At 40.0% G+C, this 72089-nt stretch overlaps 2 protein-coding genes across 3 annotated transcripts in view; both read left to right on the forward strand.

The window, feature by feature from the left end:
- The first annotated feature begins 214 nt into the window (after positions 1 to 214).
- On the forward strand, positions 215 to 38250 carry LOC148354354 (cytosolic phospholipase A2 beta-like). Of its 2 annotated transcripts, none has more exons than XM_088351745.1 (25): positions 215 to 390; positions 640 to 712; positions 1905 to 2035; positions 5213 to 5341; positions 6396 to 6430; positions 6524 to 6566; positions 7757 to 7829; positions 8028 to 8164; positions 8296 to 8427; positions 11878 to 11918; positions 11989 to 12031; positions 12196 to 12250; positions 12435 to 12559; positions 12904 to 12993; positions 14985 to 15019; positions 16845 to 16983; positions 17077 to 17213; positions 19990 to 20212; positions 20298 to 20412; positions 23687 to 23824; positions 23914 to 24021; positions 27927 to 28100; positions 35509 to 35681; positions 35753 to 35939; positions 38018 to 38250. In XM_088351745.1, exons 1-25 carry the CDS (start codon positions 388 to 390, stop codon positions 38218 to 38220), a joined length of 2742 nt encoding a protein of 913 aa, XP_088207871.1. In that variant the 5' UTR covers positions 215 to 387; the 3' UTR covers positions 38221 to 38250. The 2 variants fall into 2 exon arrangements, with proteins under 2 accessions (XP_088207871.1, XP_088207870.1); XM_088351744.1 differs by having other exon boundaries at positions 217 to 390; positions 27924 to 28100.
- An 8250-nt stretch (positions 38251 to 46500) lies between these two features.
- The window catches only part of LOC148354355 (cytosolic phospholipase A2 beta-like), a 36269-nt gene continuing 10680 nt past the window's right edge, over positions 46501 to 72089 (forward strand). The window contains 21 exon segments of the mRNA XM_088350879.1: positions 46501 to 46509; positions 47773 to 47893; positions 49772 to 49902; positions 53176 to 53304; positions 55681 to 55721; positions 55800 to 55836; positions 58036 to 58108; positions 58176 to 58312; positions 58425 to 58556; positions 60220 to 60260; positions 60341 to 60383; positions 60479 to 60533; positions 61912 to 62036; positions 62476 to 62565; positions 63626 to 63660; positions 63779 to 63917; positions 64714 to 64850; positions 65768 to 65990; positions 66075 to 66189; positions 67832 to 67969; positions 71859 to 71951. Coding sequence (XP_088207005.1) covers positions 46501 to 46509; positions 47773 to 47893; positions 49772 to 49902; positions 53176 to 53304; positions 55681 to 55721; positions 55800 to 55836; positions 58036 to 58108; positions 58176 to 58312; positions 58425 to 58556; positions 60220 to 60260; positions 60341 to 60383; positions 60479 to 60533; positions 61912 to 62036; positions 62476 to 62565; positions 63626 to 63660; positions 63779 to 63917; positions 64714 to 64850; positions 65768 to 65990; positions 66075 to 66189; positions 67832 to 67969; positions 71859 to 71951 — 2044 coding nt within the window.

Raw genomic sequence — 72089 nt, forward strand, 5'->3', positions numbered from 1 at the left:
ACATAAATGCTAAAGAAGTATTTCAAAATATAAAATGCAGAAAGATTGTGCAACTGTTCAATGGGAGTGCCTTTTTTTCCTCTTATTAAATTTTTTTCGAGTTTATGATATGATCCAAACACAACTTTGTATCATCTGTAGTTAATTTCCAACAGTCGAAACCTCGAATAAGACCTCACCTAACACTGATTCTGTCATTGCACAGGAATGCAATGTTTTGCTGTAGGGAAGCATTCGACTGTCAGATGGCCAACCATCCGAAACTCCCTCATCGAGGCGCCCGCTCCTTCCTGCGTCATTTGCATCATCACTCATTTAAAAACCATGTGCAGCTTCTGTGGAGACATTTACAATCGGTTGCAGTGAGCCGCAAGATTCCTCACAGCAATGGTAAGTTGATTTAGCCATGCTACTTTGACATTTTGTTCTTCTCGTTATGGTAAAATGTAATGTTGTGGCTTTTATGTTGACTTTTCTTTGGCAATTCAACACCCTTGTTTTATTTTTTGAATGAAAATCAGATAACTGTTACTTTTTTCTCCTGTGAGGAATCAATTCTGGAAAGCGCATGCCTTTACTCTGAGTTTTTTTAACAAGAATTGATGATCATTCCCATTTTTGTCTGGCATGTTTATACAGAATAGGTCCGTCTCCTCCCGGACACTGAGTGTCACCATACTGAGGGCAGAAAACATTCGCTCAATGGACTATTGTATGTGACAATATCATATTACCGTAAATTCCGGACTATAGAGCGCACCTGATTATAAGCCTCACCCACCACATTTCGGGAGGTAAACCGATTTTGTACATACACAAGCCGCACCTGTATATTAGCCGCATGCGCCCACATTGAAAAAAATGCAACACAAACACAAAATTAACCCATACCCGGCACAGTCCTTAAACACAGCTGGCAAAATGAATAGAAAATGATACCGGTACTTAAGGTTTGATGCAGACCTGCAGAGTCCGGGTGCCCGTTGAAAGTAATCCAAGGAAAAAAGTGTATATTTCTAAAGGTAAGCGTGGGAAAAATATATATCCACTATTGTCGGCCGCGTCCACAAACACGTCTCACCTTTACTCCACTTCCCGTCAGCCCGCGTTTGCCCCGCCCCTTCTTTCTCATTTGCTCAAGCAAAACATATCAGAATAAGTTTCTAAAATAAATACATTACAAAAATATACAGTTGCAAATACATATTACACATTTTTACACATATTTACAAAGAAAGACGATACACCGGGAGAGTTTTTAAAGCTTTAATAATAATATTATAACTTTCATCCCAAACCGTGCCTGTGAAGGGTAGCAAAACGCTACTAACAACACGCTCGCAACACAGTAAACGGGTCTGTTAGGAAAACATATCGCACTTGTAGAAATCACGGTAATTCGTCCTCATCTTCCTCTTTATAACCACGTCTTCGAAGTCGTCTTCCCCAGTAGGGGAAAGAGACATTGTCATATAGACGTCGTCCCACGCTCCCTTATTTATAAACACGCTAGCAACACGCTCGCAAAGTAAAATTTACGTTCAGTAGCTCTCTTTCCTTCTTCATCGGACTGCTCGATTGCACTTAGCTTGAAAGCTGCGTCATGTGCCTTTCTTTTTGCAATTTGCATGATGAGGGTATGTTTTTGCAGTCTTCCTCTGCACACATATTTCACCGGTCTAAATCTTACCATTTGTACTCGAGCGCCGCTGGCGGCTGTTGGAAAAATTACATAAATTGGCCGCATCACTGAATAAGCCGCAGGGTTGAACGTTTGGGAAAAAAGTAGCTGCTTATAGTCCGGAATTTACGGTATTCTGAATATTCTTTTCTCTATTAGAGTGTCTTTACAATGCTTTAAACATAAAACCGACCTGAAAAGGCATCTATGTGCTCCATTTCAGATTCAGAGAGCGATTGCTACGTGACACTGACTTTCCCACCTGCAATTGTTTATAAGACAAAGACTGTGAACAACAGTAAAAACCCAGAATGGAACCAAACATTTGATTTTAAGCTTCACAGCAGTTTACAGGTATTTTTCTATATTCTAAATTATTGAAATCTCTATCTTGGAGTTATTTAGATTTGAATGATTCTCAACCGATATGATTTGTTTAATCTGCATGTCATTGCTATGTAGACTCTATTTTCACAATTTCACATTATTGGTCAGTCTCCACATAGTTTTTCATGTATTTATTCACCTAAGCGTTAATTTATACAAAAATGTTAGCTGTTCTTAAAATGGAACATAGAAACAAACCATTTGCTTCATATTCACTTAGATTTAGTTGTGTGTGGACCTGCACTGAAACCAAACACATGCCATACCTTGGGAGAAATACAAAAACAAGCTGGGACATGTCAATGTGCAGGCTAATGGGTAACAGTATAGAGCAAGTTGAACATGAGTGGGTCGGTGTATCCCTTAACCAATGGGGTCGTAGGGAAACCATTTCCTGTGTTGTGTCTTGGGCAAGTACAGCCTGGTGCCACCTATCCCTCTCTAGGGCAACAAATGTGTCACCTCGGTCTTGCTGGGAATTAAATATTGAAAATGTACCGTTTACCAAATTGTTCGAATTAGTTATCTGACTCCATTATTAACCAAACACAACTTGCATTCATCTAACCATGCGCGCTCGTCTCTTGATGGGAAAAGATGGACAAGAATAGCCGACATTTTCACACGAGGGCAGATTTAATTTCTTAAATGATTTAGCTAAGTGAACTTCATCAAATTAGCCGAATTAGTGTTGCTCGAGTCTCCGTCAAGCCTCCTCTCTCGATCTTCTCTCTCGACCCACGTCCCTCTGCCAGCTAGTTTGCCGGCTCCTCCCATGGTGTGCCAGGAAAACCCCCCCGTGGGGTCCACCTCCTCGCCTCGATGTCTGAAAAACTCATAACAGCAGAGAGCTTATCAAAACAATGCCTGACATCCTTCGTCAGGGTCCTGTTATCAAAATTCCCCAGCCAAAACATTCCGCATTTGGATCAGCGTGACCTGTCATTGGACTTCAGCCTACCCGGTGAAAATTTTCATTGCACTCGATAAATGTAACTTGTATTTGAGTGGCAGTAGCTCAGGAGGTAGAGCGCTCGTCTTGGGATCAAGGGATCCCAGTTCGAATTCCGGCTCGTCTGTGTTACATGTCGAAGTGTCCTTGGGTAAGACACTGAACCCCCAATAAGCAGGTTAGCGCCTTACATGGCTGCAAAGGCCGCTATTGGGAAATGTGGAGCACATTGTAAAGCGCTTTGGGAAGTCATTGACCTGAAAAGCGCTATATAAATGCAGATCATTTCATTTCATTTAATCGTATAAAATCCTTTATAGTAAAATGTATAAAATCTTTCAGTTTCAAGTCAAGTCACATTTATTTGTATAACCCTCAATCATAAGATGTCTCTAAGGACTGCATAGGATTACAATAACCTGATCTTAAACCAACATGCAGGCAAGGAAAAACTCAAAACCTCAGCATGAGGAAAAAATAAACCTTGAGAAGAGGCCTCACAAGTGATAATCTCCCTTCCAGGATGACCAGGCTGCAATAGATTTAGCATTGGGTACACAAAACATAGTGAAGATCAATAAAAGAAATCAATAGATAATATGTTGAAATTTGTCCAGGAAGTGCATGACAGCAACGACGCCTCAAGCCTGTAAAATCGTCCGAAAAGTACATAACAGCAACAACGCAGCTTCCCATCTGTTGGAAATAAATATCAAAACGTATATTTTACCAAATAGTTCGAATTAGTTATCTGACTCCATTAACCAAACACAACCTACACTCACCCAACAATTTATGCGCGCTCGTTTTTTGAGGGAAAAATGAACAGGAAAGCTGACATTTTCACCCGGGGCAGATTTATTTTCTCTAACAATTTAACTAAGTGTATTCCATCGAAGACTGCCGAAGTGACCGGTTTGGACGTAAGTGGCGGAGGAAGTCTGGATGGAGGTTGTGGTTTGGCCTTCTTCTGAAATCCTTTTTCTTATTGGCCCACGTCTCCCCGCAAGATGGTGTGCCGGCTCCTCCCATGGGCGTGCCAAGGAAGCCCAATGTGGGGCTTCACAATCTCATCCACGAGCGCCTAGATGTCTGGAACATTCTGTGTCAGCACACTCACGCGTCCTGTTATCAACAGAACTAGACAAAATATGATGCATTTCGAACAGCATTCCCTGTCATTGAACTAAAGCCCACTCGGTGAAAATCTTGCATTAAACTGAGTCAATCGTATGAAATCCTTTATAGTCAAAATGTATAAAATCCTTTACATCTCTGCCAGCTGGTCGATGCAGGCATTGACATGCTTCAGGTCCAGATGTTGGTCCGCTGACTCATTTCAAATCCTCACTCTCCCTCGTATCACCACCAGCGAGGCTATCGGGGACCTTTCGTGTGTTAGTCGGATGTGCTAACCACTGCATTACAGAAACACAACATGACTAACACGCTAAGATACACAAAATTGTAGACAAAAATGCCATTTTTCTGTTTTGCAATGGAGGTCAGTTCAGCTCTTTGGTGCATGTGCATACAAAGGGCTAATAGTCTTATAGTTTAGTAGACAGTCACAAAAAGGATAGAAGATAACAATGAGCTTAAGCTAGCAAAGAGAACAGAAGTGGACCATACATATCCTCTATTTGCAACAACCAACTGGTGATAAAGGTCCTCCTCCGAGCCCTTTCTTTTATTAAAATCTCTTAAGTTCCAGAAAGTGTGGCATTCAAAGAACAACAATAATAATAATAATAATATAATAATTTCCTTGTATTGTCATTCTGTGTAACAATGTACACAGAACGAAATGTCGATTGCACCTGACCCGTTGTAGCGAGCCGATGCAGCCGCAGCCAACAGAGGGCGCCGCCGACCACTTTTTAAGTCTTAGGAATGACTCGGCCGGGGCGCGAACCACCGACCTCCCAGTCTCAACAAAATGGTCATATCGTGACAATGAAGAAACAATGCACAAGATCTCTATAATTGTCAAAATAGCCCAACCCTGGTGTCCCAAGCGATCTTTGCAGGTTCTCAATAGTCAAAATCAATACACTTTCTTCATTCCAGAATCAAAACAAATGTTCAAATAAACATCAAATGATTTTCTGATCAATTGAAAACACAAAATCCAACTATGACAATGTCTTTATACTTCAACTTTCATTATTGTACTACGTTCCCATTCACAGGCTACTCTACAAATAATTCTGTACGATGCGGACACCATGTATGATGAAGTGATTCAAATGATCATGTTTGACACCAGCACTCTAAAAATGGGGATGAAGGAAATCAAGGAATTTGTCATCCAGCCCCAGGTACAGCATATAGCTTTTTTTGTACAGTGATGGAAAATGAAACAAAATACACTCTTGATAAGATTTTGTTATCCCCTTAAAATTGTACAATAAACCTTGAGACATTTACTTCCCTTATTTAGGATTTGTTGTTGCTGCTAAATATTATTGCACTGTCATTCATTGCACGATTTTTATGATGCACTATATCTCATCACTTGTTGAAAATTGTTCTTGTATAACTGTCACCATCATATTATGCAAACCCATCACAATCTGGACTTATATTCATAAACCAAAAACTATGAGGTGAACAAATATGTGGGTGATGATGGTGAAAACTAAATCAATGGGGATACAATCACACAGATATACAGGTACATCTTAAAATGAACTCAAAACAGACACATCTGCACATCTCATAGTTAGGGCAGACAATTAGGAGCTTGATGCCGGAGGCATCTGGCTCGAGCTCCCGTACCTTGTCTTTATAATGCATGGTTTAGGACACTCAAGAACATGGTCCTGCTGCCTGAGGTCGGCCCCCTTAAGGTAGCAGGTCCAAAGATACTTGTATGCCGCACAGCACACATCACATAGCAGTCAGTTTCACCATGAGCACCCAAGAGAACTATTTTAATAGATGTTCTAATTATACAATATGCTGAAAATGCATGAAAATAGCAATATGATAATGATGATGGTAAAATAAGTGATGGCGATGATGAGAATAAAGAGGCTGTGTTTCCACAGAGCCAATGTAAATATGTATACTCATAAGGTAGATTTTGACATGTAAATACACTGAGGATTTAGATGTGGGCAGGGTTGGGTAGGTTTACTTTAACTTGATTACTTTCAATTACTTTTGGATTACTCCAATACCAAATATGCTAATAAAAGACAAAAGAAACTAAATATGAATAAAATGATGACTCACAACACGTGGTAAGCTTTCTCTCCTGGCTTTGATCTCTTCGATCTCCTCCAAAACTAAAATAAAATGCGACAGAAACAAAATGAAAATAAATCCAAACATTAATTCTGATTCTAATTCCAACTATTTTGTCATCAGGGTAAACTTTGGATTGCCTTTGATCTTTATGAGAGGTAACTATTGTATTTTCGAATATTTTTGGAATTTTGAGTTTTAAATATGATTATCGCCGAAAGGGAATGATGTAATGCTTTTTCTTTCTTCAGTGTTGTGAAAACCCTCAGTCCAACTACAATGCGTCAACTTGGGGTAAGGGACTCACACATGCACTCTCATGAAATTATAAAAATTGTTTCAAGCTATTTAGTATCTTCTTCGTGTGTTTTTTGTGTATTTAGCCATGTATTTTGTCACAACAAATTGTATTCATATGAGGGGTCAAACTGGCTGAGGTTCTCACTAATTGGTTAATCGTAGTAGTGTAGTGGCTAACTCAAAAAATAAACAACAACAAAAAAGCCAAAATACATAAAGATTTGCATATATAACATAGATTTGTGGGGGTGCGGCACGGCGGCTGGGTGGTTAGTGCGCAGCCCCATGGTGCGGAGGTTCAGGGTTCAAGTCCAGCTACCGCAGCCTCCCCGTGCGGATTTTGCACGTTCTCCCCGTGCCTGTCTGGATTTTCTCCGGTTTCATCCCACATTCCAAAAACATGCAATTTGAGGGTGATTGGCCGGTTCAAATTGTCCCTAGGTGTGAATGAGCGAGTGAATTGTCTGTCTCTGTGTGCCCTGTGACTGGGTGGCAACCAGTTCAGGGTGTCCCCTGCCCACTGCCCGAAGATAGCTGGGATGGGCTCCAGCACCCCCGCGACCCTACTGAGGATAAGCGGTGCAGATAATGGATGGATGGAAATGAATGAGTTAAGCATATTTAATGAAGTGTACCCCAGATAGAGGACAGCATGGCAGTGGTTAGCGTATATGTGACACATTTTTGAGGTCATGGGATAAAACCCTCCTGTGCGGAGTTTGCATGTTCTCCCCGTGCTTACGTGGGTTTCTTCTGGGCACTCCGATTTCCTGCCTCATTCCAAAAACATGCATGTAAGGTTGATTGGCTGTTTCAAATTGTCCCTAGGTGTGAATGAGCTAGTGAATAGTTTTCTGTTCCTGTGTGGCCTGCGACTGGCTGGCAACCAGTTCAGGGTGTCCCCTGCCCACTGCCCAAAGACGGCAGGAATGGGCTCCAGCACCCCTGTGACCCTACTGAGGATAAGCGGTGCAGATGATGGATGGATATAATTGTAGATATCCATCCATCCATTATCTGCACCGCTCATTCTCAGTAGGGTCGCGGGGTTGCTGTAGCCCATCCCAGCCATCGTCGGGCAGTGGGCAGGGGACACCCTGAACTGGTTGTGTCGTAGTTCTTAAATGTATTATCTAAAGTGTGAGATTGTTATATATTTAATGCCATATTTCTCTGTTTAACAGAAAGAAGTGGTTTCCTATTGTAAATTAAACGTTACCATCCTTAAAGCTAAGACCCAGTCTGCCAACGATTATCGTAAGTACAACGTTGCCTTTGTCAAATTAATTTCTTCTTCGTTTCTTCAAGTCAAGTCAAGTCATGTTTATTTGTGATGCCCTTAATCACAAAGCATCTCAAAGGGCTGCACAGACCACAGACCATTGCAAACTACAGAATGGAGATTTGTTTACTCTGCAACAACAATCGTTCTCCCGATTTTGTCCATTTGTCCAGTCACAGCCCCAGACTACTATGTGACCCTCCGTCTTCCGACTGCAACCGCGAGTAAATTCGTCACCAAAACCGTGGCCAATAACTACAATCCGGAATGGAATGAAAGCTTCACCTTCAGGGTACCTACCCATCTGAAAGTAGGTGCACGAAATCGGATGTCTCAGATGAAAGTTGCTGTAGAATTGTAAATCATAATGTTAAACGATACAGATCATTAAAATCTTAGCAGACTGAGGAATACAGAATTTTCCCATGTCCCTCCCCTCAGAATATTTTAGAGATCAAGTTGCATGACGAAGACCCGCTTTCATCAGATGATCTCATCTCAACTATTCTATTTGACCTCAGCACCCTCACACTGGGGAAGAAAGAAACCATGGCATTCACCTTGCATCCACAGGTAAACATTAACCTAGAAAACGTTTGTTTTTGTCGCAGTTGTCTTTAACAGAATGCCGTGTCTGAAACCCGTGACAAAAAGTTGCCGGACAACCAAGCAGAAAACTCTGAAAAGTTGCCTGCCACGCCATAAAGTTGCCTGCCCCATTTTTCACAACTTGAAACACAATAAGACGACTCATCACGAAAAAACCCATTAGTGCAAAGTATTAAGGATTGATCATCAGAATATATAACAGAACAACACTTTAAAATTAAGTTTATTATAAATCTACTTATAACATTCATTGCATCCATCTGCCATCAGTATGTACCTGTATTTACTCATCTTCATTCATTTTTTGCTACAAGCCACGTGAACTCCTCTTTCCAGGATGGTTTTAATGTACGTTTACATTTTGTGGCATCATACATTTTGCCAACTTCTTTTGAATCTTACTTCTTGGGCTGAGGTTTTGGATTGACTCCTAACCACTTATCCATTGTTCTTGTGTTCTCTATGCGTCTAATTTTGTTAAGATTTGTCAATTTAATAGCACTCTTACTCGTGATATTGCGGTAAAACGTTCTCCATTGTGTGACGTCATTACGCACGCACCATTTTTCGTTTTGTTAATTGTTGATTGCCATGTTGTATTGAATGGAGCCGTGTTCTTGTTTTGCTTGCTGTTGAGGAATAAATATGCTTAAAGGCTGAACCACAATGTCCAGCTTATATTCTCACGCATAAGGAAACTGCACACTCTGACATATCCTTAACAAATTTGGAAAATGATATGCAAATATGCGACCTTATAACATTCGGGAAAGTCCGGAAGTTACTCGATGTCTTCTGATTGGCTGCCGAGTATGCAAATTGCAAAACTAACCGAAATACTGAAATTTCCAAACCGAACGAAGATTTCGAAATCGGAATAAAGCAAGCGTTTGATTTGAAAATAAATCTTTTGCATTTTTTTTTTGTTGTTGCTTTTTTCCTTGAAAAAGTTGTCGGCCACCCGGGCGGAGAAGTCTTGTAAGTTGTACGCCCGACCTAAAAGATGCACACGTTATTTCAAACACTGCAGAATGTGAATGGATGTGTAATGTACTCTATGTAAAGCACCTTTGAGTGTCCAGTAAAAGCGAAAATACATCTGAAATACTTGCGGAACTGCTGTATCTCAGGAAGTAGAGCAGTTGTCTTGGGAGGTAGGTTCAATTCCTTGTCCAATGTCAAAGTCTCCTTGGGCAAGACACTGAGTCTCTAATGCCCCAGATAAGCAGGTAGTCACCTAGCATGGCTGACTCTGCTATCAGTGTGTGAGCGTGTGTGTGAATGGGTAAGGTTTATAGTGCATTGTAAAGCGTTTTGGAGATCCAGTGCTCTATAATTGCAGTCCATTTATCATTGGACAAGAATTGCAGTGTCTGTTCAAACCAAGTTCGTAATTTACATGATCAGAACAAAGCTTGGGACATGTCCCACCAGCGATGAACCAGTCACAAAATTGTGTAGGAATGCTCAAAGCTGCAAAATGCTGCTCAATGTCGGAAGAAAGACAGACAGTTGTAATCAATTTATTTTAACAATAATCTAACTGTGTTAAAACAGTGGTAAATGAAAGTAAATCATCTAAAGTTTTCTCATCTGGTGGCTCGGCCTTTGCCTAGGCCGAATGATGCTAAAAAGAAGTAAAAGTGGAAGTTCAAGTACACTTAATGGTAAATGACGATGATCTCCTACTCGATCTCTTCCTGTTCAGTCAATCAGTGCGTTTGGGACAACGTCTCATTTCATTCTGATTTTGTTGGTTTTATTTCCTTGTTCTGCCCATAATAATTTGTCCCAAGAAAATTGGCGATAAGGGGAAGTACAGTAAATGTTTAATTTTTTTTATATTTGTAGCTTTTTACCTGTATAATAATCTTCATACCTATATAATTAATGATGTTGAGATACATGCTTCATTAATATTTTAAATTTCCTTTAGTAAGTGGCAGTTTCAGGGGGTCGCTGATGTTTGATGTAGTCTTATATGAGAGAGAGAGAGAGAGAGAGAGAGAGAGATACTTGGCATATACCTGGCATATACTTGGCATATACAGAGGCTTGCGAAACTATTTGCCCCCCTTGAACTTTGTGACCTTTTGCCACATTTTAGACTTCAAACATCAATATATAAAACTAATTTCTTGTAAAGCATCAACAATAAGTGGGACACAATCATGAAGTGGAACACACGTTATTGGATATTTTAAACTTTTTTTAACAAATAAAAAATGCAAAAGTGGGTGTGCAAAATTATTCAGCCCCATTGAGTTAATACTTTGAAGCGCCACCTTTTGCTGCGATTACAGATGCAAGTCGCTTGGGGTATGTCTCTATAAGTTTTGCACATCGAGAAACTGATATTTTTGCCCATTCCTCCTTGCATAACAGCTCAAGCTCAGTGACTGAAACCTTGATAAGTTTTTTGGTGAACCATTCCATTGTAGTTTTATGTTTTGGATCATTGTCTTGTTGGAAGACAAATCTCCGTCCCAGTCTCAAGTCTTTTGCCGAATCCATCAGGTTTTCTTCCAGAATAGTCCTGTATTTGGCTCTATCCAGTTTCGCACATCGAGAAACTGATATATTTGCCCATTCCTCCTTGCAAAACATGTCATGCTCAGTGAGGGTGAATGGAAAGCGTTTGTGAACAGCAGTTTTCAGTTCTTTCCACAGATTGTCAATTGGATTGAGGTCTGGACTTCCATTGTAGCTGTTGCTTTATGTTTTGGATCATTGTCATGTTGGAAGACAAATCTCCGTCCCAGTCTCAGGTCTTTGGCGGACCCCATCAGGTTTTCTTCCAGAATTTGGCTCCATCCATCTTCCCATCAATTTTAACCATCTTCCCTGCCCCTGCTGAAGAAAAGCAGGCTCAAATCATGATGCTGCCACCACCATGTTTGACAGTTGGGATGGTGTGTCGAGGGTGATGAGCTGTGCTGCTTTTACGCCAAACATAACGTCTTGCATTGTTGCCAAAAAGTTCGATTTTGGTCTCATCGACCAGCGAACCCTCTTCCACATGTTTGGTGTGTCTCCCAGGTGTTCTGAAGGCAGACCAGTTGAGAACCATTAATCTAAAGAAATTTGAATTGTAAGAAGTAAAATATAAGTCTAAATTCCTATCACATTCATATTGTGTATACTGAACGTGACTTAATTTGAGTATTAGGAATTGTAAAATATAATTTGTACACCAATGAGCTGTGATGACATTGTTTTGGCCATGCTAAGACAAAATTTTTGGTTGCAATTCTGGTAGTTTCAAGAAAGTGTATTAGCAGATTAGATACTCCAATGCCCACAGATGCATTGGAAAAAGTACAGTTCAGAGTGGGTTTCTAACCGACAAGTTCAGATATATGAAGTATCCTAGACAAAAATTTATTATATTTTATGCTTTTTTTCCCCTCCCAGACTACAGACCATATTTTAATACAGTTCGAGATGTTCCACAGGTAATTCGATTTCATTTTTTAATCACATTTTTACACACAGCAGCAATGACCCTTTTTTTCTTCTTTTTAGTGAAGAACCATCTTGTGAATATCTCAGTAATGGCATTCTCCTGGTAAGAGCCAAGTGCATTGATGACATTTTCTTTCGTTCTGTATTTTTGCAGATGCATGGATGGATATGATGTAATATGTTCCATCATATTTACTGTAAATAGTAGACTGTAGGTACTAGACTTGCATGTGCCTATTCCAAAATAATGGCAGTATGTCTTTTCAGGCTGCGCCATTCTCTGTTTTGGATGTTGACGTTGACAAGCTACTGAACAAAGCTGGTATTGTATTTTATAAAAACAGAATTTAAAAAATGCTCTATATATATTGTATATGAGTGTGTTATATTGATTTACTATTGCCAATTCCTGCTGTTGACAATGGTGATAACCAATATCAATATATTTAGATTGCTGGAGGTTAGAAATGGTTCAAGTGCTTTTTTTCCTACTTCCTTTTTTGTAGATTCTCTGGGTAAGGTGATAAAGCTTCAGGGTGCATGTCCTGAAAATCAAACTTTAGTGGCTAAGGAAATCACCAAGTTGCGTTACTACATCAACAGAGACTTGGAGACTGAACTTGGCGTTTCAGTGAGTTTCCGTCAATGAAGTTTTCTCTTTGGGTCTGGTTTGTTTGTACACTGAGCTTTTGTTTTTAAGGTCCTCACATTTTGTTAGAAGGAACACTATCTCATCATGTATTTATTTTGTATTGCATTAGATTTTGTTGTAGTTTTATTTGATTGTAGATTTTTTGCCTTGCTGCCTTGCCTTTTTATTTTCTTTATTTTTGTATGTGTTTGTCTTGCTGTTGGTCACCTCTCTCGAGGGATATGACCAGGGTAGGTAGGTAGGTAGGAAGATAGATAAATAGATAGATAAAGACATATAGATTTTTTGAAATGTACTAAAAATACCTTTTCAATGTTTTTCAGCCTTCAATCGATGCCACCACATCGAGTTCTACAAGGCTTCAGCCGCTACCACCAAAACACTCGAGCAACGTTTCGCTAGTCATCGATCAGGTATTGTACGCGCACAGAAACGAACCTTGTTGTTTTGATTATGGACACGGTTGGGTAGGGTTACTTTAACTGGGTTACTTTCAATTACTTTTGGATTACTCCAATACCAAATATGCTAATAAAAGACAAAATAAACTAAATATGAATAAAATGATGACTCACAACACGTGGTAAGCTTTCTCTCCTGGCTTTGATCTCTTTGATCTCCGGCAAAACGAACATAAAATGCGACGGAAACAAAATGAAAATAAATCCAAACAGCTTGCCAACATCATTTTTGCCGTTCCATGTATTCCGTTACTCCCCAAGCCTGCACAAAATTGAGTCATTTCATGTTAAAGTAACCCTACCCAACCCTGATTATGGACTACAATTCTAGAATATTATAAAGTCCGCATCGAAATATGTTGCGCACACTCTAGCAACCTTTTTTACCCAAAGAACCGTAAATGCAAAAAGCCTTCGAATTTTTTCTTGAGAGAGACACAACATATGTTCTAGGGCTGGATTCAACAAAACCGCCACCCAGACAAAAGCTAATACTTCAGCACATCTTATTTCACTGTGTGATGTTTGATGATTTGATAAAACCTATGAAACAATAATGCCAGAGCCTATGTCCCATATCAATATCAATATAACACTTAAAATTTGTCTCCCTCCCGCTTAAGAATGTTGGCGTCATTTTTGTGCTAAATAATGGTTTCAAAACAAGGTGCTAGCAAAGTTATATTGTTAAAATGTCACAAAATACTGCAAAGGAGGATACTATTACATATTTACCTTAAGTGCAGACAGCGCTGGGCGAGGAGGAGTGCGTGCATCCTGTCCTGTGTATAGGTCTGCCCATTCCTACCGCTCATCCAATCAAACTGCTCCAGGTGCTTTGCTAGAGCTTCTGGGTGTGTCAAATTTGTTGTGTGGCTTTTCTGTATAAAGTGTATCAACAATGAACATAGATTGCGTAGAGAGCTTCCATATACAGGATTATTTAATAACTCACAGCCAAAACGGGGTCTGTTGGTGTGACACCTTGACTGTAGACTGAACCCCGGGACATTCAGTCATGTCTCGGCTTCTCACGTTCGTCTATCGGCTCTGAATGTAACAGTACATTAAATGATTGTGCAGGTTCCATTTCATCTCCAAGCCTTATGCACTCATGAAAAGATATGTAGCTTGCGAGCCATAGGTTAACTCTCCCTGGTCTAGTGGTAAAGTTTTGGCCCACTCATCGCCAGGACCCAGGTTCGATTTCCATTGCATACATTGTATTGCAATTGTCAGGGATGATTATCCAGCAACCAAACAATATCTTTTTTGCCACAAATGAAATTGTGTTTTCATTATTTAAATCACATTGAAAAATATGTATATATTCCTATTCTTAATGATGTGGGATATGAATGTTTCGTATCATTGTATCTTTTTACTTTATTGAGAAAAGAATATCATTTTTCTATAAATTTCCAAACATGTTTTCGTATTGCTTTGGTATAAATTAACATGTCAATTTCTGCGGGTTCTAATTATCACATTTATTAAAATAATGCAACAAATCCAGAACCTTGCCACTGCCAGTTGAATATACAAAATGAATGTCTTTTCTAAATCTATTATTTAGTTCATTTTGTGTACATTTTACTGATTAAATTTTTTTTATTCGGTTAAAAGCAAAAAACAATCCTCCAAAATGTAAAATTCATGCAATTATCTTCCATTCCTTCCATTGATTGCCTTAAACTGAACATATTTGATAATCGCATGTATCTGAATGACGAACCCCTGAGGTGGGTATTGCTTCTTCACACATAGTAAAAAAAAACAAATTACCAGTATTAAACAAATTGCAGTTTTTAATAAATATTGGCAGGACATATAACCTGATTTTTTGGAAATACTTAAAGTGAACTAAAATGTATTTCCCAAGTGCAACATTAAAAAAACCACTTCAAATGGAGAGTCCAATGAAGATATTTCTGTTTCTTCAGGACACCGTGGACTTAAATGTTGAGACGCATGAATGGTAAGCATTTGAATTTTTGCTATGTTGTTTTAAAATAAAAACTCGCTTGTTGTCTTTCCTAGTTTGTCAAAAAAGGACTTGATAAAATTGAGTATACTCTTTCATACTAAGTTTTATAATCATAAGTACACTTAAGTAGACTTGGCTTTTTCTCAAGAGTAAAGTTGAAGTATGCTTTGAGTAAGAACAGGTGAGCACCAGTCCCAGGTATCGTAAATTTGCCTTTATTAGCTCAACAACCATTCGATTATCCATCCATTTATCCATCATCTGCACCGCTTATCCTCAGTAGGGTCGCGGGGGGTGCTGGAGCCCATCCCAGCTATCTTTCGGGCTGTGGGCAGGGGACACCCTGAACTGGTTGCCAGCCAGTTGCAGGGCACATAGAGACAGACAACTCACTCGCTCATTCACACCTAGGGACAATTTGGACCAGCCGATTAACCTGACATGCATGTTTTTGGAATGTGGGAGGAAACACACGCAGACACGGTGAGAACATGCAAACTCCACACAGGAGGTTCGATCTCACTCAGAACTGTGCCGCACACACGCTAACCACTGCGCCGCCATGCTGCTCCCTATTCGATTATACGATTGCTAAATTTTAGATATGATGCCAACAGTTCGTTAGCGTCCAGTGAGAAAAAATGGCTTATTTTTACTTCTTGTTATCATTTTTTTCTGTTAAACAAATGATTACAAGAAAGTAGGAGTGATAGATCATATTTGGCCTGCTTTTAAATTTGATGTATTCATAAATGTTGACCGCGGTATGGAATTCAAAAAATCTGTGATAATGGATGACAATGAATGAGTTAAGCATATTTAATGAAGTGTACTCCAGAGAGAGGACAGCACGGCAGTGGTTAGTGTATGTGTGGCACAGTTCTGAGGTCATGAGATCGAACCTTCCTGTGCAGAGTTTGCATGTTCTCCCCGTACTTGTTTGGGTTTCCTCCGGGCACTCCGGTTTCCTCCCACATTTCAAAAACATGCATGTCTGTCATGATAACTGATGTAAGCACCTGTGCCTGCTCATTTGGCACCAACCGCCGCGGGTCTCGGTTGGGTCCCTGTCACTATTTGAACCCTGTCCTGTCAGTCCCCTAATGTCTGTTGTCTGCGAACCTCAGTGTATACTGTACTAGGCAAGCTTTTTTTTTTCAAACCTGACTCCCACCTGTCCCGTTTTTACTCCCGTCTGTTTCCGGCTACAACCTGTTTTTTTCTGACCACGTCTGCTCTCCCGTCTCGACTTTTGACCCGTTTTTTGATCCCGACCTTGTCTGCTGTCCCGTCCCAGCTTACAACCCATTTCTGACCCCGATCACGTTTTTGCTCTCCTGTCCTGGCTATCGACCTGTTTTTCAGTTCTTGACACCGCCATCGCTCACTACGTAAGATCCACTTCCACGTGCGGATCACAATCCAAGTACAAGAGCGACTTGCTTCCCGCGCCCAGCGAACTCCGGATGGTGGGCGCAGCCCTTCCTCTTTCCTTTAATAAAATTTGTGAGAAATGTAATGCAATTGGGTCTGGTTTCCCTTCTGGTCCTGACACATTAGGTTAATTGGCCGGTCCAAATTGTCCTTAGGTGTGAATGAGCGAGTGAGTTGTCTGTCCCTGTGTACCCTGCGACTGGCTAGCAACCAGTTTAGGGTGTCCCCTGCCCACTGCCCGAAGATAGCTGGGATGGGCTCCAGCACCCCCGCGACCCTACAGAGGATAAGTGTTGCTGATAATGGATGGATATACTCCACATGGATTCATTTAAATTCAAATGTTGACTTCCTCTGTTCTAATTGCTTTGAAAAATTGCAGCATCAACGAAGATATCGCGGTGCGTCTGAATGTTGACATTCCAGAAGAAGAAAAAGAGTATTTGAAGAAAAGAAAGCTTGTCTTGGGGCAGAATTTGCAAAAGCTTTTTGGCCTTGATTCTCTGCCATCACCAAGTCAGGTGCTCAACACCTTCATCAATGGTGTCCGAAGTACCGACAGGGACTAGTTACTTGTTACAGTACTCCCTTTTCGATGTGTATTTGTTCTTTAGGTACCAACCATAGCGTTGGTGGGTTCAGGTGGAGGTTCCAGAGCAATGACAGGCTTGCTTGGCAGTTTAAAGGGGCTAAAAGAAATTGAACTACTGGATTCTGTCTCGTATATAACTGGAGTTTCTGGATCAACTTGGTGAGTTGATTGTGTTTGTCATTATAAAGTACTGTATATTTACTGGACTCTAAGGCACACGGAACTATTGAGTCCAAGGTAAGATTATTTACTTATGGCATATAAGATTGCTATGATTAATCATGAGTGTTTATTTATTATTTCTCTAATTAACTCCCAGTGCCACAAACACTGATTTGCATAGTGCATTCTGCTAGGTGAAACAGTTCCTACACTTATTTGCCAGTGCGTCGATAACCTCTTTAATTTGTTTGTATACGCAATGTTATTCATGCACAGGTGAAGAAATATAGAGACCTTTTAGAATACAGAACAGAATGAGCTATGCAAATCAGTGTTTGTGGCACATGAGTGAAAATAGTGAGTGAAATAAGTAGTGAAATAATGAGATAATGCCTTTTAATTTGTCATCCGTGCCATTGGTGGTGTAGTGCAAGGGCCAGGAACCTTTTTTACCCAAAGAACCGTAAATGCAAAAATACTAGGAATATTTTAGGACTAAATTCAGCAAAACCGCCAAAACCGCCATCGAGACAAAAGCTAATACTTCAGCACATTTGATTTCACTGTGTGATGTTTGATGATTTGATAAAACCCATAAAATAATAATGCCAGAGCCTGTGTTCCCATATCAATATCAATATACCACTTAAAATTTGTCCCCTTCCGCTTAAGAATGTTGACGTAATTTTTGTGCTAAATAATGGTTTCAAAACAAGGTGCGAGCAAAGTCATTTTGTTAAAATGTCACCAAATACTGCAAATGGGGATACTAACGTATTTACCTTAAGCGGAAAACAGCGCTGGGCGAGGAGGAGTGCGTGCGTCCTGTCCTGTGTATAGGTCTGCCCATTCCTACCGCTCATCCCATTAAACTGCTCTGGGTGCTTTGCTAGAGCTTCTGGGTGTGTCAAGTTTGTTGTGTGGCTTTTCTGTATAAAGTGTATCAACAATGAACATACATTGCGTAGTGAGCTTCCATATACAGGATTATTTAGTAACTTACAGCTAAAACGGGGGTCTGTTGGTTTGACACCTTGACTGTAGACTGAACCCTGGGACATTCAGTCATGTCTGGGCTTATAATGTGCTTCAATCGGCTCTGAATGTGTAATTCATCTCCAAGCCACTCATGAAAAGATTGATATGTAGTTTGCGAGCCATAGGTTACCGCTCCCTGGTCTATTGGTGAAGTTTTGGCCCACTCATCGCCATTACCCGGGTTCGATTTCCATTGCATACATTTGTCAGAACCAGAACAGGAGGAGGACCCAGATGTGTAATGTTTCTCACACAAGCGTTATTTTACGGGAATGGGGCAGTCATGCACAATAACACAAACGCCAGTGATTCGGTAATCGCTGGGCAGAATAAGTAAGGCAGAAGTCTGGCGTGGAACAACAGGAAGCCAGAGGCCGACGAGATCGATACCTGTTACACGAGAAGATACCGGACAGATGGGGTAGATACTGGACAGGACGGGACAGACAGGATTGATATCAGATACAGGAGACCGGAGACAGATATCAGACAGGACGAGACAGACGGGATCGATACCAGACACTGGAGATCGGTATCATACAGGACGAGATAGACGGGGATGATAACCGATACTGGAGCTTGTAGCAAGGTATCAGACAGGGCGAGACAGACGGGATCGATACCAGACACTGGAGACCGATATCAAACAGGACAAGATAGACAGGAACGATACCAGACACTGGAGACTGGAAACTGATATCAAACAAGACGAGATAGCCGGGAAAGATACCCGATACCGGAGATTGTAGCAAGGTGTCGGACAGGACGAGACAGACGGGATTGATACCGGACAGAATACACAAGCAGGATACCGAACAGAGTCAAAACACATGTCTTGCGGGTGCAGAGGTTCGTTGACGGACTGATAAAGGGTGAGTGAGAGCACTGAGCTTAAATAGGAGGGAAGCCAATCAGTCAACAAGCCGCAGCTGGCGCGAAACGGGCGGGGCCAATTGGGGGTAATGGGCAACCGTGACATCATTGTATTGCAATTATCAGTGATGATTATCGAATGATAAAGACATTACTCAAATACAATAATGTACACAGTAATACCTCAGGTAGTAACGCACACTCATCGTTACGGTATGCATTTCCAATCTTATCCACGATATTCTGCAGTAAATAAGGCCCACTTTCAAAATTCAAACAAACTCTTGTCAGGGCGGACCAGAACAGAGCAGGAGACCCCAGAGCGTTCGTTACAAGTCTTTTATTTGGGGAAGCGTACAGGGTTAGCGGGAGACGCGATGACCGTCGAACGTCAGCAGCAACGCCGTGAAGACAACTTCGGGACACGTAGCCAATCGTAGCGTGGGACGGAAGCAGGTCGAGTTTACCGGGACTGGAGAGAAGATCGTAGCGTGGAACGGAAGCAGGTCGGATCGGAGGCAGGCAGAATCAGGTAAACAAGTCAAAAAGACACAGGAAAATCAGGCGAGTCAAACGGGGTAAAAAGTATCCTCAGACGAAGAGGTCTCCGCGTAGCGTGCTTAAAAAGGGAACATAAACCAATCAGGGAGCGCATTCCAGCGCGTCAGATGATTACCCCAGGTGGCTCCATTTAGGTAATCATGACAACTCTGGGTTTTAAGGTGTGCCTTATAGTCCAAAAAATACAGTATATTGTACACTATAGAGAATGGTAAAAACTTACGTTTATTCTATAATACTTATCTGTAATATGGACACCACGCTCGTCCATATAATGGTATTATTTCCCCATTGTTAACAGGGCTATGACTGCTTTGTTCCAAAACCAAAATTGGTCAAAAGACGGCATTGACGGAACCATTGCTGAAATCCGCAAAGAAATCTGTAAAAGCCTCCTCAGTGTTTTCTCAGCAGAAAAAATGGGCTATTATAGGCAAGAGATGGAGGATAAAGAAAACCAAGGGCACATAGTGTCACTTACTGATATGGCCGGCCTGATTTATGAACAGATAGCTTTTGGTAAGGTAAGTAGTTGCACAATTAGTCATTATATTGTTTAGATGATGTTTGTACTCTCTAAAGGGAAGTCATATGTGTTGACACTTGCAGAAAATGACCAGTACTCTCTCTGAGCAGCAGAGGACAATCAATGAAGGACAAAATCCTCTCCCCATATACACTGCCGTTAATATGAGTGAGAAGAGCGGGTTTGATTCCGAAGCTGGTAAATAGTCTGTGCTGTATGTGTGTATACCGTAAATTACGGACTATAGAGCGCTCCTGATTATAAGCCGCACCCACCACATTTTAAGAGGAAAACCGATTTTGTACTTACACAGGCCGCACCTGTATATAAGCCGCATGCGCCCACATTAAAAAATATAACACAAACACAAAATTAACCCAAACCCGACTTTTAGTCCCGCGATTGAAACTGAAAATCCTTCATTAAAGTACACAGTCCGAAAATCACAACCGGCAAAATGAACGGATAATGATACCGGTACTTAAGGTTTGATGCAGACCGGCAGAGTCCGGGTCCTGTTGAAAGTAATCCAAAGAAAAAAGTGTATATTTCCAAAGGTAAGGGTGGGAAAAATATATATCCACTATTGTCCGCCGTGTCCACAAACACTCACCTTTACCGGTCCCCACTTCCCGTCAGCCCGCGTTTGTTACGCCCCTTCTTTTTAATTCGCCCGTCCAAAACATATCAGATTAAGTGTCCAAAATAAATACAAATAAATACATTACAAAAATATACAGTTGCAAATACATATTATACACGGTTACACATATTTACAAAGAAAGACGGTACACCGAGAGAGTTTTCAAAGCTTTAATAATAATAATATAACTTTCATCCGGGCAGTTAATGGTAGCAACACGCTAGCAACACGCTCGCAACACAGTAAACAGGTCTGTTAAAAAAAAAAACGTAACGTACTTGTAAAAATCACAGTAAACCGTCCTCATCTTCCTCCTTAGAACTGAAGCCATCAAAGTCGTCTTCCTCAGTGTCGGAAAGAAACAGTGTCATATAGACGTCGTCCCACGCTCCCGCAGCCTCACTCGCGCTGTCACTGTCGCTGGTGTGCCCTCCTCTCCGTCACGCAGCAGACCGGCTTTTCGGAACCCGTTGGTGATTAAAGTGGATGCTGCCTCAGGATCCACTGGCAGACTTGCGAAAAAGTTGCCTTTCGCATGCGGCCAGTTTTAGTGAAGTTGCAGTCTTCCTCGGCGCATATATTCCACCGGTCTAAATCTTACCTTTTGTACTCGAGCGCCGTTAGAAAAATTACATAAATTGGCCGCATCACTGAATAAGCCGCAGGGTTGAAAGTTTGGGGAAAAAGTAGCGGTTTAATGTCCGGAATTTACGGTATATATGGTGTTATTATATTATTGTACAGAACAAAGGCCTTTGTTTTGTTCTCTGGTTGACTGACTGGTTGTTAGCAGTAGTGGGCAGTATTGTGCAATGAACACCTAAGCCTTCAGTAGTGCTATCAATCCAACCCTCAATAACTATTTTATGGCTATAAATTATTTACTGCAGTACCAAAAATCCTTTTTATTGGTGCACCAAATCCGTCCTTCTTTCTTTAAATTACTCTGTTGCACAGATTATCCGTGCGTTTCGGTTCCTTCAGAAAGTTCTTCCCAATCGCTATCCGAGCTAAGGTTGAAAGCGAGCCTGTTCTGTTATCTTTTTTGCGTAAGTTTTTATTCGACTTAAACCAGAAAATGTTTGTCGGACACGTTGATATTTTTCTTCACGTTTTCGATGTGATCCTTACGTTACTACCCCCTATCCCAGTGATTTTCAACCACTGTGCCGCGGCACACTAGTGTGCTGTGAGGGATCGTCGGGTGTGCCGTGAGAAATTATCCAATGTCACCCTTTAAAATTTAAAATTTTCTAAAACATATAAGAATCATTTTCTGCAAATATTATGTCATTGTCAAGTGTCTGTGCTGAAAAAAACTGGGGGTATTATGAGTTATATTGTAATTAAACATACTGTTCAGTGTCATTTTATAACATTTTTGGTTAGTGGTGTGCCGCAAATTTTTTCCAATGTAAAAAACGTGCCCTGGCTCAAAAAAGGTTGAAAAACACTGCACTAGCCAATCATAATTTGTGGAACTGCTGACATTTTCCAGGGCCAGCTAGAAGGCCCTGGCTCTGCAACTCAAAATCGGATTGGCTAAACCAGGGGTGTCAAACTCATTTTAACTCGGGGGCCACACGATAGAACAAACATTCTGTCGGGGGCCGGACTAGTAGATTGAAGAGAAAGAAAAAGAGAGATGAAGAAATAAGAGAAAGAGGGAGGGAAAAGGAGAGACGGTAGGACAAAGAAAGAAAAAGAGAGAGAGGGAGAGAGCGTGAAAAACAAAAGATAAAAAGTCATGAGAGAGGGGGAAAAGAAAGGGAAGGAAAGAAAGAAATTCAAAGAGAAATAAAGGACAGAAGGAGAGAAAAGATAAAAGAAAGCGCAAAGGGTAGGAAGAGAGAAAGAGAAAAGAGAGAAAAGGAAAAAAGGAAGTTAGAGCAAAAGAGGTTAAAAGACACAGAGAGAGAAAGAAACAAAGGGCAACAAAGGAAGAGAAAAAGAGACACAGAGAGTGAAAGAGACAGAGACAGAGTGGGAGAAAAGGGGTGAAAAAGAAAGAAAGAGAGAGAGAGAGAGAGAGAGAGAGAGAGAGAGAGAGAGAGAGAAATAAATACAAGTTCAGTGGCTTTGACATATTTCAACCTGCAGCTTGTTTCTCTTGCGCTTCTCTGAGTGTTGTCTCGCGGGCCGGATTCAATCCCTTATCGGGCCTGATGTGGCCCGCGGGCCGCCTGTTTGACACCTGTGGGCTAAACCAACAAGTCTATCTACACTTACATTATGCCTCAAGGCTAGCAAGACTGATTGTGAAGGCCTCCGGGTAGATATCTGACTCTGGCAACAAGTAGTGACTGAAATGTGATTGGTTAAATGCTTTAATATGAAAGCACACAATCTGGATACTTTCCAACCAGGGAGAAAGCAATGAAAGGAAGCTGACAGATAATTAGGAATTATTGAAGTTTTTATGGACAAAATATAATTAACATCATATGATTCAGATGGACAGCACGGCAGCGCAGTGGTTGGCGCGTGCACGGCACAGTTCTGAGGTCATGAGATTGAACCTCCTGTGTGGAGTTTGCACGTTTCCTCCCACCTTCCAAAAACATGCATGTCAGGTCAATTGGCCAGTCCAAATCGTCCCTAGGTGTGAATGAGCGAGCGAATTGTCTGTCCCTGTGTCCCCTGCCTACTGCCCGAAGATAGCTGGGATGGGCTCCAGCGCCCCCGCGACCCTACTGAGGATAAGCGGTGCAGATAATGGATGGATGGACGATTCAGACGGCCCACTACTAGTTGTTAGCATTAACATAATACACCGTTCAGCTGAAGATTTGATATAATGTCTGTTTACTTTATAATACCGCTTCCCAGAATGGTGCGAGTTCACTCCTTACGAGGTTGGATTTCAAAAGTATGGAACATTCGTGCGAACTGAAGACTTTGGCAGTCAGTTCTTCCTTGGACACCTGGTCAAGAAACTCAAAGAAGTACGCCTACCTTATTTAATCGGTAAGAAGACGATGCATTCATTCCCATCGGTTTACAATATTTGTGTTTCCGGGACTGTACTGAACTCCACATGTTTTTTTCACATGAAGGGATTTGGAGCAGTTGCTTCTCAGTCAACCTGACTCAATTATTCAGGCTTGCTACCGGTTCCAAAGCGGACTCGGAATCCTGGTTTGGACCCGACATCGACAACATAGGTTAAGCAACTACTGAATAATGCACACACTTCATCGTACGGCCGAATTTGTGTCGTTTTAGTCTCTGGGAAGCCCTCTTCTCAAGACCTTTAGCTTTCTCCTATTGGCTATCTTTTCCCCGCATAATGGTGTGCCGACTCCTCCCATGGGCGTGCCAAGGAAGCCCCCACGGGGCTTCACCATCTCGTCGAAGAGCGTCGTGGTGTTTGGAATACTCAAAACAACACTGAGCGTTTCTACGTCATCAGGGCCTTGTTCTCAAAACAACGCCTCCGTCTGGATGTGCTGATTATCTTATCAGCAGTACGTCCCGTTCTGTAAACAACATCTTCCACCACTTATGCCTGCTCTGAACTTTCACCGCTTATTGAATAAAGGCACAGTCAGTAAATAACTACAGCATTTAACTCAATAAATGTAACTTGTATTCAATCATATAAAATCCTTTATAGTCAAATGTATAAAATCCTTCACAACAAAGAGGAGAAATAGCCCAAGCAGAAACTGAACTGAACGTTTCTCACAAGTTTTATCAGAAGAAAGGGAAAGGGTTGCCCCCGCGATCCGGGGATTGCTGGATGCGGGAAGCAGGTCGCTCTGAACGCGGAAGTAGGACTCCCGTGGCGAGCGATGGCGGTGTCGGGAACGGAAAAAAACGGGTCAGTAGCCGGGATAGAAGAGCAAAAACGTAAACAAGTCGAAAGCCAGGAGAGGAGAGTAGACGTGATCGAGATCAAAAACAGATGGTTATTCGGGACGGGAGAACAGACGTGGTCGAGATCAAAACAGGTCGTAATTCGGGACGGGAGAGCAGACGTGGTCGAGATCAAAACAGATCGTAGAGATCGGGAGACAAACAGGAGCAAAAAAAATTGGGACAAGCGAAAAAGGGCTTGCCGTGTAAAAACAGATTCGCAGATGGACCGTCTTTATCAGACTATTCTTATATTCCATATTTTTTGTCAGGACCAGAATGGAAACAAGACCCACTCGCGTAACGTCTCTCACAAGTTTTATTAGAAGAAAGGGAAAGGGTTGCGCTAATGATCCGAGGATTGCTGGACGCGGGAAGCAGGTCGCTCTGAACGCGGAAGTGGGACTTCCGTGGCGAGCGATGGCATTGTCAGGAACAGAAAAAAACGGGTCAGTAGCCGGGATAGAATGGCAAAAACGTGTTTGGGATCGGAAACAAGTCGAAAGCCAGGAGAGTAGACGTGGTCGAGATAAAAAACGGATCGTTATTCGGGACGGGAGAACAGATGTGGTCGAGATCAAAACAGGTCGTAATTCGGGACAGGAGAGCAGACGTGGTCGAGATCAAAATAGATCGTAGCGGGAGACAAACAGGAGCAAAAGAACGGCACAGGCGAAAAAGGGTTTGCCGTGTAAAAACAGAGATTCGCAGACAAACCGACCAGAGGGGACTGACAGAGAGCCAATGTATCAACAAGCTACAGCTGGCGCCACACGGGCGGGGCCAATTGGGTGCCATGGCAACCGTGACAATTCCCTGCTTTCAAACATACTGAATGTTAGGATATGTTAATTCTGACCCAGCTACTATTCAGTACATGGTAGAATTGAATGGAATTGTCTTAATTGTCATTGATTAGAACATTGTTTTCAGGGAGATTAAACATGGCGCTCCAGAATAAACATGTAGGTAAAAAAAGACAAAAGAATGATAAAAGAGAATCAGGGTTGGGTAGGGTTAATTTAACTGGATTACTTTTTATTACTTTTGGATTACTCCAATACCAAATATGCTAATAAAAGAAAAAAGAAACTAAATATGGATAAAATGATGACTCACAACACGTGGTAAGCTTTCTCTTCTGGCTTTGATCTCCGGCAAAAGTAACACAAAATGAAAATAAATCCTAACAGCTTGTCAACATCATTTTTGACGTTCCATTACTCCCCAAGCCTGCACAAAATTTAGTAATTTTATTCATATTTAGTTTTTTTTGGTCTTTTATTAGCATATTTGGTTTTGGAGTAATCCAAAAGTAATTGAAAGTAATCCAGTTAAAGTAACCCTACCCAACCCTGAAGAGAATATTAAACGATATTAGGATAGATAGGTGATATTTACAAGGACGTTTTTGTACACCAACATTGTGCAAAAATATCGATAAAGAAATACGAATTTGCATTTTTTTTTCATACCAAGAGAAAATATTTTTTCAGTCTTGAGCTTGTTTAGGTTGGTGATGGCTCTGGGGAAGAAACTCTCTCTGACTTAGAACCTTATCTATTTGATATCAGAATTATTTGGATTAGAAATTGCTGGCACAAAATGTGCAACATGTTGTGGCTAAAAAAGTGGGATTGAGGTATGCAGTACAAGCGAGAACAAGAAGTTGCGTACTGCTGGGAGCGATCAACGCTGGCTGACCTTATCTTTTATCCCAGGGGCATCAAACTCATTTTAACTCTCGTGCCACGTGATAGAACAATTGAGGAGAAAGAAAACATAGAGAAAGAAATAAGAGAAAGAGACAGAGAGAGAAAAAAAGACTGTGGGACAAGGAAAGAGGGAACACAAGAAACAAAAGAGATAAAAAGAGAAATAGTGAGAGGGGTAAAAGACAGAGAGAAATAAAGAAATCCAGAGAAAGAGAGAAGGAGATAAAAGAGGAGAGAAAATGAGAAGTGTAGAAAGAGAGAAGGGGAAAGCAAGAGAGAGCGAGAAAGACAGAAAAGAGAGATATTGAGCGAGGGGGGGGAAAGAAAGAGACAGAAAGAAAGAAATCTAAAGAGAAATAGAAAGAAAGAAAGAGAGGAGAGAAAGAAAGAAGGGGAGAAAGAGAGAAAGGGAAAGCAAGAGAGAGCGAGAAGGACAGAAAAGAGAGATATTGAGCAAGGGGGGAAATAAAGAGAGAAAAAGAAAGAAATCCAAAGAGAAATAGAAAGAAAGAGAGGAGGAGAGAAAAAGAGAAGGGGAGAAAGAGAGAAGGGGAAAGCAAGAGAGAGCGAGAAAGACAGAAAAGAGAGATGTTGAGCGAGGGGGGGAAAGGAAGAGAGAGAAAGAAAGAAATCCGAAGAGAAATAGAAAGAGAAAAAGAGAGAAGGGGAAAGCAAGAGAGAGCAAGAAAGACAGAAAAGAGAGATATTGAGCGAGGGGGGAAAGAAAGAGAGAGAAAGAAAGAAATCCAAAGAGAAATAGAAAGAAAGAAAAAGAGAAGAGGAGAAAGAGAGAAGGGTAAAGCAAGAGAGAGTGAGAAAGACAGAAAAGAGTTATTGAGCGAGGGGGTAAAGAAAGAGAGAGAAAGAAAGAAATCCAAAGAGAAATAGAAAGAAAGAAAGACAGGAGAGAAAGAGAGACGGGGCGAGAGAGAGGAGGGGAAAGCAAGAGAATGAGAGACAGAAAAGAGAGAAAGGAAAAAAGGAAGAGAAAGAGAGAAGGAGAAAGCAAGAGAAGGAGAGAAGAGAGAAAATGAAAAAAGGAAGAGAGAGCAAAATAAGGTAAAAAGACACAGAGAGGGAAAGAGACAAAGTGGAACAAAGAAAAAGAAAAGAGAGACAGGGAGAGTGAAAGAGAGAGATAGACAGTGTGAGAAAAAGAGAGGAAGAGAGAAAGAGAGAGAGAGAGAGAAATACAATTACAGCATTCGTGAGAGGCACCTGGCTTCGGCAACATCAAGTGGACATATTTCAACCTGCAGCTCGTTTATCTCTTGCGCTTCCCTCAGCGTTGTCTTTCTTCCCCATTTCAATCCTTTAATGGGCCTGATGCGGCCTGCAGGCCGCCTGTTTAACACCCCTGATTCATCCTGTTCTTTGATCCACCATTTTTTTGTAGGACATAGACGTTATTCAACATTCATACACCCTTAAAATGATTTTAATATAAATATTCCACGAGCTCTTGAAATGATTATATGTTCTTCTTTCCACAGAAGAAGATAACAAGCCTTCAACTCTTGACACACGCCTTGTAGGCCAATCAGATGTCTCCACCATCATCAGTGACTTCTTGAGGAACCGCCCGATCAGTTCTCAAATACACAATTTCATGAATGGACTTCTTCTGCACTCGGACTATAATACAAATAGCAACTTTAAAGCCTGGAAAGGTAAGCGCTCAGTCAATGCTCGAAAAACACAAATATAGAGATACTCTGGGAAGCCCAAAACGAGCTCAGATGTTCTATATGATTCTGTCATGTGAACAAAACCCAATCCACAGAATTCGTTTTTTTTTACAGGAGGATGAAAAAACATTATAAGTTCACTAAATTTTACAACTCTATACTGTACCTTTCGTGTTTTGTTCAGTTAGAGCAGGGGCGTCAAACAGGCGGCCCGCGGGCTGGGTCAGGCCTGCTAAGGGATTGAATCGGGCCAGAAAGACAACGCTGAGGGAAGCGCAAGAGAAAAACGAGCTGCAGGTTGAAATATGTCCACTTGATGTTGCCAAAGCCAGACACTGTATCTCTCTCTCTCTTTCTCTCTCTCTCTCTCTCTTTGTTTGTCTCTCTCTCTCTTTCTCTATCTCTCTCTCTCTCCCTCTGTCTTTTCCTCCCTTTTTCTCTCACTCGCTGTCTCTCTCTCTTTTCCTCCCTTTTTCTCTTACTCTCTGTCTCTCTCACTTTCATGCTCTGTGTCTATCTTTTTCACTTTCCTAGTTCCTCTTTCTCTCTTTCTCTCTCTCTGTCTTTCTCTTCTTTTTTCTCTCCTTCTCTCCTTCTATTTTTCATTGGATTTCATTCTTTCTCTCTCCCTTTCTATCCCCTTCTCTCGCTATTTCTCATTTTATCTCTTTTGTTTCTCACATTCTCTCTCTCTTTTTTCTCTCGTTCTCTCTCCTTCTTTTTTGTTCTCTCTTTTTATCTCTTTTGTTTCTCACATTCTCTCTCCTTCTCTTTCGTTCTCTCTCTTTCGATCCCTCTCTTTGCTCTCTTTTTATCTTTTCTCTCTCTCTCTCTTTTTTCCTCTCTTTTCTCTCTCTTTCTCCCTTTCCTCTCTCTCTCTCTTCTATCTCTTTTCTTTTCTCTATCTTTCTCCCTTTCTCTCTTTCTTTGTCCCACCTTCTCTCTTTTTTCTGCCTTTCTTTCTTCTATTTATTTTTCTTTTTTATCTCTAATCTACTAGTTTGGACCCCGAGAGAATGTTTGTTTTATCGTGTGGCCCCCAAGTTAAAATCTCTTTACTGACTTTACTTTTCAACTTCGTTCGACATTGACTTCAAAATACCGTAATTAGGACACAACGTCAGGGGAACCCGTGTATTTTGACCTTCATGCACTGTAACTTTGATTTAAATCGCTTCTTAATTAGTAATTTTGAGCCCTGATTTTTGTGCGCTGGCTAGATTTTCTTGTGCGCTGAGAATGTGCGAGCAGTGCGCAATTTGGCCACAAACATCCCCCATTATTCCCAGTCGACTATTGCTGAAAGCAAGGGCAGGCAAAATGCATGTTTTATTCCATTCAGGCCGCTAAAGCATGCTATTGCAGCCCTCCTATAATGAACTACACTGTTCGGCCACGATCCATTATCCCCAGTCAATTTATGCTGAAAGCACAGGAAGAGAGAGCATATTTGTGTCATTCTTTCCTCCTGAAATAAACACCACCCATGCAGCTGCGATCCATTATCCCGGGTCAACCATTACTCTAAACGGGAGCTGGCAGTGTGCATGATTAAAAAGTGGGAAGGGGGTTCATGGCTACTTGGTAGATTTTTACATACTATAGGGGATTCTTGTCCCCACTAACATGATTAAACAAGGTGCTACATAATTTATTTTACATTATACAAAAAAAATCTACTTTTTTTGATAACTCTTGGAAGGTGGCGTGCGTAGTTTGAGGTGTGCTTAAAAAGTGTAGAATTTAAAAAGGTCTCTGTTAAGTATTTGTGGACAATGCCTAACTGAGTTCAAAGAGGCTTAATATCTATTTTCACTGGGCCTTTCTGCTTTTATTTTACTTATACCCTCAATGTTCCGGCCACGGAGCGTATTACTTTGGAGAAAAAGAGGTAGAGGGGAGTGATTTCACGCGTGTGTTTGTGGTTTTCTTTTATTGTAGGATGCAAATGGTGAAAGTAAGAAAAGGACTGTTTTAAATACAGTCAAAATGTCAATCCAAACTTCCCAAAAGATGAAAAAGGAAGCGTTTATACGAGAGCATCTATGAATTTCACATACTTGCACGCGTAACAAAAGGCCGCAATGATGATTTTAGCCAGGAAATTGCGTCATCAAGTTTAATATTTTGAAGTTAGGGACACATTCAAAAACCCTAGAGCTGGGGTCAGGAACCTTTTTGACCCAAAGAGCCATAAAAGCAAAAAATGTTTTGAAAATAAATTGAGAGAGCCACATCATATATTTTCAGACAAAATTGAAAAAACTGCCAAACACGCTCTCTAGACAAAAGCTAATGCTTCAGCATATCTTATTTCACTGTGTGTCATTTGATGATTTAATCAAATGTATGAAATGATGATAATGCCAAATCCCGTGTCCCAAATCAATGTAAATATGCCATTTACAATTTGTCTTCCACCTTCAGTTAAGAGTGTTGAGGCCATTTTTTTCCATGAAATTTGTCCTTAATAACGGTTTCAAAACAATGTGCACGCAAAGTTCTTTTGTAAAAATGTCACAAATGACTGCAAACGATAAGCATATCTTCATATTCACTTTCGATGTAGACTGCACTGAGCGAGAGAGCGAGAAGGAAGTGCCTTGCGCTGTGTGCAGGGATCCGCCCACCTGCACTGCTCACCCAATCAGAGCCGTTCCCCAGCGTTTTTATTTATCAGTTTAAATGGTTTCTTATCGAACTTCTGCATTAAGTTGCTTCGGCTTTATATGGACTAAAATCGGGATGAAATCACTTGACTTTAGAACGCCACGAAGATATGTGCAATAGTTACATTTTATTTTGGAGCCATATGTTCTCATGAAAAGAGCCATATATGGCTCCCGAGCCATAGGTTCCCTACCCCTGCCCTAGAGGGACAATTCAGATCAATTCTGAATTGATGATAAACAAACAAAAAACATGTTAAAAGCATTCATTCATTCATTATCTGCACCGCCTATCCTCAGAAGGGTCGCGGGGGTGCTGGAGCCCATCTAGGCTATCTCCGGGCTGTTGGCAGGGGACACCCTGAACTGGTTACCAGCCAGTCACAGAGCACACAGGGACAGACAATTTGCTCACTCATTCAAGCCTAGGGACAATTTGGATGCGCCAATTCACCTGAAATGCATGTTTTTGGAATATGGGAGGAAACCAAAATGCCCGGAGGAAACCCACGGAAGCACGGGGAGAACATGCAAACTCCACACAGAAGGTTCGATCTCATGACCTCAGAACTGTGCCGCACACGCGCTAACCACTGCCCCGTCGTGCTGCCATGTTAAAAGCAAAACACAATCATTTTTTTCACTTGAAAACTTTAACCAGCAAACCAGTGTAGTACTTCAAATCTCTTCGAAACTCTGGTACGATAAATCTTGCAGACATAAATCAGCAGGACTCGCCTTATGGTGCAAAAAAGAGGGGAAGGAACTATATTCCTGTGATTACATTTGCACAAAGGCTAAAGGGAAGCATCCATGGTATGCAAGTCCAGGAAACGTATTGAATTCCTTCGGAAATTAAAGATCGACGCGATACAAATTAAAGTGCCAACGTGTCAGCATGGCGGAACATGTTCTTAGCTGCAGGAGGTTCACCTGTTAGGAATCAGTTATTTGCAGGGTAAGGTTGAACAAGTGAGTATTGGGACGCTTTTAGTTCTCCGTGACGTGATGTCAGATTGCCTTCCCCGGCAGAATGAGAGCCATGACGGACGGCGGAAGCACTTGAGCGCGAGGCAGTTAAATAGGCAGTCGAGTTGAAATAAATACCAATAACCACCTGTTAGGATTTAAATATTAGAATGTACCAAATTGTTGGAATTAGTTATCTGACTCCATAAACCAAACACAAACCTTCATTCACTCTTTCGGGTCCCAAACGGCTCTTCAGGTTGTTGTTGCTTCTTTAATCCCAACATGACCAAATATTATGTAAAATTATGCACAAAATGACTTAAAGGAAAGGGGGGGAATAAAACAAAAAAGAAAAAAATGCCGAAATGAGAAAGTAGTGAAAAGCTGGAAAAAAAGACACAAAAGGAAGAGAAAAAAAGAAGGAAAAATTTTGAAAAAAAAGCCAGAAAAAAAGAAAAGAAAGAAACAAAGGAAAAAAAGTAAAGAGAGAACAAAAAGAAAAAAGTAACAGCTAGAAAAAAAAATAAACACAATGATATTTTTTTAAAAGGAATTAAAAAATAGAAAAATCATTTTGAATTGCCGGAAACTCCGCAAAATGTAACTTGATGTCAAATTTTGGACATGTTTGATAATTAATTATCTTGCCACACTTGGGATTATGGTGGCTCACTGTTGTTTCAAGCGTTGCTCACCGACTTTGTGTGAACGCTCAGACCCCTGGAAAAATACAGTCGAAAAAGGCTTGCCCAGTGTACATGGAGAATCGCAGACGGACTGACAACAGGGGATTGACAGGACTGGGTTCAAATACTAACAGGGAGCCAATCAGAACCCGCAGCAGTTGGCGCCAAATGAGCAGGCACAGGTGAATCACATCAGTAATCATGACAGGTGTAGTTTGTAAAAATAGGGATTACTTTGCAGGATTACAATTTGATTTAAAATCATATTTATGTTGCACACCACTGGGTACATATTTTGAAGTCTCTTGTGCGTTAGTTTTAAATCTTTTTATTTTTTTCCTTGTTCTCAAATTCTTTGTTTACATTCGCATGTCCATTTCAGCAACAGAAACGGATAAAAAGAGTGGATTTTCGGAAAGTATTTGAACGTTTTGGAATGACTTCAAATTTACGCGAGTCTATGACACCACCTAGTGGCGTTCTGTGGTAGTTACTTGAGACGGTTGAGGTTTTGGGGAGTAGTTTATTAAATTTTGTTTCAGTTTTTGGGGGTTTCTTAGACGGGTTTCTTTGGATTACTTTTTTGGGATGTACTTGTCATTTTTAATATAACCTGTTGAGGTTTTAGCGGTGAAAACTTGATTGCACAGTAAATGTGTATTTTGAATGCGCCTCGTACCCCGTTTGGACCCTGGAAGTACCCTTCATATTTGTTTGGTACACATGATCACATCTCATATTATCTATTTTAGTGCCAAGCACTTTCTGAAAAGTTAATTATAGCATTCTTACTCAGACTGTATTGTTTTTTTCAGACAAATATGTAAGACTACAGTACAGTGTTAAATATATCTATATTTTTTCTACCACACACACACAAAAACTTTTGTCATCGACCCTATACGCGTTTTTGTTATTAGAACATTGATTTTTTTTTCGCTGAAACTGACTGTTTCAAAGTAAAATGTATAAAAGCAAAGAGATTTTGGCTTTTCTTCTTCCATGTCTCATCTCATCTCATTAGCTGCACCGCTTATCCTCAGTCGGGTCGCGGGGGTGCTGGAGCCCATCCCAGCAATCATCGGGCAGTGGGCAGGGGACACCCTGAACTGGTTGCCGGCCAATCGCAGGGCACACAGGGACAGACAACTCGCTCGCTCATTCACACCTAGGGACAATTCGCCAATCCACCTGAAGTGCATGTCTTTGGAACGTGGGAGGAAACCGGAGTGCCCGGAGGAAACCCACGCAAGCACGGGGAGAACATACAAACTCCGCACAGGAAGTCCGGTAGCTGGATTTGAACCCACACAGGAGGTTCCCAAGACCTTAGGACTGTGCCGCACAGGCGCTAAACACTGCTCCGCCGTGCTGCCCCTTCTTCTATGTCAAAATCTTTATTTACATTTTCTTTCAATTAAAATGCTAAATTGTTTTCTATTAACTTATCAGCATATACATGATTTTTTCCGAATAAAAATGCATCATAAGAGCTTGCTGCTGTTCCATTCATTCAAAATGGGTTCGGGTAGAAAAAGGGGCCGTGTTTACAATGCCCACCTTATTTCAAAGAGCCCTTTTGTTTCATTTTCCATTGCGCCTATCTGCTCTTATTTTACTTTATCAGTCTTGTTTGGAGCGGAACAAAGCCCCGAAAAGATAATTAAAAGAAGAGTTTAATCCAGCACGCAAATCATGTGTTACTTTGCTGACATCTCTTGGTTTTCAGTCATGATTGCAGCCTTTAGTTTTCGAATGCCGCACCCCACTTTTAAATACACTAAAAAGCGAGAGTGCTTGTTATTGGTTAGGAAAGAGTTTTAGGATTTGTTTTAGAATAGAATAGAATAGAATATACCTTTATTGTCATTGTTACAAATGGGCTAACATATTGTGACAACGAAATTGGGCATGACACTCCAGTTTTACACATTCATAGTGAGGTATGAGCAAGAAGATAAAGGAACAGAGAAGATAATGTTATAAGACAAGGGGGATAAGGCTATAGTTATAATTTACATGGTATTTACACAAGAAATGTCGGCATGTGGGATGTTACATACAGGGTTGTCGTGATAACGTTTACATAACATGCGTTTCCTGTTAGATTGCATCATTGTCATGTGTAGAGCAAATAAGCCCAGCACCAAATTGACTTCCAAGTAACTCAACTTTGGAATGGATGGAACAACTGCGTCCCCTTTTGGACAATTCCCGGACGTTCCAATTCACCATGTACCATAATGAAATCTGATAACATGAAGTTTATTTAGTAAATAAAACATCCAAGGCTATGTATTGATAAAATAATGTTCTCACAGTAGGTAATTATGTCGATTTGAGGAGGCATTCTCAAGTATAGAATATTACGCAAATGTCTTACTTCTCAAGTTTAGCAATTTCAAACACCATCACACGATACTGCGAGTATCAGATATCTAAGACCACGCCTATAGAGGCATGATCTGGTCAAGCGTCCGTATAAAAAGAGGAGCTGATCGATAGCTGGCTCTCTTTTTCCTACTGCCTCACAAGCAGCCGTGCGTCCCTGCTCCGCAGCCTTGGTTCTAACTCGTGGACCAGGTTGAGGCCATATGGAGGACGAGACCAAATCGCTCCGCAAACACAAGTAAGAGGACGGTTTCAGATTCAACACCATATTTGCTGGTTCTTGGGAATAAGGGTTTTTTTCTTGACTAGCATTATAGCGGGAAACTTTCGTTTTGTGCTACTTTCAGCGGTCGAAAACTCCCATAATCTCGGCGCCCCCCCCTCCCTTTTTTCCCCTATCATTAACTCTCTGTGTTAATAAATTGTGTGTGTGCTATTTCCATCGGCCTGATTTATTGATTCCATATTCCCGAGAGGGAATGGTAATTCATATCAGAACTCAAAGAACTCAAGTAATAACAATTTATTTTTAATCAGTGTAGAGAAAAAGAAGATTTATGGTGGAGCACCAGGAACACCCAGAGGCAAATTTGTTTACTGATTGATTTTCGTTGATTAAAGCTAGAAAGGTCTGTACACAATAATTTTTTTATGCATTTATGAAATTCCCAGAAACGCACATCGATGCATTTCCAAACTCTCTGACGCCCAGCGACACCATTCTCCAGCTCATTGATTCCGGTCATCACATCAATATTGGCTGTGCCCCCATCCTGCGTCCGGAGAGAGAGGTGGATATTATCATTGTCTTTGACTACTCTTGGAACCCAAACCGCATCTTCAAGGTAAGTAAACCCCCCGCCCTATAATCTGAATCCCTTTTATATGAACGCTTCTTAAATCGCTTGATTTTTAGGAAATAAAGTCGACGGCGGCGTACTGTAAAGATCATGAAATCCCTTTCCCGGACGTCGATTTTACCGCCCTGGAAAAAGAACCGCAGAGGGAGGTTTACATCTTGGAGGATTCCGAAAATCCCTCGGCACCCGTTGTGATTCACTTCCCGCTTGTCAATGTGTCATTCGAACACTTTAAGCGACCTGGTATAAAACAGCACACATTTATTGATCATTTCGACGATTATTATGATTATTATTATTATGCACAACCCATTGCCACTAGTGCAATGATAATTAGCTGGAACGGGCTGATGCTATGCCCAAATCTTACTTCAGGCTAGCTCCAAACACTGTCGACAAAGAGCTAACGAGTCATGATAACAGCTGAATGCTAATGGATTCATGCTACCAAATTTGGCTGACAAATAGATGTTAACAAGTAATGTAAACAGCTACATGCTAACGACTACATGCTAACGCGTTATGCTAACGGCTACATGTTAACGAGTCATGCTAACTTTAAAATGCTAATAGCTAAATGCTAACAATTATGCTGACAGATAGATGTTAAGTCTGTCGTTATGTTGTTAACATAATGTAAACAGCTACGTGCTAACGACTACATGCTAACGAGTCATACTAACGGCTAAATGCTGACTGCCTCATGCTGACAAATTATGCCAACAGCTACATGCTAACAAGTTATGCCAATGGCTACATGCTAACAAGTTATGCTAACGGCTACATGCTAACAAGTTATGTTAACGTTCAAATGCTAACGGCTACATGCTAACAAATTATGCTGACGGATAGATGTTAACAAGTAATGTAAACGGTCAAGAGGTTACAGGTTCGATTCCTGGCTCCTCCGTGTTAAATGTCGAAGTGTCTTTGGGCAAGACACTGAATCCCTAATTCCCCCAATAAGCTGGGAGGCGCCTTGCATGGCTGCATGGCTGCTATTGGTATGTGAGTGTGTTTGTGAATGGGTAAGCGTGAAGCACATTGTAAAGCGCTTTAGGAGGTCTTCATAGACTTGAAAAGCGCAATATAAATGCAGATCATCTACCATTTACATGCTAACGAGTCATGCTAACGGCTAAATGCTAACTGCCTCATGCTAACAAATTATGCCAACAGCTACATGCTAATAAGTTATGCTAACTGCTACATGCTAACAAGTTATGCTAACGTTCAAATGGTAACGGCTACATGCTAACAAATTATGCTGACAGATAGATGTTAACAAGTAATGTAAACGGCTAAATGCTAACAACTACATGCCAACGTGTTATGCTAACAGCTAAATGCTAACTGCCTCATGCTAACAGCTACACGCTAACAAGTTATGCTAACGGCTACATGCTAACAATTTACGCTAACGTTCAAATGCTAAAAGCTACATGCTAATAAGTTATGCTAACAGCTACATGCAGACAAGTTATGCTACGTTCAAATGCTAACGGCTACATGCTAACAATTTACGCTAACGTTCAAATGCTAACGGCTACATGCTAACAAATTATGCCAACAGCTACATGCTAACAAGTTATACTAAGAGCTACATGCTAACAAGTTATGCTAACGTTCAAATGGTAACGCCCACATGCTAACAAATTATGCTGACAGATAGATGTTACCAAGTAATGTAAACGGCCACATGCTAACAACTACATGCCAACGCGTTATGCTAACATCTAAATGCTAACTGCCTCATGTTAACGGCTAAACGCTAACAAGTTATGCTAACGGCTACATGCTAACAAATTACGCTAACGTTCAAATGCTGACGGCTACATGCTAATAAGTTATGCTAACAGCTACATGCAGACAAGTTATGCTACGTTCAAATGCTAACAGCTACATGCTAATAAGTTATGCTAACAGCTACATGCAAACAAGTTATTCTAACGTTCAAATGCTAACAGCTACGTGCTAATAAGTTATGCTTACAGCTACATGCAAACAAGTTATGCTAACGTTCAAATGCTAACAGCTACATGCTTATAAGTTATGCTAACAGCTACATGCAAGCAAGTAATGCTACGTTCAAATGCTAACGGCTACATGCTAACAAGTTATGCTAACGGCTACATGCTAACAAGTTATGCTAACGTTCAAATGCTAACGGCTACATGTTAACAAATTATGCTAACAACTCCCCCACAGAACCAGATTAAAAAGAACACATATATATCACACGAGTTTAACAACTTGATGCCACCAGTTTTATGCCAATTGCCTCGGGAATGGTCTACTTATTATTCCGATGTCGTTTGCAGGCGTGGAGAGGAAAACCGAGGAGGAAATCGAAGCGGGAAAGGTCGACGTGCGAAGCGGCAACTCTCCGTTCACAACAAGCAATCTCACCTACACGGAGGAAGACTTTGACTCTTTGATGGGCTTGACGGCTTATAATGTCCTCAACAACAAGGAAAGTGTCTTGGGAGTATTGAAGAAGGTCTTGGAGGCGAAAATGGCATGAGAAAAAGAAGTACAAGTTAGACATAAAAGTATTACAGTGGACTTCGAATTTTGTGTGGTCCGATTCACAGAATTTAAATACTTTCACAGGAATGTCGAGAAAGTCACCGGGTAACATCGTTTTTCAGACCGATACCCAAAATCTTGAGTACTCATACTGATACCGTTACTACATAAGTCCCCTTGCAAAAAATGACCCTTAAATACAAACAGAATATGATATTTTAAGTAGCCTTTAGTACTTTTTAGTATTTCTCAGTACTTTTTGTTCTATTGCGTATTCTTACCTTATAGAACTCTTTAGTACTTTTAAGCACTACTTTCCAGTACTTTATAGTACCTTTTTAGTAACTTTCAGTATTTCTTGTACCTTTGAGTACTATATCATACTTTTTAGGCAGTTTTAAGAATTTCAATACTTCGTACTTTGAACTACTCTTCAATACTTTTTGGTAGTTTTTAGTTCTTTTTAAATAATCTTTAGTACTTTTTAGTATTTCTCAGTACTTTTTGTTCTATTGCGTATTCTTACCTTATAGAACTCTTTAGTACTTTTAAGCACTACTTTCCAGTACTTTATAGTACCTTTTTAGTAACTTTCAGTATTTCTTGTACCTTTGAGTACTATATCATACTTTTTAGGCAGTTTTAAGAATTTCAATACTTCGTACTTTGAACTACTCTTCAATACTTTTTGGTAGTTTTTAGTTCTTTTTAAATAATCTTTAGTACTTTTTAGTATTTCTCAGTACTTTTTGTTCTATTGCGTATTCTTACCTTATAGAACTCTTTAGTACTTTTAAGCACTACTTTCCAGTACTTTATAGTACCTTTTTAGTAACTTTCAGTATTTCTTGTACCTTTGAGTACTATATCATACTTTTTAGGCAGTTTTAAGAATTTCAATACTTCGTACTTTGAACTACTCTTCAATACTTTTTGGTAGTTTTCAGTTCTTTTTAAATATTCTTTAGTACTTTTTAGTATTTCTCAGTACTTTTGGTTCTATTGCGTATTTTTAATTACCTTATAGAACTCTTTAGTACTTTTAAGCACTACTTTCCAGTACTTTATAGTACCTTTTTAGTAACTTTCAGTATTTCTTGTACCTTTGAGTACTATTTCATACTTTTTAGCAGTTTTAAGAATTTCAATACTTCGTACTTTGAACTACTCTTCAATACTTTTTGGTAGTTTTCAGTTCTTTTTAAATATTCTTTAGTACTTTTTAATATGCTATGAATGACTACTTTTAAGTACTTTTCCCTATTTTTGTTCTTTTCTGGTATCTTGGAAATTAATTCCTCTCAGTACTATTTTGTACTTTTAAGTACTCTCTAGGAACTTTAAGTACTTTTTGGTTCTCTTTAGTCTTCTGAGGTACTTTTAAGTACTCTGAGCAACTTTTCAGTAATTTATAGTAATTTTTCACTACTTGTACCTCTTAGTACTTTTAAGTACTTTTTTGTACATTTTAGTACTTTCAGCATTTTTCACTACTTTTTGTTCTGTTTAGTATCTTAAAACCTAGAACTACTTTAGTACTTTTCATAACTTTATAGTACTTGTTAGTATTTCTCAGTACTTTTTGTTTTTTTTGCGTGTTCTTTAATTATCTTTTAGAACTCTTTAGTACTTTTAAGCACTACTTATCAGTAATTTATAGTACCTTTTGAGTACTATTCAGAATTTCTTGTACCCTTGAGTACTTTTTATTACTCTTTCATACTTTTAAGTACTTTTTAGCAGTTTTTAGCATTTCACTACTTCGTACTTTAAACTACTCTTCAATACTTTTTGGTACTTTTCAGTTCTTTTTAAATATTCTTTAGTACTTTTTAATATGTTTTAGCACGTGTGACTACTTTTTAGTACTTTTCCCTATTTTTGTTCTTTTCTAGTATCTTGGAAATTTGAACTACTTTTTGGTAGTTTTCGGTTATTTTTAAATATTCTTTAATACTTTTTAATATGTTATAGCACGTGTGACTACTTTTTAGTATTGTTCCCTATTTTTGTTCTTTTCAAGTATCTTGGAAATGGAAACTACTTTTTAGTACTTTTCAGTACTTTGTGTAATTTTAAGTACTCTTTAGGAACTTTAAGTACTTTTTTGTTCTTTTTGAGGTACTGTTAAGTACTCTGAGGTACTTTTCAGTATTTTATAGTACTTCATAAAAATTTTCACTACTTTTACCTCTTAGTACTCTTAAGTACTTTTTTGTACTTTTAAGTACTTTCAGCATTTTTCACTACATTTTGTTCTGTTTAGTATCTTAGAACCTTAACTACTTTAGTACTTTTCAGTACTTTTTAAAAATAATTATTTAGTACTTTTCAGTACCTTATAGTACTTGTTAGTACTTGATAATATTTTTAATACTTTAAGTACTAATAATACATTTCATTACTTTTAAGCACTTTTTCGTGATTTTCAGTACTTTTCAACCTTTCTTAGCAACTTTTACTATGTTTTAGTATCTTAGTAAGTTGAAGTACTCTTTAGTACTCTTCAGTACATTTTTTCCATAATTTGTAGTGTTTTTCATTAGTTTTCAGTGCTTTTCAGTATTATTCAGTTTATTATGCACTTCTCAGTACTCTTTAGTACAATTCACACCTTTGAGTAATCGTCATTACTCTTACGTCCTTTTCTACCGTTTAGTACTTTTCAGGATTGTTGTTCCAGTACTTAACCTAAATACAGTATTCTTAATAATTTCTACCAAGTCCTTTCAGTGTTACCCAGAATTTGCCCATTTTAAGTTTTATTTAATTTGCGTTTATCAACCGGAACTTTAATTTTAAATGGCCACTAAATGCAACCTGATATTGTCTTCACTCGTTGGCACCGATACCTAAAATGACAAAATCATAAAACTGGTTTTTACAGTGTCTCCAAGAGTCAAAACTTTTGTTCATTTTATAGTTTCAGAATCTGTTTGAACTTGTATGCCAATGTATTACTTTTGAGTTCAGTGAAGAAAGTGTATACACACTTAAACTGTGGTATTTCTGTTATGGTTTGCCGGCTGGATCCAAGCCCGGACACACCACACGAGCAAAGTTCAAAAGTTTGGGCCGGTAATGCATCGGAAAGAAGGTGCCGAAGAAGAAGAAGTTCACAAGTTTATTAGGGGAAAGGGAAAAAACAAAAAGCGCTCCGCATAAGGGAGAAAGGGGAGAAGAAGAATTGACGAAAAATAGCAATCCAAATCAACCCAATGGCTTGCATGCAATGTTCCCTCTAATTTTCCAGGGGTCTGAGCGTTCACACAAAGTCGGTGAGCAACGCTTGAAACAACAGTGAGCAACCATAATCCCAAGTGTGGCAAGATAATTCATTATCAAACTTGTCTAAAACTTGACATCACGTTACATTTTGCTGAGTTTCCGGCAATGCAAAATGATTTTTCTCTTTTGAATGAATTGACTCATGTACTATTGCAAAGGTTGTACGGCCTACAAACGTCCTTTGTTCTTACAATTCTTTCACGAGATATCGATTTATTTTTATTTCCTTATATATTTTGTCACAAAATACTAACATTTTTGGGGGCTTATTGAGTCGGTTGTAAGATACAGAACTGTACTTAATCACATTTTTTAGTGGAAGTACAATGTTGGCAACAAGATTCACTTGATATCATTAGAATTATTTGAATGCAACACAAACTTTTTCTTCTTTTTCCCGTGTTTTTTTCTACTTTTTTTAAATTCCTTTAAAAAAATTCTCATTGTGTTTATTTTTTCCGAGCTGGTACTTTTTTCTTTTTGTTCTCTATTTACTTTTTTCCTACATTTCTTCCTTTTCTTTTTTCTGGCTTTTTTCTAAATTTTTCCTTCTTTTTTTTCTCTTCCTTTTTTTTTTTCTGGCTTTTTTCTAAATGTAGCCTTCTTTTTTTCTCTTCCTTTTGTTTCTTTTTTTCTTAGCTTTTCACAACTTTTTCATTTTGGTATTTTTTTCTTTTTTGTTCTATTCCCCCCTTCCTTTGAGTCATTTTGTGCATAATCTTACATAATATTTGGTCATGTTGGGATTAAAAAAGCAAAAACAACCCGAAGAGCCGTTTAGGAGCCGAAAGAGCAGGTTCCTTTTAATGAGCCGAGCCGAAGAAGCCGGTTCTCGACAAGCTCTACTAACTTTACTCAACTTCGTTTTACTTCGACTCGACTTCAAAATACCGCATTTAGGACACAACGTCAGGGAAACCAGTGTATTTTTACCTTCATGCACTGTAACTTTGACTTAAGTCGCTTCTTAATTAGTAATTTTGAGCCCTCATTTTTGTGCGCTGGCTAGATTTTCTTGTGCGCTGAGAATGTGCGAGCAGTGCGCAATTGCGCACGCGCGCAGTTTAGAGGGAACACTGCTTACATCAGGGGTCGGGAACCTATGGCTCGGGAGCCATATATGGCTCTTTTGATGACGGCATCTGGCTCTCTGAAAATTTCTGAACGAAACAAATTTTACTAATAATGTTAATTTAGCAAAATAAATAATAATAATAAAGTCAGAAAAAAAACGTGTCAAAAAAATAAATAAATACACACATTTTAATTTATATATATTTTCACCTGCAACTTTTCGTTCAGGCACGCAGCTAAGAGCCAATCTGTTCTCCGGTGAGCGGGAAGGTCCGCTACCCGGAAAGTCTCATTTTAATGGATAATTTACAACAATCTGCATAAGTCATTTTGAAGCAAAGAAGTAATATTTCCTCGTTTTTGGTTAGCTTTTTTTTATGCAGAGTGAACCTTTATAATCAAGAAGATGACGAAAAGGAAAAAAGATGAAGATTACCGTACGTTTCAGCAGGAATGGACAGAGCAATTTGCCTTTATTAAGAGAGCAGGTTATGCAGTGTGTCTTATATGCAATGATAAAATTTCCTCGATGAAACGGTCAAATATAAAGAGACACTTCGACACACGCCATGGCACATTTTCAGCGAAATATCCAGTGGGAGACAACAGAAAGAAGGCCTGTCAAGAACGACTTTCCACAGTCCAGGCTAGTCAGCAGCAGCTCTGTGTATGGGCCAAACAAGGTGATTTTAACTCTGCTAGCTTTGCTGGTTCTTTAGCAATTGTGAGGAGCGGGAAGCCGTTTACAGATGGCGATTATGCCAAATCATTCATGCTTGATGTGGCCAACGAGTTTTTTGACGACGTTAAGGATGAAGATAAAATAATCAAACGGATAAAAGATATTCCTCTTTCAGCAAGAACTGTGCTGTGATGTCGAATCAAGAGGAGATAAAAACAAGTGAATGACATAAATGCAGCGGAGTTTTTTTCCCTCGCTTTGGATGAATCAACAGATATCAGTCATTTATCCCAGTTCAGTATTATTGCACGCTATGTTGACGGTGACTCGCTGCGTGAGGAAAGTCTTGCCGTTTTGCCACTAAAAGGGACGACGAGAGGAGAGGATTTATTCAAGTCTTTCATGGAGTTTGCAAATGAAAAGAATCTACCAATGGATAAACTTATTTCTGTGTGTACCGATGGTGCTCCGTGCATGGTGGGGAAAAACAGGATTTGTAGCGCTGCTTCGTGAGCAGCAGAACAGACCCATCCTCAGCTTCCACTGTATTCTACATCAGGAGGCACTTGCTGTATTGACCATGTTTGGATCTACTTATGCATGCGAACAGTCGTTCTCACACCTAAAACACATCAAAACCAACCTGCGATCACGTTTAAAAGATGGAAGCCTAAACGCCTGCATGAAGCTGAACCTCACCACCTATCAACCGGACTACAAAGCCATCAGCAAAACCATGCAACACCAAAAGTCGCATTAATAGTAAGTCAGAAGTACTTTTCTTATTAATAAATACCTTTAATTGTATTTTGAACAACATGTTATAACAAAGTCTTATTATAATATATATATTGTTGGTCGATTTAGATAAGAAATTGCTGACCTGAGGGCCTCAGACAGCAGTGAACAAGCAGAGCGGGCAAGTAAACATGGACAGATATGAATAAAACCTCAGCCTGCAGACCAGTTGATTGTTATAATTATAAATAATTGTTAGTTTTTGTTATTAACTTACAATGTTGTTCAAAACAAATTCTGTCTTATTATACTATAAACTCGTTGATTTTCCTCTTCCATTCAGCTGTTTTTGGTATTAAAATATACATATGGCTCTCCTAGGATTAGATTTTAAAATTTGTTTTTTTTCTGGCTCTTTCAGCAAAAAAGGTTCCCGACCCCTGCTTTAGTCATTAGCGTATCAATATTTTTAATAGCTTTCTCAGTAAATAATGTGATTCTCCAGTCACTCTGTCCATTGGCGACCTCTAGTGGATGGTGGATCCTCACAATCTGGTTTCAATGAATATGGTACGGTGATTGTCAAGTCAAGTCTCAATGTTTTTTGTATAGCCCTTAATCACAGACCACAGACTATAAAGTATATTATGACACCATCCCCTGATCTAAAACCTACAGGAAGGCAAGGAAAAAAATCAAAAACCATAGCACGAGGAAAATGAAGAAACTTGTCATAAGATAAATGACATAAATGACTTTATAGTTCATGAAAATCCTGGGACTTTTTGTGCTTGTTTTTTTTATATGTAGGACAGCTCTTTTAGGCACCTTGTTGGTAAATAATGTGATTCTCCAGGCACTCTGTCCATTGGCGACCTCTGGTGGACGGTGTCTTGGTGCATCCTCACAATCAGGTTTCAATCAATATGGTAATTGTCAGGTCAAGTCACAATGTTTATTTGTACAGCCCTTAATCACAGTCTATGCCTATGTCTATTATGACACCATCCCCTGATCTAAAACCTACATGAAGGCAAGGAAAAAGTCAAAAACCTTAAGTCAAGTCATGTTTAATTGTGACGCCCTTAATCACAAGGAGTCTGAAAGGGCTGCACAGACTACATACTATTACAGACTACAGACTATTATGACACCATCCCCTGATCTAAAACATACATGAGGGCAAGGAAAAACTCAAAAACCTTAAGTCAAGTCATGTTTAATTGTGACGCCCTTAATCACAAGGAGTCTGAAAGGGCTGCACAGACTACATACTATTACAGACTACAGACTATTATGACACCATCCCCTGATCTAAAACATACATGAGGGCAAGGAAAAACTCAAAAACCTTAAGTCAAGTCATGTTTAATTGTGACGCCCTTAATCACAAGGAGTCTGAAAGGGCTGCACAGACTACATACTATTACAGACTACAGACTATTATGACACCATCCCCTGATCTAAAACCTACATGAGGGCAAGGAAAAACTCAAAAACTTAAGCATGAGGAAAGTCAAGTCAAGTCATGTTTATTTGTTTGGCCCTTAATCACAAGGAATCTCAAAGGGCATCACAGACCACAGATTATTACAGACTACAGACTATTATTACATCACCCCCTGATCTAAAGCCTACATGAGGGCAAGGAAAAACTCAAAAACCTCAACATGAGGAAAGTCAAGTCAACTCATGTTTATTTGTGACGCCCTTAATCACAAAGAGTCTCAAAAGGATGTAAAGACCACAGATTATTGCAAACCACAGACTATTATGACACCATCCCCTGATCTAAAACCTACATGAAGGCAAGGAAAACTCAAAAACCTTGTCATAAGATAAATTACATAAATGACTTTATAGTTCATGAAAATATTGTGACTTTTTTTGCTTGTTTTCTTTATACAAGTACTTTTTCTTCTGTCCAAATTTCTTCCCAAACATGCTTTCTTCCTTGCATGATGCACCTTTTTTTCTTTCAACTTCAACAAATTACCGCCAGTTGGCAGGCGCAGCACTGGCCATACCTGTCTGTTTTTGTTTTTTCTTTGTGCGACCTGTACTTCCTTTTGCTATGACTCATTTAATCCCGAGTGACAGCAGTTTTTAGTCGAGCTGTTTTTTTTTAAATATGTGTTGTAATTTACTGCTTTGTGGTTTCTTTCCTTTTACTAGTTGTTTATCGAAATATTTCGGCCAGAATAGAGAATACCAAAAGATGTCATAAACTCAAGTTAAATTTCGGTTGTTTTTCAGTAACAAAATTGTTATTTTTGGTAACAAAACACAGGGTATCGTGTAACAACCCATACCACAGCTTCTCCCAAACGTGACCCTAATCTTAAGAGCTTTCTCGTAGAACCACTTAGTAGGTGGATCCTTTCTTCAGTCACAATGACACACACCTACATTCCTGGCGTTATAATTTTGTCACTGTTGCCGGAGTTTCAAATCAGTACTTTTATTCTATTTGTTTACTTTGCAAGGTTCGCAATGGCACGGGTAAGTCTTATAAGATTTCATTTTTAACTGGTAGGAGCGTCCTATCTCAATATACTTTTGTCAATATGGTTGATTTCAAAGTAATTAAATGTATTTCCTTTTTTAGTGTTTGTGTTTGTGTGTAAGCAGTGTCTGAAACATCAGGGTAGACAACTCTGAAAAGTTGCCTGCCCCGTTTTTCACAACTTGCAACACGATAAGACGACTAATCACCAAAAAAAACAAAACATAGTTGCAAAGTATTAAGGATTGATCATCAGAATATATAACAGAACAACACTATGAAATTTATCTTTATTCATGCAATGTTTGCGTCGTCTGCTTCAAGCCACGTGAACTCCTCTTTCCACGATGCTTTTATTGTTACGTTTACGTTTTGGAGCGTCATAGATTTTGTTAGCTTCTTTTGAATATTTCTTCTGGGGCTGAGATTTTGGCTTGATTGCTAACGACTTATCCATGTTTCTTGTGTTTTCTGTGCGTCTACTTTGGAAAATGATATGCAAATGCACGACCTTATAACGCTCGGGAAAGTCCGGAAGAAGGAAGTTATTCGATGCAGGCTTCTGATTGGCTGCCGAGTATGCAAATTGACAAACGAAACGAAATTCGGTAATTTCCAAACCGCAAACGTTCGATTTGAAAAAAATCTTTCGTTTTTTTTCTTTTCTTTTCTTGAAAAAGTTGTCGGCCACCCGGGCGGAGACGTTTTGTAAGTTGTACGCCCGACGTAAAAAATGCACGCCCCGGGTGTCTGGGCAGACGTTATTTCAGACACTGGGAAATTGCAAAATCATTATGACAAAACTGTTATTTGTCTGCATTGCTTATCACCCAAAACGGCAATCATTTATAGACCACATACGATTACACACACACACATGAAAAGGGATATATATTTGATATACAAGCAGAATGGGCTAATAAAAGATTGGATTCGGCTGCTTGGGTTGGTCGGTAGTCGTTAGCTGCAGTACCCAATTTAGCTGCCGATGGGTGTTAGAGACCCCCCAAAAAAGCAGACCCCATAAAAGCATATGTTTATTTATTTAGTTGATATATATTTGGGTGGTCTTGACACAAAACTGAGATGAAGACACTCGTGGAGGCCTTAGGTACAACTGGGAAAATTTTCATGAAAATCGCTTCAGCTGTTTCGGAGCCTATACGTCACACACAAACACAATCACCCAAATTGGGATTTATAAAGCAGTTTAGATTAAATTTTATACGTATTTATATACAATCATAACATATTCCAAGGACCACATCAGCACTCGTTTTTTTTTTCTAATTTGCACGATTGAACAGAACGAGCCAATTTGCTCCTGGAAACTGAGTGTCACCGTACTTAAGGCCGAAAACGTTCGTTCGATGGACTTTTGTGAGTATAAATTCAATTTTAATCTGAATTTTTGCCAAGTAAAGTTTGACTGTCTTTGTTTTTGGTGAAGGTTGGTTTGGTAAACATTTCCCGGTATGTATTTGGCCATTACAAACCCCGCACTGTACTAAGGTACAGTACGCACAATGTACCTATACTTTGATCAAGCTTAAAATTGGCCTCAATGAATTTGGTATTGAATTCTCTTTATTGTCATTGATATCAATGTTGCGAAAACATTGTAAACAGTGATATTAGACTTTGCACTCCAGGGTTAACATATAGTCAAGTCATGTTTATTTCTATAGCCCTGAATCACAAGGAGTCTCAAAGGACTGCACAGACCACAGATTATTACAGACTACAGACTATTATGACACCATCCCCTGATCTAAAACCTACATGAGGGCAAGGAAAAACTCAAAAACTTTAGCATGATGAAAGTCAAGTGAAGTCATGTTTATTTGTTTGTCCCTTAATCACAAGGAGTATCAGAGGGCTGCACAGACGACAGACTATTGCAAACTACAGACTATTGTTACACCATCCCCTGATCTACAACCTACATGAGGGCAAGGAAAAACTCAAAAACCTTACCATGATGAAAGTCAATTCATGTTTATTTGTTTGCCCCTAATCACAAGGAGTCTCAAAGGGCTGCACAGACCACAGACCATTGCAAACTACAGACTATTATGACACCATCCCCTGATCTAAAACCTACATGAGGGCAAGGAAAAACTCAAAAACCTCAACATGACGACAGTCTAGTCATTATTATTTGTGGCGCCCTTAATCACAAGGAGTCTCAAACGACTGCACAGACCACAGATTATTACAGACTACAGACTATTATGACACCATCCCCTGATCTAAAACCTACATGAGGGCAAGGAAAAACTCAAAAACTTTAGCATGATGAAAGTCAAGTGAAGTCATGTTTATTTGTTTGTCCCTTAATCACAAGGAGTATCAGAGGGCTGCACAGACGACAGACTATTGCAAACTACAGACTATTGTTACACCATCCCCTGATCTACAACCTACATGAGGGCAAGGAAAAACTCAAAAACCCTACCATGATGAAAGTCAATTAATGTTTATTTGTTTGCCCCTAATCACAAGGAGTCTCAAAGGGCTGCACAGACCACAGACCATTGCAAACTACAGACTATTATGACACCATCCCCTGATCTAAAACCTACATGAGGGCAAGGAAAAACTCAAAAACCTCTGTAAGTCAAGTCAAGTCATGTTTATTTGTGACGCCCTTAATCACAGAGAGTCTCAAAGGGCTGTACAGACCACAGATTATTGCAAACCACAGACTATTATGACACCTTCCCCCGATCTAAAACCTACATGAGGGCAAATAATACACAGATATAAGAAAGACTTTTAAAGCTGTCAGAATATCAAGGCAAAACATTTACAGTTTGCAATGACTAGACTGAAAATATGTAATGCTGGGGCATCCAAATTCCAGTTGGGGCCATTTGAGCTTTCTTCATGAATTGAAAATTATATATTTGCTCTTTAAGATATTGCATCCACTGGAGCTCTTTTTATATGTATTCATTTTGTAAAATTTTAAACCAAACTTGCTAAAATATTTATTTTCAAATGACGTTAGACAAAAAATGAATTATTTCTATGTTTTGATGAAGCCATCAAAGGAAAACGTTTGTACACCTTTACTGTAAAAAGTGCTGTTGTATCATTATTGCGATACATATATTTATTATTATATATTATAATTATTATTATCATTTATATCTCTATTTAATATTTGAATAATTGAATTGCAGTGCTATTTTTTTATTCCGAAACTTCAAATACAAAACTTCCTTTCTAATTTTGTAACAATATTCTTTTCAGTGTCACAGCCTGATTGCTACGTGATCCTGACTCTCCCACCGGCGACGGTTTTCAAGACAAATACTGTGAAGAACAACAAAAACCCAGAATGGAACAAAAGTTTTGATTTTATCATCTACAATGATCTCAAAGTAAGACCTTTCATACATTCTCAATAATTAGATTATTGTTACGTTTTTAAGGGGGGGTAGACCCATGTGAAGGGAAACAGGAACTAAGGTATTTTTTAACAAATCAGGAACAAAGTTGCAAACAAACAAGGGGGTGGAAAACAAATGACATGTCCATACAAAATGGAACCTGACAAAGTCGAGACAGGAAACCAAGACCGAAACTGAATGGAATGGGAAAGGATAATAAAGGGAATGTTGTGAGGGTCAAACAGAGTTCCCGAATGTTTGATCTTACATTACACAGTCCAGCGTTTTTCCGAATTGCTCAGTCCAGCGTTTTCCGAATTGCTCAGTCCACAATTAGTAGATTTGGGAGTCCCCAATTGAAAGGATTTGGGAGTACAGTCAATAAACATGCCCGATTAAAGTCGCCGTCGACGATAAAGCTCCGTTGGGGTAGTGCAAGCTGATGTTTAGCAGCGGGCAGGAGATATAGCGCTATGCTAACGTTAGCATCTAGTGAAACTGTTAGCGGTGGAAAGTATACAGCAAACACAAAGACCACAGTTAACTCTCCCGGTACATAGCTAGAAACTCCATATCGAGTGAGCATTGTGTATCAATGGTTCGACTATTATATTATTATATGAAAACAAACCTGGTCGTGGAAACGCAAGGAACGAATTAACTAACAAAACTGTGGACGGTGGTTTACCGGATCCTAACAATTCTAAAGACGAGAGCCAAAACGATTAACCAAAGTTGACATTATTTAGAAAACATTAGAAATTGTTTTTATGAAGAAGGTACTTTTGGACTGTTCAGAATTAGTATAATTATAAGAACCAATTCAGGCCAAGACAAAGAACTATCTAGCTGTAAACTGACGATTCAAAGGCAAAGTTAGAAAATTATGATTTTGTCATGATTACTCATTAATTCCACCTGTGCCCGCTCATTTGGTGCCAGCCGCTGCAGGCTATCTGATTGGTTCCCTGTCCCCTTTTAAGCCCAGTCCTGTCACACGCCGGTTGTCAGTCCGTCTGCGAACCTCTGTTGTTACAAAGCAAGCCTTTGACCCTGACTTCCGCCTATCCGGTTTTTGCACCCGTTTCCACCTGCCCGTTCCTGATCTCCCAGTTTGTCTCCGGCTATGACCTGTTTTTTATCCCGTCCACGTCTGCTCTCCCATCCCGGCTTACGACCTGTTTTTGACCACGACCCCGTTTTTTGCTCTCCTGTCCCAGCTATCGACCCATTTTTCCGTCCCTGACACCGCCGTCGCCCGCAACGGAAGATCCACTTCCGTATTCAGATCACAATCCGATTGCGAGAGCGACTTGCTTCCCGCGTCCAGCGAGCACCGGATTGTGGGCGCAGCCCTTACTCTTTCTTTCAATAAAACTTGCGGTTAACGTTACGCAATTGGGTCCTGATTCCTTTCTGGTCGTGACAGATTTGAAAATTAACTGTTTGTTATGCTGTTTTAAGATCAAAACCCATTAAAACTATTATTGACTTAGTATCGTGTACATCACAGGTTAATATTGGGATTCATTTAAAAAATATATTTATATAACCTGTCACGGTTGCCCATTGCCCTCACTTGGGCCTGCCCGTTTGGCGCCAGCTGCTGCTTGTTGCCTGATTGGCTTCCCTCCTTTTTAAACTCAGTGCTCTCATTCACTCCTTGTCAGTCCGTCAACGAACCTCTGCACTTGCAAGACTTGTATTTTGATTCTGTCCGGTAACCGGCCCGTGTATCCAGTGTCGGTCCAGCCTGTCTCGTCCTGTCCGGTATCTTGATCCGGTCTCCAGTGTCCGGTATCGATCCCGCCTGTCTTGTCCTGTCCGGTATCTTGCTCTGGTCTCCGGTGTCCGGTGTCGATCCCGTCTGTCTCATCCTTTCTGGTATCTTGCTCCAGTGACCGGTATCGATCCCGTCTGTCTCGTTCTGTCCGGTATCTTGCTCCAGTCTCCAGTATCAATCCTGTCTGTCCCGTCCTTTCTGGTATCTTGCTCGTATATCCGGTATCGATTCCATCTGTCTCGTCCTGACTGGTATCCTGCTCCAGAATCCAGTATCGGTCCTGTCCTGTCCGGTATCTTGCTGTTTTATCCAGTATCCGGTATCAATTCCGTCCGTCCTACCCTGTCTGGTTTCTTGCTTGTGTATCCAGTATCCGGTATCGATTCCGTCTCTCCTGCCCTGTCCAGTATTTTGCTATGGTATCGATTCCGTCTGTCCTGCCCTGTCCGGTATCTTGCTCCAGTATCCAGTATCAATCCCGTTTGTCCGTCCTGTCCAGTATCTCGCTGATGTATCCAGTATCCGGTATCTTGCTCCGGTCTCTGGTATCCGGTGTCGATCCCATCTGGATCGTCCTTTCTGGTATCTTGCTCCAGTGACCGATATCGATCCCGTCTGTCTCGTTCTGTCCGGTATCTTGCTCCAGTCTCCAGTATCGATCCTGTCTGTCTCGTCCTGACTGGTATCTTGCTCCAGAATCCAGTATCGGTCCTGTCCTGTCTGGTATCTTGCTGTTTTATCCAGTATCCGGTATCAATTCCGTCCGTCCTACCCTGTCTGGTTTCTTGCTTGTGTATCCAGTATCCGGTATCGATTCCGTCTCTCCTGCCCTGTCCAGTATTTTGCTATGGTATCGATTCCGTCTGTCCTGCCCTGTATCTTGCTCCAGTATCCGGTATCGATCCCGTTTGTCCGTCCTGTACAATATCTCGCTGTCGTATCCAGTATCCGGTATCGATCCCGTCTGTCTCGTCCTTTCCGGTATCTTGCTCCAGTATCCGGTATTGATCTTGTCTGTCCTGTCTGGTTGCAATCTCGTCTGCCTCTGGCTCCCTGTTTTCCTGCGTCTGACTTCTCTGTCTCACTTCTTCCGCCCAGCAATCGCCAAATCACTGGCGTTTGTGTTCCCGCGCATGACTGCCCCATTCCCGTGTAATAAAGCTTGTGTGAAAACGTTACGCGTCTGGGTCCTCCGTCTGTTCGGGTTTGACATAACCAGCATATCACTAGTTGAAATATCTGCTGTTATGGCTAAGCTGTAAAACAATAGAAAGATTTTGTCTGACTAAGGACTAAATAAATGATTAAGGAAGTTACCCCAGATAAAAGGTCAGTCAAAGATAAAAATTAGTGAAGCAAGAAAAAAAAAACCTACTTCTTATGACCAAATGGTGCCGCCATTAAAAAATACACAAAAAATGAGGTTTCATGGCATTGTCTTGCTAAATGCTCCTCAATATTATAAAGTTTTATGTTCCCAGACTTCGCTCCAGATTCATCTGTATGACCAAGACCCGATTTTTGACGATTTGATTGAAACAATCAAGTTTAAAGTCAGCTCATTGACAGAGGGGAAGAGAATCGTCAACAATTTTCCCATTCAACCACAGGTAAATCAACAACACTCTGTTCCAAAAAATTGTTGTGGAGAAGATAGTGTCAACGAGAGGTGAATTCGTAAAATACAACCCATGTGCATACCTGTCGGGCTCCAGGGCTCCATGCCCTTACAAATTGTCGTATTTTCCCTTACAAAATAAAATCTTACACCATATTTTTTTTCGTGTTTATTTATGTAGTTTAGCATGTTATATTGTACATGTGTTTCGTTATATCATTCTGTACATATACTTAATAATAATAATAATAAAAAAACATCAAGAACAATTGTTATCAGCGTAACTAAAATATCCATTATAAACACTTTAAATTTAGATCTGTAAATAAAGATATTTTGGGAGGAAATTTCTATTTTGTAAACCAAACTACAATATCAACGATTGATGTGTAGTGTCTAATTTCGACTCCCCTGCAAAATCATCCGCTCCTCGTGTACATATGTATATCTCATTTTCATCTCATTAGCTGCACCGCTTATCCTCAGTAGGGTCACGGGGGTGCTGGAGCCCATCCCAGCAATCATCGGGCAGTGGGCAGGGGACACCCTGAACTGGTTGCCGGCCAATCGCAGGGCACACAGGGACAGACAACTCGCTCGCTCATTCACACCTAGGGACAATTTGGACCGGCCAATTCACCTGAAATGCATGTCTTTGGAATGTGGGAGGAAACCGGAGTGCCCGGAGGAAACCCATGCAAGCACGGGGAGAACATACAAACTCCGCACAGTAAGTCCGGTAGCTGGATTTGAACCCACACAGGAGGTTCCCAAGACCTTAGAACTGTGCCGCACACGCGCTAGCCACTGCGCCGCCATGATATATATATATATATATATATATATATATATATATATATATATATATATATATATATATATATATATATATATATATATATATATATATATATATATATATATATATAGGGCAGCACGGCGGCGCAGTGGTTAGCGCTTGTGCGGCACAGTTCATGTCATGGGAACCTGTCGTGGGTTCAAATCCAGCTCCAGACTTCCTGTGCGGAGTTTGTATGTTCTCCCCGTGCTTGCGTGGGTTTCCTCCGGGCACTCCGGTTTCCTCCCACGTTCCAAAAACATGCATTTCAGGTGAATTGGCCGGTCCAAATTGTCCCTAGGTGTGAATGAGCGAATGAGTTGTCTGTCCCTGTGTGCCCTGCGATTGGCTGGCAACCAGTTCAGGGTGTCCCCTGCCCACTGCCCGGAGATGGCTGGGATGGGCTCCAGCCCCCCCGCGACCCTAATGAGGATAAGCGGTACGGCTAATGAGATGAGATGAGATATATATATATATATATATATATATAGCAGCACGGCGGCGCAGTGGTTAGCGCTTGTGCGGCACAGTTCATGTCTCGGGAACCTGTCGTGGGTTCAAATCCAGCTCCAGACTTCCTGTGCGGAGTTTGTATGTTCTCCCCGTGCTTGCGTGGGTTTCCTCCGGGCACTCCGGTTTCCTCCCACATTCCAAAAACATGCATTTCAGGTGAATTGGCCGGTCCAAATTGTCCCTAGGTGTGACTGAGCGAGTGAGTTGTCTGTCCCCGTGTGCCCTGCGATTGGCTGGCAACCAGTTGAGGGTGTCCCCTGCCCACTGCCCGGAGATGGCTGGGATGGGCTCCAGCCCCCCCGCGACCCTAATGAGGATAAGCGGTATGGCTAATGAGATGAGATGAGATGTATATATATATATATATATATATATATATATATATATATATATATATAAAATAATTATATAGAATATGATTGCTATTGTCGGAAGCGCAGCAGAATGCGCATTCACGCGAGGGGGGGGGGGGGGGGGGGATTTTGCAGGGGAGTCGAAATTAGCCACTACAGCGGCAGTCGCATGCGCACAGTAGCGTCAAACCTCTCGCTTCTTTTGCAACAAAAAAAAAAATGATACCGAGATAGAGGCTACCGCGGCGAACTCATTTGACTTGATTGATTTGCCGATTCGTGATGGTCGGTGTATACCGGATGGTACCCATCATTCCAAATTTGCGTTTTTCCGTACAGATTTTCTTGTACGTCGTACACGTCTTAAAATGCATAGTAAACGTACTTTGTATGGCAAAAACGTACAGGTTGACAGGTGGATAGATATATAGATAGATACTTTATTTATCCCCGTAGGGAAATTCACACTTCCAGCAGTATCCTTGTGTTGAAAATAAAACAATAATAAAGTAAAAGGAATATAATACATAAATACCCAATGTAACGTGTTGATATGGATAAAGGCAAAATACCATTGAAAGAATAGTATTATTCTTTGCATGTATTGGTGGAATTTCTCTGGTTTGAGTCTCAGTAAAACTTTGTGTTGTTTGTACCTTGAAAGGGAAAACTTTGGATCGCTTTTGAGCTAAAGGAAAGGTAACAGTTTTCTCTTCTTTTCTTCTGTATTATTCAATGGGAACACCTAAAAAAGGACGTTGTGTTTATGTTCTTCATTGACAGGAAAGCTCTCAAGCCCTATGAAGGCATTCATTTGGCGGTAAGACATTCATTGATGGAGAAGTTTTTAAAACCCTGAAAAGACGCACACTGTAGCTATGCATATGTCTCCCCGACATTCAAGTTAAATACAGGAGAACATGGGACATACTATCTGATTGTGGACTACAGCAGATAGTATCCGTCCATTCCTCTATCATTTGTAATCCACGTATCTGAGGTCAGGTTGTTAGCAGAAAAGTCTCTGTCCCCAGCCGGAAACATACGGAGGTATCCCCAGGTTAACCTCCAGCATGTCCTAGATCAGGGGTCAGCAACCTTTTCAGTGTGGAGTGCCACTTTCAAATGTTCTTGTAAACCAGTGTGCCGCACCAAGATTAATGACTCGCACAAGAATTTTTGTATATCCAACAGACTGTCATTATACCCCAGTCCACATGGATATACATTGAAATCGTATAACTGACCTATTTTATCTTCCACTATTCTTGTTCATCAACAAACTAAAAAATGAATGTGAGCAACATATGGAAAGGCCTGTAGACATCCATGACTTCAACCATTCTTCATCAACAATGACAGCTACCATACCATTCATCAACAAAATCTTATTTCAGAAACTTGAAACACACACACTCACACACACACACACATCTTTAATATATTCGCCATCAGTAAATGGTTTTCCGTGCTTTGCCATGCAGTGAGCAATGTGATAGCTTGCTTCAGTGGTGGTGTTTTTAGCAGTGACAAAGGTTTTCAGTTTTTGTTTGCTGAACCTGGACACCTAGTCAGACTCGGCTTTGAATTCATGTTCATGTTTCGTCTCGTAATGCCGTTTAACACTTGACGTGCGAGGTACAACGCTCTCGAGGCATAATTCACAAACACCACAGTCATTTTTTGCACAAAGCCTTAGTCATCTGTCCACGCTGGCTGAAAAGAACGAGATTTTTTCACTGGAGGAGCGGTCATGATTCGTTCATTTATCGCGCGCTGGTGTTTCTGTGCCACTGGTAACCCCTCGCGTGCCACTGCTGGCACGCATGTCATAGGTTGCCGACTCCTGTCCTAGATCATCTCAAACACACCCTGTCGGTAGGATACGCCTTAACCTCTTTCAGTATGCATCCGAACTAGATGCCTGAGCCACCTTAAGATGGCCCTTCTCAACGAACACAGCTCTGTACTTTGAATCCCACTCAAATGACCAAACTTCTAACGATGTCTTTAAAGAAGAGCCGGTCTGCCCTGAGTTTCTTCATTTTGGCTACCTCCCTGTCCTCAGTTCATCAACATGATCGTAAGGCATTCCCAGGCCCGGTAAGATGTTTACTCTCTCCTGTGTGTCCTGGGTAGGTCCAGAGGCCTCTGAACACCTCCCTAAGCAGTCTTCTCAGGGGGTTTCTGAACCAGATTCCCGAGCCACCTTAAAATGGTTCCTCTCAATGAAGAGCACAGGGGCTGTACCTTGAATCTTTCCAAAATTACAGAGTTCTTTTCACCATATCTCTAAGGGAGCGACAGAAAACACCGTGGATTAAACTCATTTTGTCTGCGTGGATCGCGGATGTCGTTTTTTCGGTCATGACATAGAACTTGTGACTGTAGGTGAGGGTATAGGAACACACATTGATGGATAAATTGAGAGCATTATTTTACCGCTAAGCATCTTTATTACAGCAATGGGCCAATCGAAAAGCTCAATTACAGCTCACAATGGACAATCCGCCTATTGAAATCCCTTCTACTGTTCACTTACTGTTCTTGGGAAACAGACTCTGAGGATTCCTGAACTCCTCCATTTACAATAGAATCTCATCTGTAAACCGGAGAGGGTATGTCACTCTATTCTGTCTCAGAATCATGGTCTCAGGTTTTGAGTTACTGATCTTCATCCAATCCACTTCACATTTGGCTGCATACCATTCCAGTGACATCTGAAGGCTAAATGGTGGGCCAGAATTGAAAATACTCTTCCATAACCTTGACAACTCCTCCCATGCCTGAATTTTTGCTTCAGTCGGTACCTGCCAGGGATTTTTAAAGTCTAACGGGTCAGAATCTTCTTTCAGCTTGAAGATATACCTTACCAAGTGTCTACGAAGGGGTTTGAGGATTGCCCCCACAGCAGGCCACAACCCCTATCCGTCTGTTTAAACAAGATGATTCCATATATGCTGATTTCGGTAAGAAATGTCAAGATAAAGAATTCAAACTTTTTTGTTTCGCTCCACAGAAAGAAGAGGTTTCCTACTTGACATTGAACGTTACGGTTTTAAAAGCAAAGATACAGAAGTCCGATGATTTCTGTGAGTACAAGTGACTTTTCATTATGTTTTGTTTAAGTTCTGTAATTCTGTAATCTTCCCGTTACAGTTTCAAAGTCAGACAATTATGTCACTCTCAGTCTTCCAACCGCAAGTGCAAGCGCTTTCAACACGAAAACAGTGCAAAACAAATCCAATCCAGAATGGAACGAAACATTCACCTTCAGAGTCCCCTCCCTGCTCAAAGTAGGTCCATAGAAAGTCTGCATCTGATGGAATCGTACAATAGTGTTAGTTCTAAAAAGTTGGCATACAAATACTATATAAAGCAACCGAGCCGAAATCCTTTTTCCTCCAGAATGTTTTAGAGATCACTCTGCATGACGAGGACCCCATTTCACACGATGACCTCGTTTCCACTGTTCTGTTTGATCTCTGCAGTCTTACTCTTGGCAAAAGTGAAAGAATGGCATTCAATCTCAATTCCGAGGTGAGCAAAGAATAGTATCACTTGTTTCATGTCGAAATACTGTCAACTTTCAAATTTCTTAATTGATAAAAGAAAAACCACTGCTTGGATTTGAGTGTGATTGGTACTTGCTTTTCCTATCATCCAAACATGGCTTGGGCTTTAGGATTGTAGATTCAGCTACTCTAGACAACTTTTAATGTTCATATTTTATATATTGGTTATTTTAACTGTGGGGTCTAGGGAGCTATAAATCGGCTAACGGTAGAAGAAATTTCAGGCAAAGACTTGTTTAGTTTTTAATCAGCTGCAGCGGGAAGGGAGTGGGGGAAGAGCAGACAATTTGTCTGCTCTCGGCTCACCGGTCACACTCACTCTGGATCAATCCCCGTCTGCCTCTGTGTTTTATTGAAATCACAAGACATGGAAAAGTACTGGTATGTTGAGACAAAAGACAAAAGACAAAAGACAAAAGACCACCCTCCTGGAAAAGTACCAACACCTTTAAACAAAGACCGGAAGACTAAGAGACGGCCAAAAGGAACATAAAACTGATTAGAAATACACAACGTGAGCAAATACGTTTAAGCCTACTTTACAGTAACCAATGCCTAAAAATAGCAATATTCCTGTCATTTGTATCATTAACCTGGACTCTGCCTTGGCCAGCTTTATGTAATCCAATCAAAAGTATTGGTTTCAGTCTTGGTATGTAGTGCTTACTACTAGGGGTGAGCAAAACTGGGAATTTGGTATCGATCCGATGCAAGTAAATACAAGATGGTATCCATCGATACTGATCCAATACCAATACCTTTTGCTTGGAAATGTCATTATCATTGAATATTTCAATGCCATCCTCCTTGATTTTTTTGTATTGTCTATAACATAGCACAAAGATTTTAGGCACCAATATTTTTTCATTCTTTTATTATATAAATATATTGAAAACTTTAAAAGTACAAAAAAGTTTATTATTTCATTAAAACTGTATAGGAACAAAATCCAAGAAAGTCAAACCAAAAAAAGCAGTCAAGTAACATTTAACAACATTTTGTAAGTAAAGTATTAATTGCCTCTGCCATAGTGACAACTGTTTTACAGGTTTTTATGTTTTTGTTCAGGAACAGTAACATGTACACTTTTTTGGTTGCAGCTAGTTACCCTTTTTTCATGTGTTTATGTCAACTTGTGATGTTGCCACAGTAGCAGACCACTTTACCACATAAATGACTGACACCCGGCATTGTCCTTTTCTGTAGTTGCAAAAGAGTACACCCCCCACTGTGTTATCTGTTTGCCTCTGTCATTTGTAGCTTCTGGTAGGGGTGGGCTCATTGATTTCTTTCTTTTGCTTGCCATGCAGGATGCAGCAACAGGCCAAGTAAGGAAAGGTTTTAAAAGTGTGCCTGTCCGTCACGACTCGGGCATAAACTTAAAGAGTGGCCAAGGGCGCAGGGTGAGGGGGAGTAGGGCTGCGCTGCTACATATAGAAGCTTTGAGGAAATTTGCGGAAGAGCGAAGTATCAATCCCAGGACAATAGTATCAATCAGATCCAAGTAATTGCTTATTATCGATAAAATTGACATTTGCATGGATCCGCCCACCCCTACTGACTATATGAATTATGCATGATAAAATGGATGTGTTTCTGTGCTGATTGTTTTCCCCTTTTTTGGTCAGACAATGGACCAAATTTTAATTGAATTTGAGCTTCTACGAAGGTATCAAACTTTAAACCTTTTATACGATATCTACTGTACTGTACATTTTGATCAAGTATATGTCCTTTTTCTTTTTAAAGTGAGGAGCCCTCCCATGATTATTTGAGTAATGGCATCCTCTTGGTAAGACACATATATAGTTTGGAACTGTTTACATTAAACACAACCACTAGTGTTGATTTTGAATATTCAGTATTTTTAACTCATCTTTCCTGTAGGCTGGTCCGTTTTGTGCTTTGGACATCAATGTCGACAAGCTCCTAAACAGAAATGGTATTGCATTTTTGTTAGACTCTGTATGTCCACCAAATTTTGATTTTCACACATTTTCTGCTCAACGTTGCTATTGTAGTGCCGTAGTGATATATTTCTAAATGACATCACCTTAGCTGTCATTTTTATGGTCGAGAAGGGGTTTGTAAAAAGCAATGAAATTCAAAAACATTGCAAATTGATTTATAAAGCAGTGGTTCTCAACTAGTCTGACTTGAGGGCCCACCATTTCACCCTAATGTGACCATAATCATGTGACTCGCATATAAGCCTTCATCACTTATAAGTGATCCCCTAATACTGCTTTGAAATAGCCACTGTTTACAATTTTTTTTCCCTTATCACTAACATTTTTGGGGCCCATTATTATGGGCAGGAAAGGGACATAAAACAAACATAATCACAATAAAATGAGATGTGGTCCCTCTCAAACACAATTGAGATATAGCTATTGACTGAACAGGAAGAAGAGATCGAGCAGGGCATTATCGCCCTCTACTCTGTATAAGACCCTCCATTTTTTCTGTTGCTAGGGCATAGGCCAGCGACCCACTAAAAACAGATCTGTCACCCACATTTATGTCCTGACCTACCCGTTGAAAAACACTGTCATAGAGGACAATAAAGACAATTCAGAAATATTGTCAAGGTTAAAACTTGAGTTTGTAGTAGAAAGAAGAAAAGAACACACTCTGAGTCGGAAACTTTGGTTTTTGATAGCCCCTTCCATTAGAAGTGTGTGTTTCCAGGATCGGGTCAGGCAGAAAGCTCGTTTATTGGTAAACACAAGAATAAAACTAAACATCTGATTGGTTTATATGAACACAGGAAAAGAATATGATTGGTTTAGACAGGAATCACATATTTAAATGCAGTGTACAATGTTGGTCGCTAGATGGCGTGCAAGTGTAATAAATGAGCAATCGGAATAGTGAAACTTTGTAAACACAATGCGAGATGTGAGATGAAAAACAAGCTTTTGAGCAGCTTGGAATGTGGGAGTCGAAGCCATCTTGAACCAGCTAGCAGGCCTCCCAGTGGCCTTTAAGTTGCAGCTTTTTAATCAGAGGCACATCCCTTGGTGCCTGAGAACTTATTCTCCTGACCTTGAAGGCATTTGCGAAATCGTAGAACCACACACTTATTAAGCATACTATAAAAATATAGTCGTATAAAGATATAAAAGTATAAAAGTGAGAGTATAAAAGTATATATTGGGTATAAGAGGATAGAATATAGTATAAAAGGCATATTTAGACCATAATTTATCTTACAAATATACTTCCATAATCATAGCAATTATCATGTTTGTGAATCTTTGTGTAGTTATTATCAATCATAATAATACACTTGTGGGGTTTCTCCATGCTTTCAATAGATGTTTTGGGTAAAACACTCAAGATTTACGGCGCCTCTCCCGAGAATCAGACGTTGTTGCAAACAGAAGATACCAAGATGCGTTTTTACATCAACAGAGACTTGGCGACTGAACTTGGAGTGTCTGTGAGTTTCCATTGCTCCTCTTGTCAACTGTATTATAATTTGTGGATCATCCTTACCTTTATCAATGAATTATTAGTTGATTATAACTGTTTTAATTCTAAAACAATTGTACGTTCTAGAGACAATGGCTAGCTGGATGCCAGCATTGGGTATCCTCAATTTGAGCCAGGTCTCTGTGATGATTTAGATACAAGAGTCATGAATGTAGCGGTTTCCGACGAGATGTAACTGCTGGTCATCCATTTCACGGTCAATGGATCTGTTGTTGCTGGAATACAGGCTTGTCTGTTACGCAGCCTAGATGGATTATTATCAACTTATTATTATTGTTTGAATTATTATCAAAGAACTATTAGTCTGTATGTTAGGTAGGTGATACGGCATTTTGTTTTTCTTGTACATTTATCCATATGGTTCAATCTTTGGCTATTTTTTTCAGCCTACTGCTGCGGATCCCCCCTCAAGTTCTACAAGACTCAAGCCTCTACCACTTGAACATACCAGCAAAGTATCCCTTAATATTGAGCAGGTAACACATGAAGGATGGATCAATAAGCCGTCCTTGAGGCCATTGTTGCTAGCTAGCATGGATGAATGGATGGATGGATGGGAAGACGGATGGATGGATAAATGGACGGATGGATGGATGCTAACTATTGCTCAGTGTTGGGATAGAATTTGAATAGGTTTTTTTTAATGCAACCACATTTTTAACAGACATTTTACAATACTCGGTATTCCAATGGATAAAATGTTATAATTTGCGGTTTTACAGTAATCCCTTGTTTTACGCTGAGGTTGAATTTAAAAAAAAGTCCCAAAATTGTCAAAATCCGCTAAATATAAACATTCATTTCTTAGATATCAGCACCATATGGTATATGCGGCGTAACAAAATGTCAACTCTAGATCAACAAATAAAAACACAGAATTGCAGTTGAACGAATGGTATTTTTGTCATATACACAACTTCTTTCAGTTTAAGCAAGCGATGTAGAGACAACGGCTAGATGCATGCCAGCATCGGGTATCCTCAAATTGAGCCAGGTCTCTACGATGATCTAAATACAAGAGTCACAAACTTAGCGGTTTCCCACAAAATGCAGCTCCAGGTCATCCATTTCATGGCTAATGGATCTGTCGTATAAGCACCACTATTACTTTCTTTCCTGACATCACCGTTAGTCTCTTCCCGGCTGATAACAATCCACAGCCCACTCATTAGTAATCACTATTTCTTTGCACCCTTTGGTCTATTCTAAAGAGTAAGATTAATTGATGATTTTATTTTCTTTGTAAAGAGTTGCTAAAATACTAGCTGTCAGTTTTGTGTGCCTTTGACTGACAGCATACACCAGCCTATCATAGTCGCAAACACAGACAGTAACGCTCATCCAACACACACACTTGCCCACATAAACAGAGCCCCGGCGACCTGCCCCGTGATAGCATTTGCTGTGTGTTTTCTGCTGAAGAAAACAATGCAAATTGAAAACCCACAAAATATCGAAGCAGCAAAAAGTAAACCATGATACAGCCTAGGATTACTGTACCCTTACCATGAGTGACATGTTTTTTCTCTCCCATAGGACACCGTGGATTTGATGATAGAGACACACGGATGGTAAACATCCTCCATTCCTAATATTTTCTAAATAGTAAAATATTTCATATTTATATATAAATTGTCTTTTAAATTATTTGATTTGTATTTTTCTGTTCGTTCCCATGGAAATTGGCAGTCACAATGACCATATAGCAGTTCGTCTCGATTTTGACATTCCACCACAAGAGAAAGAGTATTTGAAGAAGAGGAAAGTCATTGTTGGGGAGAATATGCAAAAGCTGTTTGGCCTTGATTCTCCACCATCGCTAGACCAGGTTGAGTACTGCATACACAATGATGAATATTGATGTATAGAAAGAATTATTATTATTCCAGAAATGTAATGTACAGAAATGTAAGGGAGTGCAGTTTGCTGTGTTTTACGGAAACGTGGCTCACGTCTAGCATCCCGGACGCTAACGTGGAGCTTCAGCGATGTTAGGGCAGACAGAGACACAAACGCCTGCGGGAAGCGGAGAGGAGGTGGACTCGCTATCTACGTGAACACGAGGTGGTGTAACCCTGGGCACAAAGATGTCCATCTGCTGCAGGGACGTTGAACTTTTGGCCTAGCGTGTGACGTCATCCACTCCGCTGTTGCTAAACTACAACACAGCACCCCGAGGCCATCCTGTTAATCTGTTAAACAACAAAAGGATACTGCTGGATCTTACGGGGATGAATAAAGTCTCTTTTTATCTATCTATCTATCTATCTATCTATCTATCTATCTATCTATCTATCTATCTATCTATCTATCTATCTATCTATCTATCTATCTATCTATCTATCTATCTATCTATCTATCTATCTATCTATCTATCTATCTATCTATCTATCTATCTATCTATCTATCTATCTATCTATCTATCTATCTATCTATCTATCTATCTATCTATCTATCTATCTATCTATCTATCTATCTATCTCTCTATCTATCTAATTGATGGGAAAAAATGCAAGGCAATTTTTAGAAATTGATATGACCCAAAGATTGACCAATATCATGAAGTATATTTCTTTCTACTATACACGTTCACTTGTATAAAATATCTGTATATTCTTTACCAGGTGCCAACAATAGCATTGGTGTCTTCAGGGGGAGGTCTCAGAGCAATGACGGGCCTGTGCGGGAGTTTAAAGAGCCTTAAGGAAATGCAAGTCCTGGATATTGTATCCTATCTCACAGGAGTTTCTGGATCTACTTGGCAAGTGATATATTTATATTTTACCAGTGATTAATCCGGGTTGTAACATGGTAGGATGGTCAAGCTGAAAGATGAGCAGTTCCCTCAAAGTTTTTATAAAAGAACGTTCCGGGCACAAATGAGCTATAGAACAATGGCTTTATAGGTTCACAAGTGCAGATTGAGGTGGCTTACTGTAGAGGTTAAAACTTTGATTGTATTAGAATAAAGAAAAAAACACACTCTGAGTTGGAATTTAGGATTTTGATAGCCCTCCATCAGAGGCGCGTGCTTCCAAGATCGGCTCGGGAAGAAATTATGCTCCCCCAATGGCTAGAGACTCATTTATTTGGGAACCCATAACACCACTGATTGGCTCAAGCGAGATCACATGAATACATGACACGAATATGATTGGTTTGGACAGAAAACAGATGTTTAAATGAAGTGAATAATGCTGGTGTGTGAGCATAAGAAATGAGCAAAAGGGAAAGTGAAACTTTGTAACACAAAAGGTACAATGCGTCACTGCGAAGAGAAAGGAATGTAGGGAGGAAAGCTCTTGAGCAGACTTCCCGGCACCAAAGAAAGGGCCATCTTTATTAATAGTTAGCGGACCCCAATACAAACAGCACCTGGATATAATCTTTGGCTTCGTTAAGGTACTTTTGAGGATAAAATCATACAAAGGGACATTCAAACTATTATCAAACGATATTTTCCCTTACACTTACCATCACTCTTATACAGCAATGAAATCTAACTTCCAAGTATTTTTCGACATCCCAAATTTTTTTGTATCTACCGTTTTTCGCAACTCAAATGTTCGTAAGTAGTGGAGCGACCGTATTTGCATTGTCATTCTAGGCAATCGGGAAACTTGGGCGAAATGTTATTTTCAACGTTTTAAATATCATTGGCATTTTCCTTTTGCACAGGAGTATGGCTGCTCTCTACAGACATCCAAACTGGTCTCAGGACAGCATCAACAGTACAATCGCTGAAATAAAAAAACAGATAACCAAGAACATACTGAGCGCCGTCTCTCTGGAAAAACAGGAATATTACGAGCAAGAATTGGAAGATAAAATGAAAGAAGGGCATTTAGTGTCCACTGCTGACCTTGTAGGCCTGCTATATGAGCATATTGCATTTGGAGAGGTGAGTATGTTTTCTCAAAGACATTTTAATCAGGTGAACATTTTTTTGTAAAGATGTATAATTTATATATTGTCCAATCATCAGAAAATGACAGACACACTCACTGATCAGCAAAAGACAATAAATGAGGGCCAAAACCCTTTCCCCATATACAATGTTGTCAACATGAAAGAGGAGGACGGGTTTGAATCAGAACCTGGTAAACAAATAAATAAATTGAAATAAATGGGTATTTGAACTCCCTGCTATTTTGCTATTTCTCCCGCTTAGAAATGATGTAGGGGTCTGAAATTTTCATCATAAGTGGATATCCACTGTGAGAGAGATAAACTAAAAAGAAAAATCTAGAGATCACAATGCCTGATTTTTTAACGATGTATTTGTGTGATACGGCCGCAAATAAGTATTTAAACACCTGTGTATTATCTAGAGTTCTGACCCTGAAAGACCTGTTAGTCCGCCCATTAGAAGTTCACCTGCACTCCATGTATCATCCTGAATCAGATGCACCTGTTTGAGGTCCTTAGCTGCATGAAGACACCTGTCGACCCCATGCAATCAGTAAGACTTTAACTTGTAACACGGTGAAGACCAAAGAGCTGTTCAAAGACACCAGAGACAAAATTGTACACCTCCACACGCCTGGAAAGGGCTATGGAGCAATTGGTGAAAAAAGGTCCACTGTTGGAGGAATCATTAGAAAATGGAAGAAGTTTAACATGACAATCAATCTCAATCAGAGAGGAGCACCATGCAAGATATCACCTTATGGGGTCTCAATGGGTTTAAAAACGGTGAGGAATCAGCCCGGGAACCACACAAGAAATGGTCAATGACCAGAAAAGAGCTGGGACCACCGTTTCCAAGGTTACTGTAGGTAATACACTAAGACATCATGGTTTGAAATCATGCATGGCACGAAAGGTTCCTCTGTTTAAGCCAGCACATGTCAAGGTCTGTCTTAAGTTTGCATATGACCATGTGGATGATATAGAGAAGTCATTGGAGAAAGTTTTGCGGTCAGATGAGACCAAAATATAACTTTTTGGTCATAATTCCATGAAGCGTGTTTTGAGGAAGAAGAATGAAGAGTACAATCCGAAGAACACCATCCCTACTCTGAGCCACAGGGGGTGGTAGCATCATGCTTTGGGGGTGTTTTTCTGCACATGGGACATAACAAGTGCACTGCATTAAAGAGAGGATGACTGGGTCCGTGTAGCGTGAGATTTGGGGGAACAACCTCCTTCATTCAGTCAGAGCATTGAAGATGGGTGGTGGCTGGGTCTTCCAACAGGACAACGACCCGAAGCACACAACAAGGAAAACCAAGGAGTGGCTCTGTGAGAAGCATATCAAGGTTCTAGCATGGCCCAGCCAGTCTCCAGACCTGAACCCAATCGAAAATATTTGGAAGGAACTCGAACTCCGTGTGTCTCAGCGACAGCCCAGAAACCTGACTGATCTAGAAAAGAGCTGTGTGGAGGAGTGGGCCAAGATCCCTCCTATAGTATCTGGAAACCTGTTGAAAGACTACAGGAAACGTTTGACCTCTGTAATAGCAAACAAAGGCTACTGTATCAAATATTAACATTCATTTTCTCAGGTGTTCAAATACTCATTTAAAGGTATATCACACAAATAAATCGTAAAAAATCATGCTGTGTGATTTCTGGATTTTTCTTTTTAGTTTATCTCTCTCACAGTGGACATGCACCTACGATGAAAATTTCACACCCCTCCATGATGGTGTTCAAATACTTATTTTCTTCATTGTACCTCACAATAATAAAATGAGGTGTTCTTTTTTTCCCCCCTGAATGTTTATTTACTCTTACCAGAGTGGTGCGAATTCACGCCCTATGAAGTTGGTTTTCAAAAGTACGGAGCTTTTATACGATCTCAAGACTTTGGCAGTAAGTTCTTCCTCGGTCATCTTATGAAAAAACTCCCAGAAATCCGGATCCCTTACTTGATGGGTAAGTACGTTTGTTTTTTTTATCATCTATCAAAAAATTTGAATTCTATGTAATGTAGTCGAGTGGAAATTCGAATTTGGAAAATGTGTCATCTATATCCCATTGACTATGAATGGGATATTTTTTACATTCAAACTAAATTGGACATGTCCTGTAAGTTTGTTGATAGATAGATAGATAGATAGATAGATAGATAGATAGATAGATAGATAGATAGATAGATAGATAGATAGATAGATAGATAGATAGATAGATAGATAGATAGATAGATAGATAGATAGATAGATAGATAGATAGATAGATAGATAGATAGAGAGCGATGGATAGGTAGATAAATAGAGAAAAAGAGCTAGATAGATAGATAGATGGATAGATAGATAAATAGAGAAAAAGAGCTAGATAGATAGATAGATGGATAGATAGATAGAGAGCGATAGATAGGTAGAGAAAGAGAGCCAGATAGATAGATAGATAGATAGAGAGTGATAGATAAATAGATAGATAGATAAATAGATAGATAGATAGATAGAGAGCGATAGAGAGCGATAGATAGGCAGAGAAAGAGAGCCAGATAGATAGATTGATAGATAGAGAGTGATAGATAGGTAGGTAGGTAGGTAGGTAGGTAGGTAGGTAGGTAGGTAGAGAGTGATAGATAGGTAGATAAATAGAAATAGATAGATAGAGAGCGATGGGGAGCGATGGGGAGCGATAGAGAGCGATGGATAGGTAGAGAAAGAGAGCCAGATAGATAGATAGATAGATAGATAGATAGATAGATAAATAGATAGATAGGTAGGTAGGTAGGTAGAGAGTGATAGATAGGTAGATAAATAGAGAAAGAGAGCTAGATAGATAGATAGGTAGATAAATAGAAATAGATAGATAGATGGAGAGCAATAGATAGGTAGATAAATAGAGTAAGAAAGCTAGATAGATAGATAGATAGATAGATAGATAGAGAAAGAGAGCTAGATAGATAGATAGAAAGATAGATAGATAGATAGATAGATAGATAGGTAGATAGAGAGCGATGGATAGGTAGATAAATAGAGGAAGAGAGCTAGATAGATGGATAGATGGATAGATAGATAGATAGATACTTTATTCATCCCCGTAGGGAAATTCACACTTCCAGCAGTATCCTTGTGTTGAAAAATAAAATAATAAAAGATATAGATATATAAAGTGTTGATATAGGGTATTTAAATAGTGCTACGGAAAACACACACTGAAATAAAAATAGAGTAATATACATATGTGGGGATGGGGTTTAAAGTGGGCTTTTACTCCCCCGGGTGGAGTTCAAGAGCCTCATGGCATGAGGAAGAAATGATCTCCTCAGTCTGTCCGTGGAACAAGACTGTGACAGCAGTTTGTCGCTGAAGCTGCTTAAGGCCCTAATTGCTTCATTTATTTCCAAATCGTTGAAATTTCATCATTGTTATTCCAATGTTGTATGTCACAATAGAAAAATATCGTTAAAATTGAGAAAATTATACATTGGATGGGCTAGATTGCTAAAATACCCAAAACAAATGTTAACATCGCAGAGAGTAACACCAAAAATATGAATAAATATCATTGAATTAATTTTTTGATTGATATGAACGTTGTGAAACATTGTATGCAATGAGATTAGACGCGGCACTCCAACACGTAATAAAGAGGAAAACGATTTTTTTTAAACTCTCAAGATAAATAGGCAAACCTATTTTCAACGTAGTGCTTAGAGACTGGCCTAGGTTTTGTGCTATAATAGGTAAAGTGCATTTAAATTAATTCTGTATGTGGAGTGTGCAGTCCTCTCTTTCACCGAGCACCCTCGACAACTCCCTAAGTTTGTTTGTGTGACTGACAGGCACGCTTTTAGCAACTCTCCCTACCTGGCCTAGCACTGCTTCCTACTTGTCAGGCAGAAGAAGGGGCCAAATCTATGCGTGCACCCTTTTCAGAAGATCAATATGCAGCGCGGCATGGACTTTTTCTACTACAGAAACAGATTATTATTGGTGTCATAAATCAGTTTGCTACTGTGGCTACAACACAAATTTACCACACCTACCTCCCCTGACTGCGCGTCACTATACAGCTCATACTGACTGATATCTTTAAAGACTAGATTCCAGTGAACCTTTTTTGTCAAGACCGGAACGAAGACAGGACCCACTTGCGTGCGTTTCTCTTAGCTTTATTTGGAAGATCGCTGGTCGTGGGGAGCAGGTTGTTCAGACGCAAAAGTGATATTTTTCGTGGCGAGCGATGGCGGGAAAAAAACAGATCGGTGGCCGGGACGGGGGAGCAAAAACGTAGTCAAGTTCAGAAAAGGGGTCGGAGCCGGGAATCAAACAGGAATCAGAACAGGAGAGAGTCAGGGTCGGAAGGCTTGCTTAGCGTAACTGAGGTTCGCAGACGGACTGACAACCGGTGACAGGAACACGGGGGTTTAAAAAGTGACAGGGATCAGTAATCATGACAAAAATATGAAAAAATACTGTTCTATTTGTACATATTTTCACTTATTTTACCAATTTGGTAGATTGTATTCATAACTGGAATTTGTGTCGCGCTTCAACCATCAGCGAAAAAATTTATTAAAATATGTGAAAATTCGGTAAAATTAGGGTGAGGCAATATGGCCCTGAAAAATCTTGATTTAAATCTGTCGATTTTAGTAAATTTTTGATAAATAACCCTTACCTGGCACACATCCATTCAAATGCCTTTGTATTGTGTTAGAATACATCCTGTAGAAGACTTACGGGTTCTAGTCCTCATTAACTGTGATAAACAAGGAATTACCGTATTTTCCGCACTATAAGGCGCACCTAAAAGTCTTAATCTTTTTCAAAAGCTGACCATGCGCCTTATAATACAGTGCGCCTTATATATGGCTCAATATTAAATTCGCAAGGTCTCGCAACTTACGCAACAGCCGCCGACTCGATTTTCCCCCGAACGTGGAGTAGTCCGCGGTGTATGCTGGGATTTATATACCGGCGTTTCATTGGCTAACCAATGTGTCAATCATCATTTGAATCGATCGCTATTGGCTAAAGTTATTCGGAGCCTCGGATTGGCTAGAGGGCCAAAACAAACCCTGCAATCGGCCGAAAAAGATGTGTCAATCATCCGTTACATCGATCGCTATTGGCTGAAGTTATTCGGAGCCTCGGATACGCTAGAGGGCCAAAACAAACCCTGCAATTGGCCGAAAAAGATGACTGAATAGCAAGCTTGCTAAAGTACGCCATAAAGAAACATGTTTCATTAGTCTGTATTTGTAAATATTTGACTCTCCTGGATTTACTACACTCACGGTTGTAAGAAGACCATGATTGCGTATCATTATTGAACGTGAGAAGGTGAGTTATGCGGCTTTATTTTTTCCCGGTATCTTGTTTTAGAACGATCATGATGTTGCTGTGATGAGTTGAGTGAATTCAACTCAATTCCAAGTGTTTATTGTCATATGCACAGTAAAGTTGCGAGCGAAAAAGAAAATAGAAACTAAGGAATGGTTGGCATTTCTTGAATTCCAAGACTTTAACCTTCCGAATGATATTTGAAATGACGCATTTAAGTGACATCGTACGGACACCGCATCCGCACGTGTCTACGACACGTATTTGCGTCCTTGCAAGCTTTGGGAATGTTTAGGGGGTAATCAGTTGGACTGAACCATCTGACTGTTTTGTCCACGTTCCCGTTGTAGCGCCTTATAATCCGGTGCGCCTTATCTATGGAAGATATAGGACCAAAAACTATTTTTTGGGGGTGCGCCCTATAACCCGGTGCGCCCTATAGTGCGGAAAATACGGTACAGTCTTTAATTTAAAAAAGAAAAAGACGATTCAAAGTACATGTTTTGTTTGTTTTTCTATTACAGGAATATGGGGCAGTTTTTTCTCTGCCAACCTGGCTAAAATATTCGGGATTTCCAAAAAAGAAACTGGGTTCGGAACAAATGTCGACAACAAAGGTGAGTCTGTACACTGGACTGATTTAAATACTGAGTACATTGTGCAACATACTATTCATATTAATGTTTTACCTTTTTCCGAGTTTAGCAACTTAATATGAATTCCCAAGATTTCCTGGATCACCCTGATGAGAAAAT

This window comes from Urocampus carinirostris, chromosome 13 (assembly GCF_059441175.1).
Source record: "Urocampus carinirostris isolate Australia breed hairy pipefish chromosome 13, RoL_Ucar_1.0, whole genome shotgun sequence".
Taxonomy (NCBI): Eukaryota; Metazoa; Chordata; class Actinopteri; order Syngnathiformes; family Syngnathidae; genus Urocampus; species Urocampus carinirostris.

Coding starts and splice junctions, on each gene's coding strand:
- LOC148354354 (XM_088351744.1), top strand. Junction 5,342..6,395: donor AATTTGTCATCCAGCCCCAG/GTACAGCATATA, acceptor TTTTGTCATCAG/GGTAAACTTTGGATTGCCTT. Junction 20,213..20,297: donor AACAGATAGCTTTTGGTAAG/GTAAGTAGTTGC, acceptor TGACACTTGCAG/AAAATGACCAGTACTCTCTC.